This window comes from Serinus canaria, chromosome 4A (genome assembly GCF_022539315.1).
Source record: "Serinus canaria isolate serCan28SL12 chromosome 4A, serCan2020, whole genome shotgun sequence".
Taxonomy (NCBI): Eukaryota; Metazoa; Chordata; class Aves; order Passeriformes; family Fringillidae; genus Serinus; species Serinus canaria.
The window spans coordinates 1,443,313-1,504,587 of record NC_066318.1 but is presented as its reverse complement, the minus strand read 5'-3'; the positions used below and the strand labels follow the sequence as shown (position 1 = coordinate 1,504,587).

General features: G+C 43.5%; 1 protein-coding gene across 2 annotated transcripts; it reads left to right on the top strand.

The window, feature by feature from the left end:
- Window positions 1–1,137: 1,137 nt before the first annotated feature.
- Window positions 1,138–38,068, top strand: RPS6KA6 (ribosomal protein S6 kinase A6). 2 transcript variants are annotated; one of them, XM_030228750.2, is made up of 22 exons: window positions 1,138–1,349; window positions 9,332–9,391; window positions 12,986–13,102; window positions 15,675–15,756; window positions 16,540–16,620; window positions 17,528–17,607; window positions 20,445–20,551; window positions 20,813–20,850; window positions 21,901–22,043; window positions 22,811–22,881; window positions 24,148–24,236; window positions 24,665–24,729; window positions 26,176–26,278; window positions 27,343–27,467; window positions 27,749–27,874; window positions 28,322–28,411; window positions 29,042–29,200; window positions 29,622–29,783; window positions 30,184–30,260; window positions 30,953–31,070; window positions 32,105–32,245; window positions 33,122–38,068. In XM_030228750.2, exons 1-22 carry the CDS (start codon window positions 1,275–1,277, stop codon window positions 33,245–33,247), a joined length of 2,235 nt encoding a protein of 744 aa, XP_030084610.2. In that variant the 5' UTR covers window positions 1,138–1,274; the 3' UTR covers window positions 33,248–38,068. The 2 variants fall into 2 exon arrangements, with proteins under 2 accessions (XP_030084610.2, XP_050830225.1); XM_050974268.1 differs by having other exon boundaries at window positions 1,139–1,349; window positions 27,752–27,874.
- The last annotated feature ends 23,207 nt before the right edge of the window (window positions 38,069–61,275 follow it).

Sequence of the window (61,275 nt, the reverse complement as noted above, 5' to 3'; positions counted from 1 at the left end):
TGTGCTCAATTCACAGAAATTATTTGGCAATTAAGAACGGTTTGAGTGTTCCTTTGCTTTATCTAGAGGGCAGGGCTTATTGATAAGTCATGCAGCATGTTCAAATACAAACTGTCATTGAGGCAGCTTTCTAGCCTTTAAAAACATACTGTTGACACTATCATCTAATGTCTTCCAGCTCCTAAAATCGAACGGTGAAGTGGGAATATTATTTTTTCACGCACGCTCCTTTTTCACGCACGCTCCGCGCCGGGCAGTGCTGCTGTGTTTCTCTCCGAACACACGCCTGCAAACAAAGGCTCCGGGGCCGGTGTGCGGTGAGCACGGTGAGGCGGCTCCGGGGCCGGTTTGCCGTGAGCCCGGTGAGGCTGCTCCGGGGCCGGTGTGCGGTGAGCCCGGTGAGGCGGCTCCGCTGCCGCCCCGGCTCCTTCCCGCTGCCCACGGCCCCGCGGGAAGCGGGCTGTGCCTCCCCGCCGCCCGCGCTTCCTGTCCCCACGCCTCGCACATTCGTAAAAAACAAAACCGAACGAAACTTTTGGGCTTTTCTTTTTTTTTTTATTCCCCTCTCCTCTGTCAGCTCCGTGGGAGGAAGAGCCTCGCCGTGCGGGGCCCACAGCCGGTGCCCCTCAGCGCCTGACAATCCGCATCCCCTCAGCCACCCCTGTCCCCTCATTCCTGTCCCTCATCCCCAACCCTTTTGTCACCAGTCCCTTGACCTCCCGTCCCCTCAGCCGTGATCCCTCTCACACCTGTCCCCGCAGTATCGTCTCACCTCCAATTCCCTCACTCCCGTCCGTCCCTCACCCCCAATTCCACTCATCCTGTGTCCCTCACCCCAACGCCTCCATCCCAAATCCCCTCATTCCCAACCCCTCCATGCTCAACCCCCTCATCCCCAATCCCCTCATTCCCAATCCCTCCATCCCCAACCCCCTTATCCCAAATCCCCTCATCTCCAATCCCCTCCATCCCCAGCCCCCCTCAGCGGCCGCCGCCCGCCCGCCCGCAGCCCCGGTGACGTCACCGCGCGTCATTCCCCCCCTCCCCATGCAGGGGATTCTCCGTCCCGCCCTGACGTCACCGCGGTGCGGCGCAGGCCCCGCCCCCGCGGGCCGCCATGTTGGGGGCGTGCGCGGGGCAGCGCAGCGCGGCGCCGCCCCCGCCGGCCGGCAGCGCCCGCACCCCGCGCTCCGCTCCGCGCCCTGCGCCCGGCCCCGCGCCGCCCCGCACGGCCACCGGCAGCGGCCGAGCCGCCGCGGCCCTACAGCCGGGACATGGTGCCGTGCGCGCCGCTGGACGACGAGCCGCAGCCCTGCCACAAAATGGAGCTGTACGTGAGCGGCGCCGAGGTCAGTGCGGGGCGGAAGGGGGGGAACGGGCCGGCCCGGCTCCGCGCCCCGCCGGCACCTGCGCCCGGCCCGGCCTCCCGCGGTCCCTCAACGCGGGGTTGCGCCGGCCTCGCCTCGCTGCCCCCTCAGCCCGCACGCTGCGCCCCCGCCTCCCCGGCCCCCCGGCCTGCGCACGGCCGCGACCCGCGCCCGCCCGGCCCGGCCCGGCCCGGCCCGGCCCCGCCGCCCGGCCCCGGCCCGCAGCCGGCGGCCCCCGCCGTCCCGCGGCCCGGCCGCCGCCGCCGCGCAGCCCCGCGGCCGCCCCGGGCCCGGCCGTGTCCCCCGGGCGCGGGCCGTGACACGTGTGGAGGTAGCGGCACCGGCGCCCCGGGGAGGCCGGTGCTTTGTGTCGCCTCCCGGCGTTTCGTGTCACAGGTGTCTCTTCCCACGTAGCATCCGAGGGGTTGTAAACTCACTTTTATGGCCGTAGCTCCTGTGAAAAGTTACTTTAAGTTCTGCAGGAAATTTGCTCGCGCTAAGTGGCTGCGCATCCAGGTAGGTTGTCACTACGGAGGTGCCTTTGCCTTCTCCTGGAATACGTTATTGCCGTACACGCAGCGACCTGAGAGAACCAGGAGTGCTTGGCTGAGGTTTGGGTGCTTAAACGTTGAATAACTAACTCTGCGTTGGTTATCGTAAACACAACGAGAAGAGAGAACCAGGAGTGCCTGGCTGAGGTTTGGATGCTTAAACGTGTTAAAGAACGAGGAACGACTTCGAGGTATTGCTTAGTGCTCGAGGTGCTTCATCAGCAAGGAGCAAATGCAATTTAAAGGAAAATAAAAGGTAAAACTGGTTCTGTTGCAATGATTCCTGTGCCTCAGCAGAACGTGGTGCTCGAGTATTAAAACTCTTGCACTTTGAAATCAGCAGTGAAGGGTTGCGTATCAGGTATCGTCAGCTCTGACAAATAAAAGATTACACCTAGGTCTGTTAGACACACAAAAGATGTTATCTAAACAAAGTTGCTTAAAACTGGTCGGACTTGCTTCCTGTAGTGCACCAGACTCTTCTTCTTGCAAGTGAAAAGGGTCTGTAGCAAAACCATCTCAAAGTACAAAATGTGCAAGAGTGAAAGGATGTCTCTTAAAGGGTCTTGCTGAATTTATTTTCCCTGATAAAAATTGAAAGGGAAAAAAAAAAAAACCAAATTTCTTAGTGGTTTTATATTTGGGGATTTTAGTACCACTGCCAAGTACTGTAATTACTGGATATGCATCAGATATCAGAAAGTCAGCTGAAGTATTAAGGTTTATTTGTTCATATTGTTTTAAAAGTGCTTTGTTGTAATTGAGAAACTTAGCAAAGGTCTGAGAACTTTCTTGGTCCTATTGATCAGTTCTTTAGGAAATCTTAGGAAATGATGGTGTATCAGTGGTAAAATAATCAAGAGTAGAGTGTTGCAGCTGAAGTGGGATGTGCCTCCCTGGGTGTTTTTTGGCTGGACAAGCCCCCCCAGCGAGGGGAGCCAGCAGAGCCCAGGGCAGGGGTGTCCAGCTGAAAGGGCTCTGTGTGGAACATCTCAAGGCAACTGTTTGCAGCACTCACTCTTTCAATTGTATTTCACAAGGTCTGTGTAAAGCTCCTCCAGTTATGCTCTGATTAAAAGGAGATTAAAAGGTGTTTGTTGTGTCCCTGATAGGTTTGGCCAGCAGCACTTAAACCCATTTGTGCCAAACCAGTTTCTTCAAGTTGAGTGTGAAGTTCCCAAATGACAGGAACAAACACTTGTGTTGTCATAACCCTTTCTATAAGTGATCTCAGGGGTGTGCTGCACTTCTCACTTGTTGGATTTCTACATCCCCGTGGCTTGGGGATTGAACAAAGGTGCTTTTTATGTCAAAATGAATTTTGGTGTGGCTTTTCACTTAAATTTTACAGAATTAAGTATAGCTCATAGTATTCATTACAGCCTTGTATTGGCAGTCTGAGAGATCTCTGACCTTGGCCTTGCTGGAACTGCAGTCAACAGAGCTGCTGTGAAATAGGTTTTTATTTTGAAGATTAACTTGTGCCTTCTGGTGCTCTGGTCCATCAGCTGTGGCACAGGAGGAGCAATCCGAGGAATGGTTTTCTTTGAGACTCTGCTTGTTGACTAAATTTAGGATTATGTTATTAGCAGTAAGTGCATTTCCAGTAGCACTTGTGTTGACTTGGAGTAAAAACACCTGGCAAGGAAAGGAGGTGATCTTGAAAGTAGGAAACAAATTTTCATGCTTCAAGTGACAAGAACAGCATGAACTTTTAGAAGAAATTACTGAAGGTCAGGATTGAATTATTTTGCCCTTTTTGGGGGGGGGGTCTTTGAAATGCTGAGAATTCGGAGCTGTGCACTGTGCTGTTCATGTATTTATATTCCCTTGACAGTATCACTTGTGAAGCTGTTTTGTGACTCTGGGAGTTCCTTAAGCCTAGGTAGGAAGGATCAATGTTGTGCTGTTAAAGCTTCAAATATTCAGTGAACTTCTTTCCCCCTAGATATTGGATTAATAATTATTTCCATGGTAATAAAAATAGGTATGAGGGTGTTGATCATAATCAAATGTTGGAGATTATGAAAATGTAATTACAGACTACAAAGAAACAGGAAAGTAAACATTAACATTTTACAGACCAAGCTGAATGAATTACAGAAATAGTTGGAATTGGGCAGAATACAAGAATTTGGGCACTTTCTGCCCCTTGAACTGGGAGGATTGCACTGACAGTGAGCTCTGTAATTGCTGTAAGCTCATGCTGTTTGCAAGACACGAATATTGTGAATTGCATAAATGCAATCTCCTTCTCAAATACTTATTTTTGCAATAAATCCTTCAAGAACCAGTTGCTTAATTGCCTGATTGTGACAAGCAAGACAAGGCTGAAACAAAAAAAAGTGACTGAAAACTAAAGTATTCTGCTGGAAAACGGGGCTGCATTGAAAGTTGCTGCCCTCCAAAAGGATTTTTCCTGAGCTGAGCTCTGCTGCTGTTGTGCATAAGCTGCTCCCTTTGCCAGTTGAGATAAATACATCTTTGATTTTGGCCAGTGATTTCAGTCCATCCTCTGGAGCACGTTCTGAGCCCGGTCTGTCAAAGGCCACTGAATTTTGTCAGTGTTAGGAGTTGCATAACTCCTTTGTGAGTAATTACTGGCAGTGACGTGGATGACTCAGCTCTACCTAGTTCAGTGCATCTCTCAGAATCTCCACAATCGCCTGGTGTTCTGCTCAGGAGAAAAAGTAAAACATTGCCCCTAATTTGAGTTCCCTCATCCGTTGCAACAATGTACAGATTTTGTAAAGGTCTTGGAGAACAAGTTGCCTTTAAAACAAAAAAGCGTGCACGTTAATGCTCTTAAAGAGAAAAACAATGAGTGTCTTTATGCGCTGAGAAGTGCTGCAATACCATAATAATGATGGTGGGTTTGTGTACCACTTCTGAAATTGGTTTGGAAAATCTGCTGTAGTATTCTGAGTCTCTGACCAGATCCAGGAGTGTATTCCAGGTAGCTCACCTTGCTTCCTGCAGGGTACCTTGGGAAACACTTCAAATAACCCAAAATCCAAAGAATGGTATGATTTGTTTATTCATCATAGGTAGAATTCTGCTATTTATATAGTACTTCACTACATTAAGAATAAAATTTGAAATAGTTGCTTTTCTCAAGTTTAAATCTCATCGTTTTCCAGAATTACCTGCCATTAAACATAATTTGGAGACTGGCTGCTTTGTGCCCTTTGATTCTGGAGTTAAGGTTATGTACACAGGCAGGAATGAAAAGATCTCAAGTGCTTTGCTAATTCAGTGATCCCTGTGCTTGGGGTCAGCTTTGTGTCTTGTCAGAGCTGTAACTTGTTAGAGGCACACGTAATTCTCCCTTGATCTGATAATGGGAAGGATCAAAATGTTCTTTTAAAATCACTTATTATATGTTGCTGAAGGTTTGGTGTCCTGTCTGATGTATGATTTATTTGCCACAGGAAAAGAATTTTGTAGCTCTCCCTAGTAATTGATTATGGGTTTCAGGTGTTTTAGATTGCTTTATCTCCCTTTTTCACTTGGTGTGTTAAAGAGTGTGAGGGAGTTTAGAGACCTCTTCCCTTTGTTGGGGGAATTGAGGGAGTGGGGCTGGCCCAGAGTTTGTGTAGGTGGGGAGTGGATGTGCCAGAACCCTCAAACTCCTCAGACCTATCTCAGGAAATCCTCAGCAGGCCAGTGTGTTGCTAATTAAATTAATGGTGCAAACTCTCTGTAGATGTAATTAAGAATAAATGAGGAACAAATGTGGTTGTCCTGTCAGGATATTTTTTTTCAAAGTCTTTTTGACATAATTGGGATTTCTGATGTAAGCTTCCACTCAAATATTTTGAAATAACTACTTGAAGGGTTCCTTCTCTGTGTGGGGAAGGAAACTGCTTATTCCTGTGTTCATGTGGGAGAACTGAGGTGCAGCTCTGGGAACACCCCATAACTTCCCTAAAGGAGCCCAGGGAAGGAGGAGCTGTGGAGGATACAGGAGCTCTTGGTGACCCTTGGGTAGAATTTTACCTATTTGAAGCCAGACAAGATTTTAAGTGAGTGGTGCTGAATACTGCTTTTTGCTTCTAATTATAGTATGATGATAAAATTCCCAATTCTGCTTTTTCTAGAATTTTAAAAATTCTGTTTGAATGCCTCAGAGAAGACATGTAAAACCAGGGCAGGATGCACCTGCTTTACATCTTCCACTGCTTTTCCTGGGATTAGGCATTTTTGCTGACCTTTTGCCTGGCCTCTTTCAGCCAAAACCTGTAGATCCACCAAGTCCTGAGGAATTTACCATGTAAACAGTGAAAACATCCTTAATATGGGGGGGCAGATGGTTCCAATCTTTGGTAATGCTGGGAGTGCTCTGTTCTGCTGTACTAATCAGAGGAAGAACATGTGCAATTGTCATTAGGCCTTTTCCCAGCCCTTTGGATATTCTCCAAGGTAACAGGGATGGTCCCAGCCATGGGATCCATTTAATCCAGAGGCACATTGCTCCCTGCTCCCTGCCAGGCAGTTGGGACCCTCAGCCTGCACCTCTGCAGAAGTGAGTGTCTGACCTGCCAGGTGCTCTGACCTAAACTTTGAGCTCATCTATTTACATAGCTCCTTTTGTTATTTTTTACTAATCAACAACTTGGGGTACTTTGTGTCATTTCCACATTGTGTGTTTGGAAAGTGTTGTCAGTGTTTGCCTAAAAGTTTGAGTTCAGTTTGTGTTCTCATGGGAGTTAATATTTAAAATGCTCAGTTGTAGGACTTGAGCAGCACTGAACAGCAAAATGATTGAAAGACGAAGAAATCTCCTTCACAATCATAGTATTGGCTTCTTTCACCTGCTCTTTTTATGGAGAGCTTTTTAATTCTCAATAATAAATCAAATTTGTGCATTCATAGATATTTTGTAACTATTGACGTAGAGGTTAAAATCATTCTTTTCTATATGTTTGTGCATAAATATTCATGAATAAATCACTAAAAGGAGCCTCCTTGGCTGTGGAAGCTGCATTTTGTATCTGGTTTCCACAGAGGTGGGAAATAAGTATTAACTGTCACTTTTCTTTTTTGCCAGCTTCTGGTTATTGAAACTTGGCCAATTAAGTGACTGTACAAGACAGTAATGATTTGATTTTTGTCATTGACTTTTTTTAGCTGAATTACTTAACAAGCCACCAGACTTTGGGTTGTATTCCAACAAGTTTGCAGATTTTTGTTCCTTGTGTTTTGTTTTTTTTTTTTTTTAATGGACAGTGACCAGGATTCACAAACAAATATGGCAAAAGTGTAGTTGTGTGTAGCAAGCAATAAAAGCAGATTCGTGCCCTTGGACATCAAATTCTTTGGACTAGAAATTGGCAGGTGTCCCAGTCTGTATCAGTACAGAGAGACTGGACAGGAAAAAACAAACACAAACCAAGGAGCAACAGTGAAGGGGAAAAGTGTATGATAGGAAATTGTTAATTAGGATGATTACCTGCCATAAAAATCCAACAGCTCAGTGTACTTGATTTGCCAGCAAGCTGAAAGTACATTAAATGGTGTTCTCAGGAACAACCTAGATGAAATAACACACTGGTTTTGGGTTCAAAACCCCTTTCCAGCCCCACTTTTTGTATCTGTATTGTTTTCAGTGGATCTGCAGTTCTGGTTGGTAGTGTTGGTTCCAGAGCTTAAATTTAAATAAAACTTGGAAAATGTTGCCCATCTTTCTAGAAAGAAAAGGTTAAATGCACAATAAAGTCCATGAAGGAGCAATGTTATTACATTTCTGAGCACCAGGAATGGAAACCCAGTTTAATTCTAGTTCCAAATAAGCTTTTTGGACGGTTTTGGTGGACTTCATGTTGGTTCACATTTGAATGTAATTTATGGTGTTGTGAAAAGAAATTGCCTGGAAATGAGGTTGGAGGTCAGAGCTGGGCTGAGCTTTGGTGTTGCTGCTGGATTTGTTCAGTTAATTTGTACAATAACAACCACAGTCAGTGTCTTGTCCCTCCCACTGTCTAATTTGTGAAAAAAATGCAAAAAAAGAAATAAGTTATGTAGCAAATGAGTAGCTTTGATTTCTGGATCCAGGGTAATGCAGGGGTGATTTTTGGCTGTTGGAGCTGGGATGGCAACCCATGAGAGATGAATGATGGGAATGGGTTGGAGGTACATTGGTTAAACTGAGTTATGATAAATAAAAACATGTGGAGTGAAAATAAATGAAGCTCTATGCTATTTCCTTAATCTGTTTTTCTGTTTTGTCTTTTTTTTTTTTTCCCAGTGAGGATATAGTCCAAAAATAAGTGCCAGTATCTTGGTACTAAAACTGGAGATTTAATTTTATCAAAAGCATTAATTTGTGAATTAACTCTTAAAGCTCTACTCCAAACCAGGAGTGTGTGGCAGCAGTGGACGTGGTTGAGGGTTTGCTTGGGTGACAGAGCCGTGGTACAAACCTGTCCTTGCAGCCCCACCTGTTCCTCCAGGTTCTGGGCACAGGAATCTGGGGGACATTTCTCTGGAGTCCTGTGTTTTACCAACTCCCATACTGGCAGCAGCACCCTATTCCAGTAGCTTAGGCAGGGATTTTAGAAAAATTCAGAAGTACAAGGAAAAAAGTCGTTTACTCAGCCTGAGAGTTTAATTGGTTCAACTTGGTTAAAAAAAAAAAGTTTGAGTTTTCTTATGTCATTTTTAGTTAGTGTTTTAGTGTGAGTCCTGTGCCATATGAAGGTAGAGATACTGATCAATTAATATATAAATAAATTAGCAATTATTACTAGCAAAATCCATAATGACAGTTACCCATTTTTATCAGGTATTTCCAGTTTTTAATGATTGCTTTGCATGTCTGAACAGAACACATCCTTCATATTTCTGGGTTTTGATTGTTGGTTTTTTTTTTTAGTTTCAGCACTGAACTATTTGTGACTTAGAGAGTGCTTAAACTAAGTTTAATTTATTTTTTTTTTTACTGCAGCTGTGGGTTTGGTATTTTCAAAAAGGCTTGGAATCACTTTTGCATCTTTTCTCTTTAAACTGCAAATTAATTTTCCTTCGAAGGTTTCTGAAAAGCATCTGCAGCATAAGTTTCATGCATAACCGAGGAATTCTGCATTAGTGTCATCTTGTAGGAGTGGTATCTTGCTTTTAAAGGAGTTTTAAATTAATCCCAATTAAATAACACTGGCATAATAATAATAATGATGGCATTTACAAAGGGAGATGCTAAATGATACATAAGGGAGATGCTAAATATAACTACTGAGTAGTAGTGTTTGTTTGAAACTACAGCTTTAAATTAGAGCAACCCCACCACCAGTTCTCACTTGTGTCCTCTGAAATGTAAATTGGTCAAATTTTGAACTCTTATTAATTTGAAATTGCTGGGTCTTAATGATGTTTTTTTTTTCTCTTGTTCTTTTTCTTTTTTTTTTTTTCCTGCAGCTAAATGGCCTTAAAATGGCAGATGAGCCTATGGAAGAAGGTGAACCATATTCCTACCATGTAAGTGTTTGATTCCTGCTCACTTCAGCCACTCATTAGCATGACCTCCTGTTGAAGCAAAATTGATGCATTCCCTGCTCTTTAATAACTTCTGAACCCATCATTTTACTTGAACAATATCTGAGGAGACTCTCAGTCTCAAAGATGGCTTTGGAAATTAGTACCTGGGTAGGGACTGTTGTAAATGCCTTGTTTGGGAAACTGCTGCATGAGGCAGAGCTTCATGGAGAGATTCCCTGTGCTGGAGGAGCATTTATTGATCCCTCAACCTCAGAAATGCCCAGGCCAACCTGGGACCTTTCATACAGAGTGCTGAATGCTCTTGCTGCAATCATTTGTTCTGCCCTTGTCGTTTTTAGTGTAGGTGCTGTACCTTCAGCTCAAAGGGACTTGATTCTGGTTTTTTAGAGCAGAATCAATGTGTACACCAGTGTGGTAATTGTGCTTTTATGTAGAAATATCCCAGGTAAGCCTCTCTTGAGGTGGGTTTTGCCCAGTGCCTCTTTAGGAGATGCTGGAGATGAGTGTTGTGTGTGCTGGCTACACCTTGGACTAAACTTGAGGCTCATCCTGTGTGTGGTGGAATGCCTGACTGCCCATGGAAACATTGGCCAGCGTTTCTCAGCACACTTCTCCTTGGATTTTTGATCACAAAGGTATCTGCTGCCCAGAGAGTCCCTGGCAGTGCCCAAGGCCAGGTTGGACAGGGCTTGGAGCAACCTGGGACGGTGGAAGGTGTCCCTGCCATGGCAGGGGTGGCACTGGATGGGCTTTAGGGCCCCTCCAACCCAAAGCAGTCTGGGATTGTGGGATAAATGGATCTTGTAAACACTGCTTTGTGTCACAATAACGACTCTTCCAAGGGAGGGATTTGGAGAATGAAGTCTTGGGCACAGACCCACGTGGTGCCTGGACGTTTCCTGGTGTGGAGTGGGTAAATCAAGTGTCAGAGTGGTCTCACATGTAGCAAAGAAAGGAGCAGTGGATTGTCTGAGTTTTCTACTGCTCTAGAATAAGGATGAGGAGGTTGCTGAGCTCTGGGGTGCCTGGAGCCACATTCCAGGGAGCTGTGACAAAGCCAGGACTGATCCCTGTGTTTGCTTCAGCCTCTTGGCTCCTGGTGAACCTGCTGGGAGCAGGGAAGAGTTGAGTTCCCTCTTGTGCAAGGCGTCTGGGTGGGAGCTGGTTTCTCAGCTTGGAAAGAAATTTGCTGCTCAAGCAGCAGAACACAAAATGAGATAACCAAATTTGTAGTTCGTGGAGGCCAAAGTAGAAATGAAAATGAAAGTGGCTTGGAGCTTCTCAGCTCTGTGTGCTCACTCCTTGCTGGTGATGAAAAGGTCTCTTACATCTCAGTCATGCCAATTTTTAGTACTTTAATGATAGTTAAGTAAGTGAAATTATATAGACATCTTTTGTGAAGATAAAACATTTCATAAAAAAAAAAACCCTCATTTAATCCATCTCAAGTTAGTCTTTATTTGCATGGAAAACATTTCTCTCCTGAGTTCACATTTAGAAATCCTCTCAGTCTCCTCAGCAACCACGTGTGATGTCACAGGCTAATGGCTCGAGGTGGGTGATAAACACAGGAGAGGCTCAACTCTTAAAGAGCTTTTCTCATGCAAAATTTCACGGTGTTAGGGAATACAAATTAGGATGGTGAAGAAAAAAGGCTTCTAAATAGAGTATTTACATATTTCATAGGAAGAAGCAGCCATTAAGTCTGTTGTACAACTTGGTGTGTAATTAGACAACTTGCTGCTTTCATCTGTCATCAGATGACTTCAAAATGCTGCTGTTCTTACCTGCCTTAAATTAGGCATGTGTTTAAAAAGTAAAGGGAACTGAAAAGATAGGTGTATCTGTCCTCTGAGTGCATAAATGCTGTCACCAAGGGGGGTGGATGAGGGGAAGTTGGGATGTTACAGCGTGTCATCAGTGTGGGATGGGAGTTTGTGACCAAAGAGGGAAATAAAGTGGCTTGGTTGTGAATTGTAGAATGAACTTTGTTTTCCAGCAATGTCTGGTGTTCATACCCACCTTTGTGTGGGAAACAGGCAGAGCAAACAGGCCTTTCCCAGAAGGATGAAATAAGAGATGGGAGGGGAAAGGGCTTGTGTGCAGTAACAGCTGGACTGCAGTTTGGGAATATACCAAGATGTTTGTTTGAACTCTCTTTCCCCCTCTGGACAAGCAAAGCAATTAAGGCAGAAGCAATTAATGCAGTGTAATGATTGCTTCTTTTTTTTCTGTAATAACTGCAGCATGTACAAATTCAGATGAGCAGATTTCTACTCTGAATTTCTGTGTAAAAGCAGAATTCCATCCAGGTGCTTCTGTATGAACTGTGATAAAGCTGATTGGTTGGAAGTTTTAATGCAGTTTTGGGCAGTAAGTTCACCTGACTACAGCATGATGTTATTTCCAAAACTGTTCCATCCAGGGCTCAGGTCCTTTCCTGGTGCTGTTTGCACTTCTCATCGAGGGGCTGTAGCTCACAGGAGGTTGATGGGGTGGTTTTCTGCTCTCTGCTAAGAGAAGCTTTCAAAATGAAGGCCTGAAGAGAGGATAGGAGACAGCTGATAATCATTTGATGCCCCAAAAATGAAGTCATGCAAATCAGATGGGATTTTCCCTTGTGGTTTTGTTGTGTACAAGAACTTTATTTATCTTTTTGCTGGGGCTGAGGGTGCTGCTCCTTTTCCACCTGCAAGCTGAGGCTGCTGTTGTGGGCCTCAGTTTTTAATGTCAAGGGTGCTTATTTTGACACCTTGCTTGTTTTGGCTCTCAGAAACTTCTCTTACACCATAAAAGCTGCAATCCATCATGGGATTTGTGTCATCAGGGACGTTTGTCTTTTCACAACTGGGGCTGCTGTGCCCTGCTTTGCCAAAGATGAGAGGCACATGAGACAGTCAAGAGAACATTAAATCACTCACCTAGCTCAGAATTACCCTCAGCTGTCTGAAGGAGGTCCCCACACAGGACAATCTTCCCAGGAGCTCTGCACCCCAGAGCTGTTTCTTCTCTTGGATGCAAGAATTCTCAGAGTCCTAAAGATGACTCATCTCTTATTTATGGTCTTCAAATTCTGCCTGTTCCTCCAGCTACAAATGGATGACCAGAGTTATTATTTGCTGCTGTGAAAAGCAATAATTACCCCAAATGATGAAATTCAATTTGGCTTTCATTAAGACTTGTTTCAGGAAGGGGGAAAGATGAGAAGAGTAATCACTGGGAAAACTAAAGCTGCTAAGCAGAAGTGAAGCACAGAAGTCTTGGTTTAAAACTCTGGGCATTTATTCCTTTCATGTAAAATAATCCAGGTTTTCTGTAGTTGAAATATTTATGGCAAAAGGAAGTGAGCATTCTTTGAGAATTTTCCTTCAGTTTAGAAATTTTAGATGCATCTGTTTAGAAAGATGGGAAACTTCTTCATTTGAAGAGTTTTTCTTTAAACCTTATTAGAATTTCAATATTACTAAAATAAACCTAAACAAAGAAAAATCCAGGTATTTACATGCACTTTTAACAAGACTTAGTTACTGCAGGTCTGCTCACTGTTGTATTTTGTTTGCTTTGAAATCACAGGATGAAGGAAGTGTGAAAGAAATTCCTATTACACATCATGTGAAAGAAGGATGTGAGAAAGCAGACCCAGCACAGTTTGAACTACTTAAGGTTCTTGGACAGGGATCATTTGGAAAGGTAAGATGACAAACTTGTTCCATAGACCTGTCCAGACATTCCAGGGAAATAGTGGCCAGCAGGGCTGCTGGGAATGTTTGAAAATGTGTTGAGTAATGGAATCCTTCCCCAGCCCTGCTCCAGAGCCATGGGCAGAACCTGCTGAAGGAAATGCTGGTTTGTCTTTTGGTGATGGGACTTGACATGCTGGGAATCTTTGGCTGTTTTCAAGAACAAAATCTGTATTTATGTAGCCACAGAAGAGTTGATTGTGGCAGTTGGGAGCTTTACCTGAAATACATTTCCCAGCTTATTTACTTTTTCTAGTTTGCTGTATTTATCAAGTGATCTCCACCTAAAAGACACTAATTATTCAAATGGCACAGAGAAGAAATTATGGCAGGGGTTTTGTTGCAATATTTCCCTCTTGTAATGTGCCATGGGTGTCACTTTGCAGAAATGAAGTTGAAAATCTGATCTCTGTCACTGTGTTGAAACACAGTAGTTGAAATATTAATCCTAGTGTATAGGAAGGTAATTAATTTTTTAAAACCAGACTCAAAGTACATCTTTTGCAACATCTAAAGTAGTCAATCAGCTTTACATTTGTTCCCATTTTCCTGTCCTTCTGCTGATCCTGTGTGTGTCTCTAGGCAGGAACAAACCTCTGCATAGAGTACAGTGAGAGAGGAAGAAGTTGACGTTAGGGAGGCATTCTGTGCATAAGTGATGGTGTAGAGAACAGACTTTAAATATTTCTCAGTATTTTGAGGTTGCAGAACCATTTCTTTACCTGATAATGTTGGTTGCCAATTCCCTGACATGCTTCTCACTGTAGGAGCCTGAAAAGGCTCCCTATATTTATTTCTCCTGATTTGAGATGTCTGAAGGCACCTGAGGGTTCAGCACAGCTGGCACAGCCAGCCCTGCCTCAGATTTGGCTTCCCAGAGCTCAGGGTTCTGCCAGTCTCAGGAGTGCTCCTGCTTGGAATGCCAGCAGCCTGGCCAGACATGCTCTGGAGCTTTGGAATGCTGGCAGTGCCTCTTCAGGTGCTGCCCACCTGAGCTCAGAGCTCTTCAGCTCTGTTCTTTCCAGTGAAAAGAGAAAACAAACCAGGAGCATCAGTGGCTCTTGCCTTCATGGTGTTTTCTCTTCCCAGTTTCTACTCCCAGGGTCCATCCTTTGGGTTTGGCAAGCACCAGGGAGGTTTCCTGGAGCCTGCTTTTGATATCAGTGCAGGATTTAATAATTCCACAGAAATAAAGAGTTAAACCTCCTGAATTGCTGAATTTCTCTCTTCATTCTCTCAGGAATGATGTGCCTTCTAAAGCACATGTGGAGTTCTGGAGGATTTGTCTGCAAATTAAATGAATAGGTGGTGCTTCAGTAGTTTGCAGCTATTTTGGGTCTAAATTTGTAACTTGCACATGAATTCCTTATCCTCACAAGTTGTTGGTTGTTAAGACTAAAATATTCCTATGTGCTTGTTATTAATAGTTTATGATTGGGATTGTATTCATCTACAGCTGCTTTCTTAGTTGCTGGTGTTCAAATTACTCCCTTTACTATTTTCTATCACCTTGGCCTATAGGAGAGCACTGTTACTGGACAAAACTTATTAAAACAAAAAGCCAGACAACCTTGAAACATGATATTTTTCTTCTAACCAGAGCTTAAAATAAAAACAACCCCTCTCCCAACCTTGTACAACTTAGTTATAACAGTGCTTGAATTTCTAATCCTAGAATGGAAAATTTGACAAGATCATTGAAAAAATATATATAATTTCTAGATAAAAAGAAATTAATTGTAAATGAAAGTCTGGATAAGATGAGATCAGAGAGATAATTGTAGGGAGCTCTTGACTTTCTCTTGTGACTTGTATGTTGTGTTTTTTTGTTTTTGTAAGCACAACCTATTAATTCATAACTAATAAATTCTATTACAAGAACAGCAATTTAGAAGTAGGAACACATATCAAACCATTTTGTAAATTGGAAGATCTGGTGGTTAAAAATTAGTGTAGTTCCATGTCTTTGTAGTGCAGTATTTTATCTTATATGCTTTTCTCAGTGTCAAGTTGTATCCCATCTATCTTAAAAACTCTTCTGGAGAGAAAAAGTAGAAAAACCTGTTGGAGTTGCTATTCCAGAGGGAAAGGGTGCTTTGATCTTAAATGGTGAGGTTTCCTTGCTTTCATCTCACCACTTGTACAGAATTCATTAATAAAAATGAATGCTTCATATCTGAGACTTGGGTCTTAAACCTCAAAAACCTCTTGGGAGGTGGCAGACCAGGCAGAATTGTCATTCTCCAAGAAGGTGATAGAAAGAAACATCGTTCTGTAAGAACTTCTTTGGTAAATCAGGAAAGAATCCAAAGTTTCTGGGCAGTGTCATGCTTCAGAGAGCTTGGTGCTTTGCAGCTCTGATCTGATCAAGGAATGCAGGTTTGCTCTTCCTTTAAAGGTGTGTGCTTGGTCCAGAGCAGGGAAGCTGCCTGACATTAATGGGAGGTTTGCAAATGCTGTGTGAGAGTTTGGGTTTGATTACCAAGCTTGCAGTGATTTAAAAATGGGCTTTGTATTGCCAGGTCTTCCTCGTGAGGAAGATAATTGGGCCTGATGCTGGGCAGCTTTATGCAATGAAAGTGTTGAAAAAAGCTTCTTTAAAAGGTAGGTTTGTCTTTCAGCTGAGACTTTGGACCCTGGGGTTTAGTGCACCTGTATTTAAAAGCTCTTTTTAATCTTAAATATTTGTCAGTGAGTTCATAACTCTTCTCTGACAGGAGGTTTTTTTTTTTAATAGAATAACTTGTAAGTTCATGTTTAAGTATTATTTTAAATCTGGCCAGGTAGCTTTAATTATGTGGTCAGAAATGCTCTTTCAAAGTTTAAAATTGGATTATTTAATTCTGTTTAGACTTTTCATTATATGAAAACAAGTTAATTTCATAAACAGTTCTCCTTTTGTCTTTTGTTAAGTTAGAACTCTGCTGTGGTTAAAATTAAGTCATTCCTTTGTTGCAGGAGCCAGAACAATTTAATTCAGTGTTTTGGCTTTCAGGAGACACTTGAATGGGTGCGAGTCCACTGTGTATAAATAGGGCTGTTACTGTTAAAGGGGGAAAAGTAATCTTAAAAATATTTTATATTCAGGACAGAGAATTAATTCAAAAATTGAAGTTGGGAACGTAGATAGGAGCTTTTTTTCTTGAAAGCAATATGGATTATCACAAAATACGGGGATGTGCTGGAAATGCAGCGAGGCAAAGATAGTTGGGGCAGGCAGGAAACAAACCAAGAGTCTTGCTGTCTGAAAGGAGGAGTTTTGTGGGAGACTTTAACACTAAAAACCAAATCAGGTGATGAGGGAAGAGATTCCTTTAGGCAGCAAAGCCTTTCTGTGTTGTGCTAAATGCATTTGTGTCCCAGTGCTGTTGTTTCCTCTGCCCTCAGTTCGGGACAGAGTCCGGACCAAGATGGAGCGCGACATCCTGGTGGAGGTGAACCACCCGTTCATCGTCAAACTGCACTATGGTTGGTACAGATCCCTTTGCTCTGCTCCCCTGCCTTCCCCTGCCTCAAGGCACAGCTGCTCTTGCTCTCTCTCTCTTTTGGAGGGCACACATTGTGTTCTAGCAACTTGGCAAAATAAGAAGAGGAGTGTAAATACATAGCTATAGAAAAGTTTTAGGTTCAGCTCTTAGAGTGGATATTTTCATCCCTGACATCTGGGAGGAATGATGTGGAGGACTCAATCTTATCAGAAGGCTAATTAATGACTTTATTCTACTATATGATTCTATTCTGTATTACATTACATTACATCTAAACTGAATCTGCCAAGCACTCCACTGCCCAGAATCTCGTGGCTGTCACCCCCCAGTCCCGACACACACACACACCTGGCCCTGATGGGCCAAGGAAACAAAACACCATCACTGGGTAAACAATCTCCACATTGCATTCTACTTTTGCACAGACACTGGCACAGCAAATGAGATGAGAGTTGTTTTTCCTTTCTCTGAGGTTCAGAGAATGTGAATCTCAGAAATATTCTTGGGAAGTCATGCCTTGCTTTTCTCTGTGGAGAGAAATGTGGCTACATGCTCTCTTGTGAGAACTTTCTGAATATGTTCAAGTTCTGCAGAGGTTTTGTACTTTTCATTGATTTAAACCAAACCATAGTAATTGATGTCCTTGCTGCTTCCCTGTTTGACAAAGGAGAAATAAAAACATTACTTTAATCATCTCTCATGCTAAGATTTTCTTTGGTGAAGAAGGAATCATTCAATAAATTACCTCATGTGCTGAATTATTTCACTTCTACAACAAAAGTATTGCCTGTGACTGAAGTTTCCTACTTGTAAAAGCATTGAGATTTGTATTGTAGCTTTGTCATACAACTATTGATTTTTATTTACTTTTTAAAAATTTTTTTAAGCCTTTCAGACTGAAGGGAAGCTCTATTTAATATTGGATTTTCTCAGGGGAGGAGATGTATTCACACGATTATCCAAAGAGGTAAGTACCTAAAATTTTATCTCCACTCACTCTTAGACAGGGGTTGGGTTTTGTTGGTACAGGGTTGGCTTCTAAACCTGTTTTCCCCCATATTTTTTGTCATAGTGAAGTTTTTAATAACTTTGGGCTTTCCTTACATATCCTAGATTCTGTTCTATCCTTAAGAAACCTGAGTGTGTATTGATGAGTAGCCCAAGTTTTAATTTGGCATCTGCAAAGTACAGTTCTTTTGTCTAAAAATGTTTTGTTGCTTGGAAACACAACTGAAGTAAATGAATATTTAGCACTGAAGGAAGGGGATGTGTAGTTCTCATGCTCTTAGTCAGCTTAGGTGCTCCTGGATTCCTGCAGCCCTGAGAGCTTTCTGCTGCACTGTAAAATTGCCTGGTGCTGCAATCCAAGTGCTCATCCCGAATCCCACAAAGTGCTTTTGAGCCCACTCCCCTCCATCCAGCTCTGGCAAACAACTGCACCTTGAATTTTTCATTTCTATTTTTGTTTCCTGGAGGGAGGGAGAGCTCCAGATACAGCTACAGGCTGTTGTTATTTTTTAAAAACATTTGCCATCAAATATTTATTACATGTTACCTTAAGTGTTATGAACACGTTTAGAAGACTTTTGTTTTCTTTTGGCAAACCTTTTATAAAGATCTAAATTTTTAATGGCAGTTTCTCAACAGCTTCACAGCAAGTGGGGTTTTCAGTGTTTTCACCACTGTAAATCCATTTATATTGCCAAAGCACAGGAAAAGCCACTTTCTTAAATGAGAAAACTGTGTTAGCTGATTTTTTTTCATGGCATGGAGGAGGTTGTTTATTCCCAATATGTAAGGCCAGGAGAGTTTTTTCCCCCTATACTTCTCATAAAAATAAAGATTTTACTTTAGGAACAGGCAAAAGAGAGAGAATTTAAAGGCAGTTTTGTTAAAACCTGAGATTGGTAACTCAGTGATTATGTCTAAGAATTAAGCTGAAAGTAATTAATCTGGAAGCTAAAATGGCTGTTAGAAACTTCAATAGACCAACTTGTCCTGGGTTATTGGAGCAGGAGGAAGGAAAGAGGTCATGCTTTGATATGGAATGTCCAATTCCAGAGGGGATTCTGGAGTAGCAGGCAGAGCTGTTCTCTTGCCCTAAGCCAGCTGGGGTTATCCCCTATGGAACATCTCAAAGGATGCCAGGCTGTCCATAAGGACTCTTGCTGGGGCTTGAAAAAGGGATGTGTTCCCTGTGGGAATCAGAAAGTTGTAATTCTCAAGTTTTCTTACTGCTAAGACTCCACCTGATTTTTGGAACTCTTCAGTACCTTTTATACTGGCTTTTATGTATATAGATATGAAAAAATCAGGTTTTTATTTTCTGGTGGGAATGGGAGGTATTTTCAGAAGTCCATGGTAAAACACAGCCTATGGATAATGCACATGAGGATAAATTCCCTGTGGCATTCCATGCTTTGCACACAAGGATTATTTTAAATTCATTTGGTTTAGTATGAAGTTATTAAAGTTATTGAAGTTATTTTGTTGGTCTTTAAATTCTAATGTGGGTATGAGAGTTTCAGCTGTGGCAGTGAGATGAGTGTGTAATGAAGTTCTATTGGTAATATTTAATGGAGCTGACTTGCATCATGTTTGACTTGACCCAGAGAACAGCTTTACATGTCATTGTGGGGAGATGGTAGATTAGCATTTAGCATCTTTATATTGAGATTTGCATTTTGGCTGCTCCAAGGAGTAATGAAATCCAAGGTTTCCCGTTGCTCTTTTGAAAGAGGTGAAACCCAGCATGAGCACTGATCTTTAGAGGTGTGAAGGTGACACTGTGTGGAGTGTCACAGCTTCATTGTTCACCCGAGGTCAGCAGCTGTCATTATGGAAATCAGGAATACTCTGAGCCTGGAGAACAGATCACACCTGAGCAATGCAGAGCAGGGGCAGGAACCAGGGAGCCCAGGAGTCACTGAGTGGCTGCACTGCCCTTATTTCCAGAGCAGAGATGCACTTCTGTCCTGAACACTCCTCAGGTTGCTTTAATTTAATATAAAAACTGTGCCTGCTTTGGCTCTTGTCATGTTCTACAAATTACTGGGGGAGCTTGGAATCCTGCTGGATTCAGCAGATAAGGGAATAGTTCCCTTAAAGCCCAAATTCAGTCCAGCCATTTAAAGATTCCAGGCTCCTCCAGTAATCTACAGAGCATGACAAGAGCCAAAAGCAGGCTCAGTTTTTGTATATTAAATTAAAGCAACCTGAGGAGTGTTCAGGACAGAAGTGCATCTCTGCTCTAGAGGTAACATCAATATTTCAGTGTCTCACCAGCGTTCTTTAATAGGTTTTTTCCTAAGAGCAGAGCAGGTTTTTCAACTCCCTGGCTGTCATTATTATTGCCACCAGTGATTTATTGTCCATGTTTTTTTCCTAAATGATTTTTGGTTTTTTTTTTTCCTAAGTCTTGTTAATGTGAATTCACACTCACCCAATGCAGCAGCCATATATTAAATTTTATGATGCAGTGGAAAACTAGCTGAGTTTGTGGCAGGAGGAGTGCTGGGTGTCAATTTCACTAAATATAGCTATTAATTTATTATCTAAAAGTTAATTAATGCTCTGCAGTAATGCTGATGGTTTTATTTAAGTATTGCAGGTAGCTCTTTGTGTACTTTGTAATTAACAGATATTAGTAAATCCCTTCTCTTGGCTGAACTCATGAATTATGAGTTCACAAGGGACTTTCAAAGCTAAGTTTGAAATCTAGGTAGACAGGAGTATATATGTTTAGATTGCAGTTTTAAAAACTGAAGACAAGATCAGAAGGTAAATCTATACAGTTCTTATTAGGTTATGTTTACAGAGGAAGATGTGAAATTCTACCTCGCAGAACTGGCCCTTGCTTTGGATCACCTTCACAGCTTGGGAATTGTGTACAGGGACCTGAAGCCAGAAAAGTAAAGTAAAATGTATTTTACCACTATTATGTGTATTTTGCTTGTTGCTTTGCCTTTCCCACTGTAAAAAATTAAAACTGTTTTTATTAAGACTTTGTAAACAAGTATAAAATGTAAAACATAAAATGGTTTAAATGAAATAATATTAGCTTGTTAAAAAAATCACAGAAGTTGATGTCATAATTTTTAACTTATATTTTAAATGTTTTATGTAAGCATTGATCTTTATGTGTTTTGGTGAATGTGAATTTTAATTTTCAGCATTTTGCTTGATGAAGCAGGACATATCAAGTTAACAGGTAGGCACCACTCATTAATACAGCTCTTTGTAAATAAGTTTTTTTGAGTTTCTGTATTGTCAATTTTAATTGCATATAAAATTGCAGAAAATAGTTCTTTGAGGAACAACCCAAATACATATATTCTAGAAAATGATGTATATAAAAGACAGTTTAGAAAGCAAATTACTATACATTTCTGAGAGCTTTAAATTGCATTGAAGGTGATGATTTTGTACTAGAGATTTCATGATATATTTTAATCTAATATATTGCTCTTGGATTCCAAGAGAAAATGTTTTTTAAACCCTCAAAGACTTGATAAAATAATGGTGATGGAAATCAGATTTATGAAATGCATACCTTTTAAAATTCTGCTATATTTAAACACAATTCAATCTTGAATTTGTCACTTCCTTCTGAAAGTGGAAACAATGGATGGGAGCATTGATTATCAGTCATTTTCTCCTGTGAAAAAAAGTGTGTTTGAGAGCTGAGCCAGTGTCAAGGACTTGTGTATTCATAATAGGGAAAAAAGTGTTCTGGGAATGAAATATTCTGGGAATGCAGGGCTGTTCTGTACTGAACTTGAGGCAGGTTACAGAACCATGTTGCCTTATGTAACACCAATATTTTTAATGTGATTTTTTTAAATTCATCATTCAGTAAGACCAGACCATGCAGGCTGCATTCCCATTGAAACTGATTTTTACTTTTATCCAATTTTTGTGTGAATAAAGCAGGCAGTAAACAGAGAAAATGAGAACTTCTGAGTGTTTTAGAGCTCTAAAGGTGTAGGATTTCAAATGCCACCTTAATTCAGTAATAACTTTGATGGCTAATCATTATTTTAATGACTTGTAGAATGGATTTGGAGGTGTGTGGTAAACTAAATGTGCTCTCTCCAGATACCTGCAGTCTCTTGTTTCATGGAGAGCTGGGCTCATCACATTTCTGAAAATAACCAACCCAAACCTCTCAACGCTTCCACTTTGAATTACCATCTATTGATTTCTTTGTGTTCCCCTGACATTCTTTACTGGCTCTGTTCTTGTGGTGCTGTTGTTGTAGACTTTGGACTCAGCAAAGAATCAGTAGACCAAGAGAAGAAGGCCTATTCTTTCTGTGGTACTGTAGAGTACATGGCTCCTGAAGTGGTAAACAGGCGAGGGCACAACCAGAGTGCTGACTGGTGGTCCTTTGGGGTCCTCATGGTACTGTATTTGCCTCTTGCTTCCCTTGCTAAGCTCACACAAATACACTTAGAATAAGCTTGTCCAGTTCTGGTTAGGGATGCTTGGGTAAGGGGGACAGTTCAATGACTGAATTGCTACTGGGTGGAATAAAATTGGTTTTTCACCTCTAAGGAATGTTTATCAGGCTCCTGAAAAATCCTGTGTTGTCCATTAGTAGTTAAAACCAATTGTAGTCAGTGTGAGACTTCACTTTGTATATTTATTTTGCATGTTACTTGATAGTTAAATTTAAAAACAGACTTGAAGGCTTGGTTTGAAGGAGTATTAATGGCATTTCTGTGAGAGTGAGCCTGTGGAAGGAATGCTGGAGTGGAGTAGTGAATAAGTCAGGAACTGCTGCCACTTCTGCCCTTCCTGGATATGTTAGAGCATCAGCCTGATGGGGAGATGGACTTGAAAAGTAAACTACTGTTCTAGAATTTACCATTCTTGCAGTTTTTGGAATATGGCAACATCTAAAACTGGTTGTGGAGGAGATTTTATTACTTTCCAGTACCTTCTTGATATATAATATTCCTCCATCATCATCATCATGCTAGACTTGCCACTGTTCTCATCATGGAAACTGCAAGTGAGAGCAGAATTTTAGATTTGGGAACACTTCCATAATCTTTTCAAAGTTCAACCAGTGTGGTGTAGAACTAGAAAAGAGTGCAGTGTATAACACTTTGTTTCAGCAGTTGGGGGAAGAAGTGTTGATTTAGATTAACATTTGTTCTTTCCAGTTTGAAATGCTTACTGGTACCCTGCCATTTCAAGGTAAAGATCGAAATGAGACTATGAATATGATACTGAAGTAAGTACATCTCCTTCCTTTTTCAGAAGTCCAAAAATGTCATTTTAAACATGTTTTAACAGCTTGTTGTAACTCCTTGTGCAGCCTGGTCTTACGGAAGGTGTCCCCGTGGCAGGGGGTGGAACAAGATGAGCTTTAAGGTCCCTTCCAACCCAAACTTTCATGATTCATTTCGAAGAGCACTGAGCTGCAACAGGAGCAAACAGCAAAGCCCCTTGATGAGCTTTAGATCCCAGGCTGTGAAGTACCATCAAGTATCCCCAGCAGTTAAAATCTCAGGGATGTACTTTGATTGTAGGCGTATAATAAAGATAAGAACAGTGCAGTGACTGAGAGCAGCTTGATTTACTCCTGTTGTTGTTACACTCCCTTGCTACTGTTACAGCACACCTTGTTTTGTAAGCAGCAGGTGATCAGGTGTTGCTTTGTGTACAGATGTGTGGAGAGCCCTTACGTGCTCAAATTCTCATCTTAAATTGCCCCAGTTACAACAGAAGCTGTTGGACTGGACAAACTGGGTGAGCTGGTGCTCACTGAGTGGAGCTGTTGGGCAAATATGTTCTCATCTGTCTGTGCTCAGCTAACAAAGAGTTTCCTCCTGGCACAGGCAGAGCCTTGGGCACTCTGAGGGGTGATGGGGAAGGGGAGGAGGGAGAAACTCTGTTCTTCCCAGCACAGGGCACTTGGAACTTGCCCTGAGTGGGAGTTCACGGTGGTGCTGCCTGTGAAAGTGTGGCTTAGACCATGGACTGCCTCCCTGCAGCTGCCAGTGATGCTGCAGTCCTGCACAAGAATTTCCTGCCTTGGCTTTAGAGTTTCCATTAAATACAATAAATGCTAAAGTCAGTGAGCTTTTCTATGGTGGCTCAATGAGCCCTGGAGGAATAGTAGCAATCACTTCAAGGGCAGGTAATTGGGGATTGGTGAGTCTCTGCTGTTACTGGCATTATTGGTAAAAACCTCCTGGTGACATGAAGATACCTTTGAAAATACTTACATATTCCTAGGATAATTATTTTACTCTGTTTCAGCAGAAAGCTTGCTTGGGAGGGGTTTGGTGGTTTTGGTGTGATGTGTTTGTTCTTTGTTGGGTTTTATTTTAAACCACTCCTATAACAGGAAGCCTAAAAAGTTGATGAGTTAAGTATGTTCTCTCTGCAAGGCTTTGGAATAAATCCTTGATAGATCAAACTGTGCAGTGAAATCTATGTAGACAGTTTTTACTAAGATAAGTTTCTTCCTCTGACTTGTTCTGTTTTCTTTTAGAGCAAAGCTGGGAATGCCTCAGTTCCTCAGCCCTGAAGCACAAAGTCTCCTGAGGATGTTGTTTAAAAGGAACCCATCAAACAGATTAGGTTGGTTCATTTATTTGGATCTTTAAATAATCAACTCAGCCTAACTTTTTATTTCAAAGTAAAGCAGTTGCTAGAGACTCAAGATCTGGGTGATCAGTAACATTTGGGTACCATTTCCTGTTCGTTTGGGTCGTGACTTCCTGGGTTTGGCCAAGGAATGGTCAAAATGTGGGATCAGTGACTTAGGAGTGGCCAAAGCTGTGACAGTGCCACAGCAAAGAATATTGACACTGTATTTATGGGATTTTTCTGCTCTCTTTGCCTCCCTGGGTATTTTACATCCTTGGAATATTTCTGTATTCACAGTCCCTTCAAATAACCATGTCTGTGCAAACTTTTTAGAAATGAGCTAGTTTTTAGTACAATCTGCAGAGACTTTACCCACAAGTGTGTTAGATGCAGTCTTTTTTTTTTTTTTTTTTGTTCAGGAGCTGGTTCAGATGGAGTTGAAGAAATCAAGAGACATCCTTTTTTTTCTACCGTTGACTGGAATGTGAGTACAAAAGGATCTGAATGATAAAGCTGTTGCTAATTTTTCTGTGTGTTGTAGCATTTGTAGAAGTATTTACATCAGAATAGGCCACAGCAAACACTGCATTACTGCTGACTGGCACATCCTGGCTTCTCCTCTAGTTCCTTGGCATCTGGAGCTGCAGCATTTACTGCACCTAGAGAGTATTAATTACAAATTGTGCATTTACTTTTTAAATAATGAAGAGTTGCAGCATTCTCAAGCTGAAGTGCTCCATTAGAGCATTTCTAGTCAGGGGAGAGGCTGCTGGTGTTCCCAGGAATGCTGCAGGAAGTGTCTGTCCAGTGCCCCCTGTGGCTGTAACTGTCCTGGGATTCCTTCTGCATCACTCCCATGCCAGTCACAGCTCAGGAATGAACTCAGGTGCTCCAAGATGATCCAAAGTTTGCAACTTCACAACTCCTGGCTTCAGTTTCTCAGCAGCACCTTATGATTCTGCTCTGTGGTTCACTCGTGCTCTGGGCTGTGTTTGCCAGAAAGGTTCTCAAAGCCAAGGTGCTGTGTGTGAAATAAATCCCCCTTTGCTGTGGGGCTGCAGTGCTTGATGGAATAAATCAGATGTGGCTGTGCTGGCAGAGCTGCAGCCATACAGGGCACTGCTCCCCTAGTTCTTCAAAGCCCTCATGTTTATCCATCCATTTTTCTCCTGTATTTATTTCTGAAAAGTGATTTTCTAGCTGTGGTCATGCAGCAGCTGCCTCAGAGTCTGTTCAGCAACAAGTTTTTAGAAACAGCAAAACTTCACTACTTTGTGTGAATACACTTTAGCAGTTGTCTTGTTTGGCTTGATTATTTACTTTTTTCCTTTTTCCTTGATGATGAAATAAAATCAGCAGGGAAGTTTAAGTTTAAAAGCTCAGCAGTTCTAGCTCCTTTTTTTTTTTTTTTTTTCAGTTTGACAATAATTTGTATTTATTTCACTCTGGTGGTGTTGATGACACTTCTGTATTTTACCTCTTGATTTCTTTGGGATGAATTCAGGTCCCCTTTCCTTAGTTTTGATTGGTTAGTTGGTTTGTGTTTTTGAAACTAAAATATACTGTATGCTCTTATACAGGAAGGTTAAGTTAAAAACACTGCAAAAACTAGATCTGAAAGGAGGAGAGAAATGGCAAGGAAATGCTCTTAGAACTTCCTGAATTTTGCATGGGGATTCAACATCTTTTGACATGAGGTTTTCTGTTTCTTAGCTGTAAATGGGATTTATTGCAGATTTGAGATCTTTCCCTGATTTAGCTGGGTGGATTTGGAAAAACCTGGAATAGAGCTTTGAGAATGGGCAGATCCTTGCCAAGAGGGATGTGCCTGACACAGGTTGAGATCTTTGTCCTTTACCCTTTATCTTGGCAAAATAACAGCAGCCATGGAAGCTTCAGTGACCCTTAAATCTTTGTCCTTCTCTTTCAGAAACTGTTCAGAAGAGAAATTCAGCCTCCCTTCAAACCTGCCTCTGGAAAGCCAGAAGATACTTTCTGTTTTGATCCAGAATTCACAGCAAAAACCCCAAAAGGTGACTGTGCATGGCTATAAATTGGTGAGGTTTGTGGGACAGGAGGGTCAAATGAATGCTAAAACAACAAGCAGAAAAGCCAGGGACAAAGGTAAAAGGAGAGGATGCACCAGGGTTCCAGTGCTTTGAAGGAGGATGTTCCCCTCAGGGAAGGGGGATGTTCCCCTCAGCAGGTTTCTGTTCTTTGAATATTTTGCAAATCTTTGACTCAGGAAGAAAAAAACCAAATGGAATATTAAAAGCTGGACTATGGTTTCTAGTTAGGATTCAAGTCAGGCATGCAGTGTTTGAGGGGAAGTATTAAATATTAAAATAAACTCAATTTGATTGCAGCAGTGATTCTTTTTAGGGTCAGCATTGCATTGAGAATGCCTTGCTTTAAGAAGCTTTAACTATTATAATTATTATTTCTTGGTCTGCTTCAAGTTTTCTTTTGTGAATTTTTTTTTCCAGCTGCATCCAGCTTTTAAACTCTCTTCTCATGATTGTTTGGAGAAGGTCTGTGCTCTTAATAGGCTACATGAAGTTATTGAGCTGTGCTCACTGTGAGATTTCAGACAGTGAATTCAGAGGTGCACAGAGTATAACCTGAGGAAAACTTCATTCTAATAATTCAGGGATATCTTTTCAGTGAGGATTTACTAACTGGATATTCTTGTGTTGCCTCACTTGTGCCTTGCCAGCAGCTCATTCACCACTGAAGCAGCACATTCTGTTGTTGCTCTTCTGTGTTACAAAGCTGTTGAGCACAAGACAATGATCTTTATTTCTTTTCCATAAGTAGTTCTGTTTTCAGTAAACTTCTTCCTTAAAACATGTGTTCATGTATAAATTCCTGCAGTGCTTTGCAGTTGTAGAATAAACTCTGGAATACCTGTTTGTGTTACTGAAGTGAGAGAGCACAGATAACAAACTAGAAGTTTTATTTATTATTTAACACTGGTGTTCCTCTTGTTTGCTTCCCTTCCCTCAAGGTGGTTTTTGTAACATCCCTCTCCTGAATGTTCTGAAATGGCCTTGCTGGGCTGTAGCCACACTAATCCTGTGTGTCTGTGTGCCCCCAGATTCTCCAGGGGTCCCACCCAGTGCAAATGCCCACCAGCTCTTCAAGGGATTCAGTTTCGTTGCAACTACTACTGTAGAAGACCATAAAATATCACCCCTCACCAACATCCTGCCCATAGTCCAGGTAATGCTTTGCTTTTTGGGACACTTCCTTGGCATGCCAGACTGACCAATGATCAGTATTTACACTTGGTCTTGCTTTGTTGAGGAGACTGTTATGAAATGTGTCTCATTAAATACTTCCATGGGGTGTATTTAATTTTAAAAAGCAAGTTGCTGTTTTCCTGGAGGCAGAATTTCAAAGAAAAATCACGAGCAAGCAGGAGAAGCTTCTGCCATTGGTACAGTGTAATGGCAAAGAGAAGCCTTTGCTTTAGCTAACCACTTGCCTGTGTTTTTTCAAAGCAGCTTCATGGAAACAGTGCCCAGTTCACTGATGTCTATGAACTGAAGGAAGATATTGGTGTGGGCTCCTACTCTGTTTGCAAGAGATGTATCCACATAGCTACAAACATGGAGTTTGCTGTGAAGGTACTGGCATCAATTCCACTCTGACATTCTGAAAAGATTGGTTAGTAGATTTGAAAACCTAGATTTGTGAGTTTTCCAGTTGCTGTTGTGATTATAAGTTACAGTCTTGAAAGCTGAAAATACTGTACAATGGTGGGAACACCTGAAATAAAGTGAGATTCACCAGGCTGGAACTGGGCTGCAGGGAATTAGTGATGCTTCAGACCAGTGCATTTCCTTGTTCAGTGGAGCAGGACAGGCTGCATTAATGACAGAAATTTAACAAGGATAGAGCAAGAAATGAATAAATGGGATGAGAAGCTGGAGGATGAATTACTCATGATTAGTAAGAAGTAATGAACTCTAGATTTTTTTTTATTCTGTTGTTGAAGTGAGAGTATAAATAGAAAAAATGTCTTTATTTAATAGACTTGTTTATGCAAGTTGTTTTTCCTATTTGTTTTGCAGATAATTGATAAAAGCAAAAGGGATCCCTCAGAAGAAATCGAGATTCTCATGCGTTATGGGCAACATCCAAATATTATTACTTTAAAGGATGTATGTACCTCCTTTTCTGCTGTCTCTTATTAGACAGTCCTGAAAAAATAAATGCAGATGTAGGCAGTTTATTGGGATTCATTAAATCTCTTTTACATAGAAAAATCTACTGGGAGAGCAGTATGTAACAGTAGAGGGAGTGTCTCAAAACACAACTTTGTCCTGATATTAATTTTCTAAAGGCTGTTTAACCAGCTTGAAGTGAGGAATGATGTAAAGGTTAGAAATGCCAGATTTCTTCTTGTTTCAAAGGAGCAGGCAATGTGTTGGTAACCTGAGGGAGCTGTGGCCTGCATCTTGTCCTTCCTGTCTGTGCCAGAATGGAAGGGAAGAGCAGTCAGGAGTGTGGGGCTGCTCTCTTCTTCCAACAGCAGCTCTCACACTAAAAAATGTAACTCAGAGTGATGAATTACCAACTTGAATTGAGAGTGATGAATGAACAGCTTGAGTCATGAGCTCCCAGGGTGACACAGGAGCTGCCTTGCCCTCCCTGCTCTGGCAGTCCCTGCTGTTTGTGCTGCCTCTCCTGTGGGAGGAGGGGATTTATGGGCTCGTGTACCTACAGATGTTGCCTTGGTCAGAATGCTCTGAGTGTGTTCTGGGTGAGAGCCCTGTTAAACCTCTCCCCAGGTGTATGATGATGGCAGATTCATCTACCTGGTGACGGAGCTGATGAAGGGGGGGGAGCTGCTGGACCGGATCCTGCGGCAGAAATTCTTCTCGGAGCGGGAGGCCAGTGCCGTGCTCTTCACCATCGCCAAGACCGTGGACTACCTGCACTGCCAGGGGGTGAGTGAGTGAGCCAGCCCTGCCAGCCACAGCCCTGGCACCGCTTGCAATCACCACTCCCTTGCCCTCTGTGTGGCTTGTTTTCCTGCTTAGAGCTTTTGTATTTTATCACAAAAATGAATAATAGAAACAACTTGTCCTGTTATCCTGGCAAAGCCTTTGGACTCTGCATTTTATAAAACTGCAGATTTTTGTCCTGTTCTCCTTGTTGCCAAATGGTGATGTTGGTTCCAGTTGCATTATGAGCCAGGAGGTTTTTATTGCATTACTTGAACTAGAATTTTTGGGTACTTCAGGTTATATAATTGTTTAAAACTCTCATAAGTATATTAATCTAGAGAACAGCTTTTGTAAATTGTAAATTACAAACAATGTACCTGCTCCTCCTAAATGATGGCTTTTTAAATGTCTTTGCTAAAAGGTGGTGCACCGAGACCTTAAACCCAGTAATATTTTATACACTGATGATTCAAACAATGCTGACTCCATCAGGATTTGTGATTTCGGATTTGCAAAACAACTTCGAGGGGAAAATGGACTGCTTCTAACTCCCTGCTACACTGCAAACTTTGTGGCACCAGAGGTATTTCAAGCTGCTCTGTGTTTTCTTTGTGCTGTTTTTGGTGCATCAGATGCTAAAACTTTTCAGCAATGCTTGGAAAACAACCTCAACAATTCTGCTACTTTTCTTTAAATATAATCACACATGCTTTTTAAACATGGGTACATGTGTTTATTATAAACCTGCTTTAAAAACAGCAGAGTCCACCCTCAAAAATAAGATGTGAGCCTGTTGAAAATCTTAAGAGATGATCTGGGAACAAGAAATGTTGTTGGTGTTTACTGCAAGTTGTATATTAGAAAGTCAATAATTAAATCTCTCACATGATCCAGGGATGGTCTTACCCTTCCCTAGGCTGTGGTGTTGTTTTGGGGTGTTTTTTTAAATATATGACAAGTATTTAACACTCTTTGTTTCATAGGTTCTCATGAGACAGGGATATGATGCTGCTTGTGACATATGGAGCTTGGGAGTTCTCCTTTACACAATGTTGGCAGGGTGAGAATATTTCTGAGCTGTTTTGTTTACCTTAAATCCCAGAATGTTGCCTGAATCCTTGCTTCCATAGAAATGGTGAGGCATTGGCTGATGGAATGACACAGACACAGGTGGGACAGGCAGCTCTGAGTCAAAGCCAAACAAACCAAGTTTAGCTCAAAGTAGGACCAAGGTTTCTCTTCCCAGTGCAGGACTTGGGGGTGCCAAAGCCTTCCCCCAGTTTTCAGGAGGGAATGGAGTCTGTGAAAATAAGTGGTGGTTTTTGTTTTACCCTCCAGCCTCTTGTCCTCCCACCCCATCCCTTTTGCTCACCTTGTGTCTCCTGCCACTGCTGCATTCCTGTGTAGAACACTCTGGGTTGTGATCTCTGGAGTTGTCTCAACATCCAAACCTGATGAAGCTCTAGGAAGCATCTAGTGGCCAAATGAGAGATGTTTGCTGAATTCTTCTCTAGCACAAAAAGAGCAGGTTTTTAGTCCTATGACTAAATCCTGTCTATTGGAAATTATTCTCTTGATAAATCTGTACTTCCCATTGAATATGAGAAATATTAATATTTAGTAGGATGTGTATATATTCTGTGATATGTTTCTATTGGCTGTGGGATATTGACTCTGATTCACAAGATTTTACCAATTTCTTGCAGGTTTTATCTATAACAAGGTGCTTTTGTTGGTTTTTTCTCTCACCAGCTATACTCCATTTGCCAATGGTCCCAATGATACTCCTGAGGAGATCCTAGTACGGATAGGCAGTGGAAAATTCTCTCTAAGTGGAGGCAACTGGGACACTGTTTCAGATGCAGCAAAGGTGTAAATGTGTTTTGGTTTTATATTTTTGTAGAATTCCAATGAAATCTGAGCTTTATCAGCTAGACTGCTCTGTAAGTGTAGTTTGTTATTATCTGCAGACTTCATTGCAGGGAAGGATATCTGCTCCAACATTTTATTTAAAGGCTCCATCTGTAATGAATATAGATTCCCTGGGATGGTGTTGACCCACTCTGTGGGTATCTTAGTCACCAGTGTTACCTTTTAAAAAGATCAGCCTTAATATTAAATATTAATGTTTAAATATTTTTTCCCAGTCCTTTGGAAGTGCACTATTGTTCATTTCAGTAGGAGTGATTCAGAATGCTTGTTGGCTCTTGCTGTCTTAGCATGAGAAATTCACTTCTGTGTATTTAAGAATGCTTCACATTTTGTACCTAAAACAAAGGGAACATTCTGTCAGCTTGCTCATATTTTGGTTTTATTTCAAACTGTTGCTGTCTCTGTTCTGTGCCCTTCCCACCCACCTCTCCTTCGGACCAACGTTGTAATTAATCAGTAGCTTGTTGCTAATGCTTCTAACAGGCAAAAACAAGTGTCCATTGCTGTTGGCTTTATGCTTTATGTGACTTCTTGAAGGAAGAATTCCTTGCTGGTGTCTCCTTGTCCCTGAATTCATTTGTAGTAAGGAGACAGCAGAGCCCAAAGTGCAGAATGAAAAAGGAGAGATATTTGCAAATAATAGCTTTCCTCCATAAAAATCTGCCTGCTACATTTGAATAGGATTTCTAGTCTTTTAAAGATTATATTCATAAGAAACATGAAAGGCACAACAGTGAGTTGCTTTGCAATCAAGGCTGGCTCTGTTGAGCTGCTCCAATAGTACCACCCATTGTTCTCAGCCTTCTGCAGTGTCAGGGCACAGAATGATCCCGTTTGTCTGCTGATCTCTGTGTGTTGGCATTGTGTTCCTCCCTCCACATCGGGTGCTGCTCTCGTTGCTGCCATGGCTGCTGCTTTAAAGGCCACCTTAGATGCTTTGGGCTGAGCAGTCTGTGTTTCCCTTCCCTGCAGGACTTGTTGTCACACATGCTGCACGTGGATCCCCACCAGCGGTACACGGCCGAGCAGGTGCTGAAGCACTCCTGGATTGCCTGTAGGGACCAGCTGCCTCATTACCAGCTCAACAGGCAAGATGCCCCACATCTAGTAAAGGTAAAGCCACCTGGGATGCTGCTTCAGCTGGGGGCTGTGCAAGGAGTTCAGGTGGTTTAGAGCTACAGACAGAAGTCTCATTTTTTGTTTGTTTCCATAGTACCAATAAAGTTACATAGTGAGACAAATTCATGGAATGGTAGAATTCTGGAATGGTTTGGGTTGGGAGGGACCTTAAAGCTGAACCATCCACCTCATGCCAGGGGCAGGGACACCTTCCACTAGCCCAGGCTGCTCCAAGCCCTGTCCAACCTGGCCTTGGGCACTTCCAGGGATGGGGCAGTCACAGCTTCTCTGGCCCTGTGCCAGGGCCTCCCCACCCTCACAGGGAACAATTCCTTCCCAGTATCCCACCTAACCCTGCCCTCTGGCAGTGGGAGGACATTCCCCTTGTCCTGGCCCTACATACCCTTGATTAAAGTCCCTCTACAAATTCAATTAATAAATAGTTATTTTTAGTAATTATTCTCCCTCAGTGTAAGGGAAGAGATTTTTGTGAGTGTTTTCTGTAAGGTAGATCTTGAGCTGTCTCTGAAGTCAGGCCTGAGTGGCCACTAAGAGGCTGTATGTGAGAAATTGGTGCTAATGTGGCTTGAAGGATACAAATTCTGACCTGCATTACCAGGTGACTCCTACAGCTAAGGGATACAGAAGAAAGAGAAAGAAAGAAGTCTTAGACACCCATACTTAGACATTGGAAGGATTCAACAACAGATTTTTATTTTCCCTAACAAACTTCAGAGTATTCACGTGACCTGGCACAAGTCTTGTTTGGTTTTAATGGAGTTAGTTGAGTATTTAATGTTTAATTGTTTTATTTTCTGATTAAAACTTTTACATACATGAATTATTATTACATATTTCCTTTTTCTTTAGGGAGCCATGGCTGCTACATATTCTGCACTGAATCACAAGACATTTCAGCCAGTGCTGGAGCCTGTGGCAGCCTCCAGTTTAGCTCAGCGACGGAGCATGAAAAAGCTCACATCCACAGACTTATAGATCCACTGGGACACCTGAGCAGACACAAGCAAGGGGGAAACCCAACAAGTGGCTCTATTTTGCCTGACCTGTGATCAAAAGGCATCTATGGTTTCCTGCTACACTACTTGAATTCTGTAAAAGTCCTTTTTTTAAAAAGAAAAAAAAAATCCACAGGTTCATACTGTGTTTGTTATACAGGCCGTATCTGTTAAGTTAATTTAAACATCAGGTACACCATAACGAATTTCTCTACACTGTCCTTTGAGATCTGTTGCAAATATTCTTTCACATTCTGTATAGTTTTGCTGGGTTCAGTTAAAAAAAATGGTTTAGGGGACCGTTGCCAATGACCAAGTTGTACATAAAGTGTCAGTGGGAGTTTTCTTGCTTCACACCTTCAGACCCTGCTGTGAAGGGCAAATTCTTCATTTTGTAATTGGGCACTTCATTGATTGAACTCAATTCCTTTCCCTGGTCCATGACTATTATGCAGAGTTGGGCAATGTGCTGTGCCAGAGTTAATTCATCACTGTTGATTTGGTAGGTCTGTGTGTGCATGGTGCCAGTCACTGAGGAGTTTCTGTGGAAATACAAACCAAAGGGATGGGCAAGATCCTGCACTTAAATTTGATCTCTTGTGACCCAAAAGAAATGCTGGTTATGGCCAGCATTTCTGACAGGAAAATGAACATTTCTGGTTGTTACCACAAATTGTGTCCTGTGCTGAGCTGGAAAAAGTCAATATGTGCATAAACTGCCAAAATTGAGGCTCTCAGAAACATTGGTGCCACTTTGAAACAACATCATGCAGCTCAATCCTTTGTTATTTATATTTCCCATCCATTAATACAACTACTGTGTTATTTTCCTCAGCAGTCTTTCCACTAAATACACCCAATATTAGTTTTGTTTGGCATATGAGACAAACTGACACTTTATTATAAGCAACTTGGCACTTGGGGTTTATTTTTTATTTATTTGATTTTTTTAATAGAAGGTTGCTTCTCTCTGACTCTCTCGCCGCATGTACAAATATTACAGAACAGAAATGCAAAATTCTCTTTGCCTAACTGTAGGGGTAGCTTGGGAAAATAAATAAGCCTTGCTGTGTGCCCAGATAAGGGAATTCTGACCAAGAAATTTCACAGTTATGGACAAATTCTTTTCAGCATCCTGTGGCCAGCACTCACTCTCCCTCTCTGTCTGGTGTTAGGACTGCAGCTGTTCCCAAATGCTGGGATGGAGAGGAAATTCATTTCAGGGCCAGAATTACCTTGGGGTTTCCTGACTCCAAACCAATGCTAACTGCTGCTAGTTCATTCAGAGATACACTTAGAAGTGTTTTCAAAAGTTGTAGACACTGAGCAGTAGTGACATAGCAGGATGATTATAAATATTCAATATATTAGTGACATTAGGCTGTGAAGTGACCAAAACTCAGGCATAGTTCAGACTCATTTGTCATCATTGAATTTTCAAATGCAAGACCCCAGGGCTGGCAGAAATCAGTGTTTTGGGACAGCAAAAAAAACTTCCAGGAGAATTCTGGCCCAAGCACCAGGAGTGGTGGTGTTAATTCACATCTCACAAGAGGTGTTGGCTGCTTTTTGCTTATACCTGTGAAGGACTTGGTGGTGTTGGAAATACTTTTAGATAAGCTGCTTTCTTCTGTTCTGGTGGGGGAAGATGGACATTATCTGGCCAGATAGTTAGGGATGAATATATGTAGATTTGAGACTTAATGATATAGCAAACATAGGTGTGCTCTTTGTATCACGCAGAACATCCCCCAGATGGAATTTCTTGAGTGTTTGATAGATGTTGGAAGCTTTAGGGGCCATTTGTGCCAAGTTTTGAGGTGCCTGTTTGAAATGCTTGAAAACCTATCAAAGAACACAACTGCTTCCTGGAAAGCTCTTTGTTTAGTACAAAATCTGCCCTTTTTGCAGCTGCTTCATCCTCCTTTTCCTTAATGAAGACTTTTTCCAGCAAGAATGCCTGGAAATTTCTTGTCTTAACATTCTGTCAGGGTCATTTTAATGTGAATTGAAAGATGACTGTCAAAAGAATTTGAATTCACTCAAAAAAAAAAAAAAAAAAAAAGGGACCAGAGTGATGGAAGTTAAACCCCCTGAGCCCAGGTCAGGGTGTAATGTGGGTTCAAATGTAGTCCTAAAAGCTGTGTTGGGGCTAAGAGGTAATGCAAGGCCTGGAATACAATGGAAATGTCAAATTTGAATTGTCTTCAGCTTTCCTGCAAAGCAGCAGCTGGTCTTTAATGGCTTTACCATGAATCATTTAACAGTTTCTGTTGGTATTTTCTTTTAGCTTGCTTAGAAGCACCACAGAATAAGCACCTTAAAAGCATTTTGCACAAGAGCAGTTGGAAGCAGCTGAAAGGACTCAAGTTGTTCTTGATGTGCAGCACAAAGGTGGTGAGAGGAAAAGAACACAAACAAGATGGATGTTCTGATTCATTGCTGAGTATTTAAAACATTTCCTGGGAAGTTATCCCTGTTTTATATCACTGCTGGCCTTTAGTGCAAGTGGTACTTCAGGGGTAAAAATAACATTACAAAGTTGTCTTATTTTGGGGAAAACATATGGATGTGTTATATCTGACAGGCCAGTGTACCCTGGTATGCCAATTATAATCCTTATTTAGGGGGAAAAGTTCCCTTGCTCTATTTCAGCATATCAGTCCTGGAAATATTTGGGATATGCAGGAACACAGAGTTCACTTGCAGTTTACTTTTACTGTATTTAAGGGTCATCTTTGTGAGGCTCCTTTGGGAATTCCTTGCCTGTTTCTCATCCCTTTCTTTCCCAGCTTAGGTTTTGATCTCTAAAAGTAGCATGGTCTGCTCATGAGCTGTCAGGTAAAGGTTTGAGATGGAAGAGCAGGTGCTGGCAAAGTGCCCTGGCTGCAGTGAAAGGTTGGTGACAATTATTTCTATAATCTGGGCACAGTTGAAGTTTACAGACTGGTGATGTTCTTATTGCCTTACTGGGTCAGAAAAAAAAGTCAAATTTTCACAAAGGCTCATAATTACAGAAGTAGGCATTCAGACTAAAGGAGTTTCCACAGAACTAAATCTTAAATTATAGAATATTTTGGCTGTGGCTTCCTGCCAAAAAAGCTCCTGCTCTGGTGTTTGGTGATGATCATTGTCAGGTCCAGCTCTGGTGCACACAAAGCAGATTCCCACTGGAGCTGGAGTGGGCTCAGGACCTCTTTTGCTGTTCTTTCACCCCAGGATATCTCAGTTTGTACCTTCAGTTATCCCTTGGATATAAAGGGAGGAGCTCTGTTGTATTCCTGTTCCAGATCCAAACACTGCAGTGGCACCACCGTGAGCCCATGCTGGGGTCACAAAACCCTTCCTGAGAGCTTTCCTGCTTGGGTCCAGGCCAGCCCTGATCTGTGGCTTGTGTGGTTTTCTTCTTTTTGCTCAAAATCAGTGAATTCCCCGTGCCCATGCCAGGAGGTGCAGGGGGCTGAGCCTGCTCTTCCTTTGAGGCCTCTGTTGTTTGAATGTTCTTGCAGCCAGAGGAGGCATCCAAAGCCTCACCCAAGTCAGTCATGTTGAGCTTGAATTCTGTCTTCCATGTTTTATTTCCTTTTCCAAAGCTGATCTTCAGCTGTCCAGTAGTTAAAATAACCTCTGGCAAACTTCAGGTTGGGAGTTCCTTGCAGTGTCCTTAGAGACTGCTCTGTAGAGCTGTGTTAAGTTAATTACACAAGGTTACAATAATGCTCCTGGTTTGTACCAGTGAAATTAGGCTAAAACATCAATGCAAACACAGGGTTTTATCTATTTCTGTAGCACTTAAATTTTTCAGTCCTATCCAGAACTAAAAGTTTGCAAATATTTGTGGGAGGGGAGGGAGGAGCAGTTTTTCTTTCTCAAAGTTTCCAGAAAGTTTTGGAAGCTGTGATCATAATAGAGTCCTTATGTAATCCTGTAGGAGCTGTGTAGGGTTAAAAACATAAAATTCTCCTTAAAAGTTTGTTCCAAAGCTCTGAGGTGTGCACTCATAGCTGTTGGTAACACCCCTGCACTTCATTCATACCACAGCTGCCTTCTGCATCAACATCTGTCCCTGCTCCAGGTATTTTTAAATATTTGCTCCTCCAATTTCTACTGTTCCTTGGGAATAGAAGAATGGATACAAAATTGAAAACCCTCACCTTTAATATATGGCTGAAACTGATTGAGTATTATAATAATTTGCATAATTAGATAGTCTCCCACAAAATCAGCAGCTGTTTTCCTTGAGATTTTTTTCCTGTGTAATGAAAACAAACTTTCTCTGAAAGCTTTAAAAGATACTTAATTATATCTCTTAATTATTAATTTTTGGGCAATAGCTTATTACCAATAGTGAGTTTGAATAACCCTGAATTCTCTTGTGGGGTTTTTCACACGAGGATGCTGGAGGTGGATCTGCTTTGCAGGACCAAGTGTTCAGGTTTGGGTGTTTTCATTAGGCTTTTGAGCAGTGTTTGCCAATTAATTAATTAATTGCATTGTCTTAATGTCCCAAGCACTTTGGCATCTTGCACTGATGCTCTGGTTAGAGCTGAAACTCTCCTGGCACGTGGCTGAATCTCCATAAAGGGCATTAATTGAGAACAGTGTGCAATGGATTCCATGCTCTGAGGTACTTCAAAGATGAAACTCTACACAAGGTCCCCGTTATCAGATATTGTAACTGTCATTTCCTTCTCTTAAGCATATTGTGGATTTTGTATCATACTGTATTTATTTCATTTAATTTTAAAAGAAATGTTTTCTTTAAAGCTCTGTATATATTGACATTAAAGTTTGCATTGTACTGCGTTCTCCTCTTCTTGCAAGGCTGGGTCTGGCTGTGCAGTGGTGTTTCTCTTGGCACTGCTGCCTTCAATTACAGCACACCAAAGACAACCTCAAAACTGTATTTATTTTTGTCAATCTCCCTGAATAATCGTAAAGGTACAGTTTTAATTAGCTGGCAGTTCTTGAGTACTAGAATAAAAGAGTTGCAAATTCACAACATTTGGTAATTGACAGAAATCCATCACTTCTGCTTTGGAAGTTTGCTTGCTTCTGTTTTTCAAATGGATATAAAAAACAATGAGCAAACATTCCTAAATTAAATGTATATGAATTATTTCATAAACCTTGCCAAAAATCTCACATACATCAAGAGCTATTTATAAATTGATATTCAGTCAAGTATTTCATGCCATACTTGCAGCAAAACAGACGTTCAGTGGTAGGACTGATGTATTACCTCAGGGGGGGATCATCAACCTCTGTGCTTTTTAAATAGAAAATCTATAAAATTGTCTAATAAAGTCTATTAAATTTGACTCCATATATTAAGAGGAAATAATTTTCCTGCAAAGATCTGATCCTTTGCAAATAGACACTTGCATTACAAGTGGCAGGAATGACATTAAAAGCTGGGTTTAAAATCCTCCTGAGGTATTTGGTAACTGCTGGTGCTGTTGGTATCCACAATGGTTTATAGATACTTTATTCTTTTGAATGCACAGGAAGGTTTTCCCACCTTTGCCTCAGGTCCATCTCCCAGGTGCTGTTTGCTGCACAAGACAACTGGTGGCAGAAGAAGGGGGGGACTGGAGCCACAGAGGAGGTAGCAGGTACAAGTTTCCCAGATTGTGATAATTTCTTTGATTTTATTCAAGGCAAGCAGGAAAAACGCATCAAATTAGACAAAACCATTAAAATAATTTTTAAATGCCCTGAGTCTCAGGTATTGAGATCTGCAGGCTTAGTGAAGGTGTTGCTGGGTGGGAGGAGACAAGGCATGGATTAAAAGCCAACCTGACTGAATTTGGAGAAAACAAGGACAGGGATGAGCCAAGTGTTAAAAAAGACTCCAGAATGTGCCTTAATTGCATCCTGCTCTCTTTTCTTTGAAATTTTGGTCTTCAGGAGCTGTTTTCACCATGATTCATCCCTGAAACTTTATGACTGTAAGAGGCACCTTCCCACATCTCTTTTGGGTTTTTTGTGGGGTGCAAAATGTTTTAAGGTAAAGATGTTCCCACCTTAGCTTGCCTGCTTGCCCCAGCTGTAGGAGGAAGAGGGAGCAAGTGTCTGCTGGCAGTTTTGCCAAAATACTGATTTAACTATTTATTTTAACTTCTGTTTAACAATTTCCCTCCAGAACCTCTGGGGAACTTCTCTCAGAGGTTGGGGCTTCTTGTGGGCCTCTTGAAAGACACAGAAAGCTTTTGGCAGGGCTGAGGTCAGTTCTGCAGCCCCTTAAGGCACTGTTTGGGCAGGAGCTCCCTTGCAGCTCCCTCCCCTTGAGGTCATTTGCATTTCCAGCCTTGGAGTAAATCCTGAACTCTCCAGAGCTGGTCTGGGACCTGCTCTGTGATTTCTGGCATGCAGAGAGTTCTGCTCCAGAGCAATCTTGTACCAAGCTGGGTTTAAACAAGAAGTGTAATGCCCTAGTGCTGGCTGATGGAGCAAATTCCTTATTCCTGGAGAGGTGCATTTCGGGCTCCTGTGGTCCTCAGCATCCAGGTTTGTATCTCTGTAGGGATAGCTGGAATTACAGAGGGAGGGACAGCTCTTATTTAAGGGGGTTTATTGCTTGTTAAGGCTTTTGAGGGGGGAATCACGGTGTAATTCTGATGGGCTGTGCCTGTCCTATCCATGGTAGTGTCCAAAGCCAGGTTGGATAGGGCTGGGAGCAAGCTGGGATAATGGGCTTTAAGTTCCCTTCCCGTTGTATTGAATCACAAATCCTTTTCTGTGGTAACTGCAGTTGTGGAGTGCTGACACAGGCCCTGTGTATCCCTAACCTGGCACCTGGCTGTGCTGAAAGCCCTGTCTGGAGGTCCTGGCAGCTAAAATCAGGTATTGTGTTATCTATTGCATCAAAATCTGCTTGTCTGGGGCTGAATTCAGCCATTCCGTGGAAAGCAGCGACGGCCAGAGATGAGGAGCAGCGTGGGGAAGGGGGATGCAGTTTTTGATTTCAGTTCTTTATTGCCTCCTCCGGGGGAACGGGCACCGGCTGCTCGCGGGGTCACAGCGACCCCCGGGATGCTGTGCTGCTCCGGGGATGCGCTGTCCCGAGGGATGTGCAGGTCCCGTGCCCGTTAATTCCCGGCCTTGGCCGTGCCCGTCCCGGCAGCCGCGGTGTCCCCTGCGCTCCCCGCAGCCCCCAGGAGATGGAGGCAGCGCTCCGCAAGCGGCCCCGGAGCCTTCCCGGGCATTCCCGAGCCTTCCCACCGGGACTGATCCCGCCCGGAACCCTCCAGGGTCACCGCGGCTGAAGGATGCACAGCCGGGAACTGGAGTTCAGTTGAGTTGTTGGAATTAATTTGTGTTTTGTTATTTTTAAAAACGTATTTCCCCTTTTTGAGAATGTCTTGCTCTCCTGGTTCTCTTGTTTTCCTGCCTGTGGGATGTGGTTGTGTGATCCCTTCATGCCCATATCCCGAAGAATTGAATAGAACAGCTCCACAGCTGCTGCCCCTGGAGCAGATCTTGCTGCTCCTGCAACCAACCAACCTTGGAGCATCTCCCTGAACCCAGAGGTCCCTTGGCAAGAACCTCCTAGTGCTGGGACAAGAGGAGGAGCAGGAATAATGAAATCATGGTCCTGACCTGGGAGGGATCCCCGTGGATCTCCGAGTGCAGCCCCATCCCTGCACAGACCCCGCCAATCCCACCCTGTGCTCGGGAGCGTTTCCCAACCTCTCCCGGAGCTCTGGCAGGGTTTGGGCTGGGAGCGTTCCCGGGGGAGCTGCTCCATCCAGGAGGGAGAAAAGGGATCCTGGGCTGTGGAACTTCCCTCTGCAGCCCTTCCTCTGCTCCTCCTGAGCAGCCAGAACTGCTGCAGCCGAGCACAAAAACTTCTGGTTTGGAAACAGCAGCACCAGCAAACCTGGAAGTTTCTAGAGCAAAAACCTCAAAATGCAGATTTTTGAGGTAAATAGAAATATTTTGGGTCCAAGTAGAGATCAGGTGTATGTTTTTAGTGATGTTTTTTATTTATTTGAACACCTGTATGCTTTTAAACAGAGCTTTGTGCATGTTTACTCTTTTCATTAGGAAATTTATTGCAATTTAAAATGCTCTGATACTCCAGGGTTCAGCATCTGGAGTAAACTGTATGGTAGAAAAACTCTCATTAAATTCTGATGGTAAGACAACAATTTAGGAATAAAAATTAGTTAAGATCCCACTTTTCCAGGTTAGAAAATCACATTATGATCAAACTGAAGGTGTTCCTGCTCATGGCAGAGGGGGGTGGGACTAAATGGGTTTTAAAGGTCTCTTCCAACCCAAAAGGAGGGATTTCCTCGTGCTGCTCAGGCTCCTGCTGCAGAGGGGGGAGCAGAAAATGAACCTCAAGTTAATTAACAGCTCCAGCTGCTAATTCCCCCTGCACCAGCCCAGGAAGAGTGAGCTTGTTCATTCCCTGTGCCCCATGGAAAACGATCAAACTCCAAAATAGCTGAAAGAATTAATTTAAATGAGCTGGCAGTGCTTGTCAGGGAGGGAATAAGGGCAGATTTGAGGAAATTAATAACGTAACTCAAAGTTTCCAGCAAACTCCTGGCAAAGGCAATGTAAACTTGGTTTCAAATTAATTCTTGCAAATAAACATTTGAAATGCTACAGGCCAAATTAATATTTCAGAATTCTTCCCTATTTATTACTGTGCTTAATTTTCTTACTTAAATATAATTTGGGCCTACGGCTGTTAAGAATTTAATTTTTGAGGTACTTTAATGAATTACAAAACATGTTTTAAACAGAAATGAATAGCTAATAAATGCCAAAAGTGATTAATTTTCTGAAGCATGCAAAGGCCTTTGTATTTAATTTTTTAAAAGTGCCCTAAATTGTTGGAAAGTAAAGAGAAAGAAAATACAAAGTGGATCAGTTGAAGTCTGGAATAATTTACTAAATCACAAATAATTTTGCTGAGGCCATAGTTCTTCCATGAGTCTCCAGTCCTTCCAGGGGTCTCCAATCCATTTTTTGTGTCCTTTTGACAAGGTGGTGACAATAACATGCTCTGGGGACACCTTGCTCTGAACCCCAGCTCCCTGGATGAGCAGCACTCTGCCCTGTTAAAAATTGATATATCCAAGCTTTTCCTGGGATAATACAACATCAAAGAGACATGTTTTGATATGCCCATGACTTTCTGGTTATTTTAATGTATTGGGGTTTCTTGAGGTGAAAATGAAATTGTGAGAATGAGATTTTCATACTTTAGGTGAGCTTTTAGTATAAATTTTGAACCTGGGGCTTGTGTGATGTGTAAAATTCCACCAGGTGGGATTTATGTGCACAGCTCCCTGCACAGTGGGATGGCAACACCTGCCATTAATTTTTTGTGGCTTGAAACTGAGCTTGATTTAGATGCTTTCATCCCAAGGGAAGAGACATTTTCTGCAATCAGCCCAGTGGTAATTGTTTGGAGTTGAGAGTGAGCTCACTGAGATTCCCCATGAATCAATGGTGTGCTGCCAGTGATTTATGCCCCAGCACAGGCCTCCAAACGTCCCCACAAATTATCCAGGGCTAAGAAGGGGATGATTTGCTGCCAGTGACACTTTGGAGACTGTTCAGCAGAAGCGTTTTCCAGCAGCTCCTGTTGTAGGAAACTCCTTCTCAGCAGTGGGGTCAACAAAACAGAAATTCCTTCCAAATTTCCCTTTGTTTGGGAGTGCACAAATGCATGAACATCCCAGCATCTCTTCAACAAGGAGTAACCTCTGAGCAGGGCTGGGTTTACAACTCACAGCCCCTGCTCCTCCTCAGCAGAAGACACAAAACCTTGGAGAACCAACAAGGTGAGATGTGACCTGGGTGTCCCTGCTGCTTGACAAAGGAGGGAGATCACAGGGAGAGAAACATTATTTGGGATACAGGGATAAAAGGCCAGACGGAATTCAGTAATTGGAGGAGACTAGAAAGGGAGATTTAAAACAAAACATCAACAACAAAATTCTTAAAGGCTTAGAGGATAAAGTTCTTCTAAAAAGAAATACTAGAAAATCTCTACCTGTGAAATTTTTTGCCTTTCTTGGCAAGTTTCTTTACCCTGCTGTATTTCTCCCTTATTTTTAAGCTAGGATTTATAGAAAAATGATTAAGTCCTATTTTTTGTCCTCTGGGCTTTGAAATTTCCTAAATTCTCTTTACTTTGAAATTATTTTTCTTCGGAGCCTTTTGAACACTGGAATCGATTTCTGTTTCTTTTCTTATTAATGAAACCATTCATCCAAGAAAACTTTGGAGAAGAGAGATCTAATTTACAGCCCTACCCCAGTGAAAAGAAATCAGGTGAGCAATCAGCTGGACCATCCAAAGGATTATTACAATTGCAACATAAGCTATTTAAGAAAATGCCTATGGGGAAATATCTGGAAATGTAATAACTTAATTCTAAATATGAGGAAAACAAAGCAAATTACTGAATATAACATAAAAATGGAGAATGGAGCAGAGGCAGGTGCTCACCTGGGATGTCTGTTTTAGGCAGGCAGAAAGTTTTTTTTGGCAGCAATTTCAGTCTGAAGGTGGCCAGGATGGTACTCAGGATGGTGATTTATTGAGAAAAAAACTCTTTTTTAAGTGTTTGGATGGTGTGGGACTGGCATATGATGTGCTGAAGGGGTGATTAATCCTAAAGGTGAGGTTGAGTTGTGTTTGCCATGGCAGGTGCAGAGTTTCTGGCTGGACTAAGGCTGACACTTAAATAGAGAAATTCTCCTCCCTTTGAATATTTCAAATGTCAGAATATCAAGGATCCAGCTCACTCTTTGTTGGCACAATCCCTTATCCTTTAGAAAGGTTCACATTCCATCTGGGCTGATTTGTAGGGACGTCAGGAATTGTGTGAGCACATCACAGCTGACCTAAGAGTTGGTTTTGTTATTTATTGCCTTCAACCAGTGTTTTCATCCCACCCTTTAATTAACTCTGCCAGAAATGGCTTCTGTTTCTGGCTAATCTTGGAGGAGGGACATGAAGCTGAATCCATGAGTTCGTTTTAGGGTGGAGGAGGAGCGGGATGCAGCCCCAGAGATGGCGACAGCCAGCACACTCACTTTCACCAGTCATGGAAGCAGCCACAGGTTGGAAGGGCAGGACTGTGCCTGGGTTTGGGGCAGCTGGGGGAATTTGGGAGCCTCTTCACTGTGGATCAGTGAGGGCTGCTGGCAGAAGTGCTTGTTTTAGGATCGTGTGGCACCACGTGGATCTCTTGTTCCGCACCTTCCCGGGGCCAGGGGATGGAGGGAGGCTGCCTGTGCTGGGGGTGTCAGGAAAACCTGCTCCCTGCCCACTGCCAGCCTGTGCACAGCAATTATTCATGCTGGAGACCCAATGCTAGGAGACATGGGCTCAGGCAGAGGGAATGTCTAGCGCTGGTAGGACGAGATCATTGTGCTGCAAGTTGAATGAAAGGCGGTTTTTTTCCTAACAAAGATAAGACAGGCAGTGAAAGACACTTTTTACCACGAAGGAAGAAGGCGTTATCCTGCCTAAATGATTTAGACAGACTTTATTTTCTTGGAAAGCCTTGAGTCTCTTCATGGATCATTGTCTCCAAGCTGAGTTGCTCAGTGAGACTTTGGTCGATGGCAAAGAGACCCAGAGGGACTGAAGGGAGCCGGTGACCTTCCACCACTGCAAGTCTGGAGCCATAGAAATGTTTGTCAGCTTTGAAAAGAAATGGCTGCACTTGAGATCCTTTCCTTGCAAAAATCCCTCAATCTGGAGCCACAATGAGGCGTGATTTTAGCACAGATCTGCCAGGACACATGGGTTCCTTTTTCCTTTCAAATAAAATATGGAAGTCAGCTGGGGTGTCTGAGCTTTTGGGATATGACAAGGAAAACATTCAGTCTTCTTATTTTTAATTCAGGCGAGGTGAGCTTTGTGTGTAATTGGTTTTCTGGAAGCAAAACAAATATGCTTTTAATTCTGGGAGAAAAACAGGGTTGACAAATGCTCCATATGAGAACTTGGCGTGGGGGGGCCTCTCCTGTGGGGAGCAATACTTGTGTGCAGACAGAAATGCCCAGGTCCCAGCTCAACCCAAACACATGGCCACCATCCCCAAAGGCACTTCTGCACTAATGGGGAAGGAATCTGGGCTGATCTGCACCATCACTGGCTCTGGCTGAGATGAAACTCTGGGGTTAATGCAACCGTAAGTATCCTTTAAGTTCACTTCTCATAGTCCGTGATCCCACACTGGTCAAGACCAAATCCTCCTTCCTTGAGCTGGGAATTATCCTTTTCTGCTCCTCTCCCCTTCCTTCCCTGTTCTTGACACAGAAAAATAAATGGTGTTGTCCTAGACTGAGCTGTGGAATTTCTATTTCCAGTAAACCAAATTCCTCTCACTTGCAGTACTCAATAATTCCTGGTTTGTCAACAACACCACCAGAAAACTTGTTTTGGTTTGGTTTTTAAAAACTTTTTCTAAAGCAGGACAGCATCTCCAGCCCACACACCGTGGTGACCCTGCCCAGAGCAGGGAGTTGGAACCTGATGATGTTTTATGTCCCTTCCAACCCTTCCCAAGGCGTTAAAACAACAGGATTAACCTGCAGAGTTCATTGCTCCATATCACAGGAATACAGATAACAAACAAGGTGAGAGAACAGATAATTCCATGCCACTCTTTATGTTCCTGCCCATTTATTTGCTGTTTATTGTGGGATTGAAGCAGAGGGGCATTGCTTGGGCTCATTCTGAGCCGTCAGGGAAACCCAGCAGGGCCCTGGGGCTCATTGGATTTCCGTGCCAGGCTCCATCCAGGGAAAATCCTCAACAGTTGCCCATGGGATGCCTGAGAAATGTCTTTTTCAAGAAAATATGTATGAAAATGTAGGGCATACACTGCCCTGTAGAGGAGGTTCTTTTCTGTGGGGGACGAAGGTTTTTTTTTCTCTTTCGAAATGGTTCGAAATTGCTTTGTTTGGTAAAAACATCTTTTACTCATGTGAATGATCCATGATGGGAATTCTTCCTAAATCATCACTTTGATATCAATAAATTGGCTAATAATGACTCAAAACCTGTGTGCTGATTCTTGACCTCTCTAAGGCAAAATTTGGAGGAAAATTTGGAGCCATCACCGTTTGTTTGAAATCAGGCTGTGGTGGGATCAGAGTGGGGGCTCCACTCGGGGCAATCAGAGCAGGAGGAGTGTTACAATGGAGAATAAGTTGGTAAACTCATTTATTGGTTTATGTATCCATAAACTTTGTCATGTTCAGCATTTTTGTGTAAGAAGGCTCAGAATTTTGCAGAGAAAGCAGACACAGGCTTTTGTTGCAAACTATAAAATAATGATGTTGTTTTCACTTTATTTAAACAATATTTACCTACTTAAGATATTAGAAAATCATTTATGTCAGAAAATCATCCATAATACCTTTGGTTTTTTCACCACTTGTTTCTTTCCTGGAGTTTGTTTTTCTGGACAAAGAATTGAGGTTCAGGGGAGCTGGGGGGTGTCTCCTTCCTTCCAAGCCTTGCTGCTGCTTTGGGTTCCCCCTCCATAAATCCCCCCCAGTGGGAATCTGGGATGTCTCCTTCTGGGGAAATGGCTCCTGCAAAGAGTTTTGTCTTTGGCTGAGGAGGCTCCTTCTTCCAAGCAGCATTTTCCCTCCTTCCTTCCTTGTCTCTTGTTTATGAGGAAAACATAAAATCCCTTTCTGCACTTAAACTCATTCTGGTGATGCTCTAAATTCCACGCTTAAGGATGCATTTAATTAAAGATTGACTATGGCATAAAGTGGAGGTTAATTAAATACCAATCAATCCCTGTATAAAATACATATAAAGGGGCTTTGGCTCAGGCAGTGAAAGCACCTCCAGGAGGAGATTCCCCTCTTGCTCACTGTGCAGCTGCTGAGTGGCTTCCCACACTCTTTTCCTTGCTGTATTTGCCATTCAGGATACTGAAGCCCTGCAGAAAAGCTGTTTTTTATGGAAACAAAGCCATGGTCTGACCCACTCCTGCTGTTCAGAAGAGATTTCACAGGGACTCTTCCATCACCACTTTGTTATGGTGATGTTGGTGTAATTAGAAAAAAAACCTCTCAGTGATGAAAGAATATTTTTGTTCTCCCCAAAAATTTTTGAGAAGGTCCTTTATAGGGGCATCAAAGGAATCCAGAGTATCCAAAGTTAATAAAACAAGATGACTTTTCATGGAACATGTTAAACTGCAAGTGCCTTGCTCTAGGGCATTGTTTATGCTGAAATTTAGGGGAGCTCCAGGGAGGAGAGAAGTTTTGGAGACTCTGGAAGAGGAGTCCAACAGAGGAGAAGCCTCATGTAATTTTAATATTCTTTTCTCCTGTTCTGTGTTCCCATGAGGGAACATTTTGGGAAATTCCAGAGAGAAATCTGGAGTTTGTGCTCCTGCACTGGTGGCTTTTAAGGTGAGGTCAAAGGGACAGATTTGGAATAAGAGGCCTAAAGGTTTACACTGCATCAAGAGCAGAGTTTAGTCTCTCCCTGTCTAGGCCTAGTTCTTTAGGAGACCCTAAAAGAAGGATTTAAACATGCTCCCTGTCCTCCATGCTCTGTAGTGCTTCAGGAACATTGAATGGTGAAAAGCAAAGTTTTCCTGCTTCAGAGTAAGGCTTTCTTTAAAATAATTTAAAAATCCTTGATTTTCAAGTTGTTTAGTACTTTTTTATTGGGCATTCTCATGTTTAAACTACCAAAACTAAACAGATCAGCTTTGACAGGAGCATAATAATAAAACATTGAAATATTTTCATTTTAAATGCTCTGTTCCATTAAAAATAGCTTTATTCTTTTATTGCTCATAAATCCCCTGGAACCTGAGCTTTTCCCACTGGGTCTTTTAGAGAATTCTACCTCCTTCAGAAATCTGCTTTTACAGGGCTGCAGTGATGTCCCTCCAAGGAGCTCAAGGCACTTGGTCAGCGTGGCAGGGCCTCTTGAAAGTATTTTTCCAGCCCTGCAGAAGGAGAAAAGTGAACTCCAGGCCTGTGAAGAAGCAGCCTGGGATCCAGCAGCCCCTGCCACGTGAAGAGCAGGTTGCAGAAATGAAGTTGGAAGTTAATTGTTCCTGCTGCTGAAGGGCCCAGGTTAGTTGCTGTCTTTACACTAATTTTTGTACCATCCCAGTGACCTTCATATCATATTAACATTTCTATATTATGTTAGCAAATTGCTCTGCCAGAGCTGCAAGTCTGATTGCATTCTGAAGGTCATTAATATGATATGAAAATATTATTGTATCTCTCCTTTCATATTTTATTAGTGATATGGAAAGCAATAAAGGAGCTGATTTTTGCTGGGAGGTTCCCCAGGGAAAGTTTCTCTACAGCACTGGTGTCCCACATTGGCTCCTAATCCAATCTCAATGGGAAGTTCAATTTCCTCATCATTAATTATTTAGCTGTATTTAACTGCTGTAAATTCTCAGATTAATTTTTTTTAACTGTTGAGTTTGATGACCTCCAAAGACATTGGTATTAACCAGTGCAAAATGAAATATTGCTGCACACAAGTGGAACCCACTCTTCCACCAGGCCTTGTGTCAAGGTGTAATAATGGCAAATTTAATGTTTCTGCTGCAGGAGGGAAGGCTTATTTTATTACTACCTTTGGTGCAATTCAGAATTGCAGCACGGAGGAGGAAGGTGGTGGCAGCTGGGACATTTCCTTCAGGGTGAGCCTGGCACTGGAGCTGTCCCCAGGACTTTTCCAGTGGTCACCACGCCAGGGACAGCTGCTGTAACCCCCAGAGCTCAGCTTGTACCCAAAAATTTCATTTTTAAACAATGTAGAGTGGAAAAGTCCTGACACAAGTCAGCAATGGGTAAAACTGGTCAGTCATCATCCAGAGCCAAGGGTGAAGGCAGGAACTTTTGGGCAGGTTTTGGCTGTTATTTAAGAATAACAAGGCTTTGGACTTGCAGAAAAGTGGGCTAGAAACTGTAAAGAGATTTTAATAGAAAAGAAAGGTCATTGCTTGCAGATAGAAATGATTTTTGAGGTAACAGATATTTTAGAGTGACTTCAGCCAGAAGGGTGACTTTGGTAAGCAGCAAGTTGAATTCTTCAATGCTTTAACAGCCCTTAGCTCACCCTTCGAATGACATCTAACAGGAATTCATCAAATGTCAGCCACAGCAGTACTGGATTGTGATATCACAGCAGCCATCCTTAACATGGTTTTGCCAAGCAGAATGTTTTAATGTTTGAATTTGTGCCTTTTCCCTGCCACAGTGTGAGGCTGCTCTGTGCTCATCAGCCTCAGCCATGAGATAGCTCCAACACAGAGAGCCTCAGATCCTGGGAAAACACTTCCAGAGTAGATTTGTCATCGGGTTATTGGTGGTCAGAGGAAAGTCTGGAGAGGAGGTTCTGGCAGGAAAGTCAGTCTGGAGGTTCCCCCAGCCTGGGGAACAGCTCAGAGGGCTCCTGAGCAGCGCAGGAGAGGAGAATGCAGCTCAGGAAAAAGAAGGACACAGTGATGCCTTGTGCAGGCTGACCTAGAACAGAGACTGGACAGAGCTAGAGAATAAAGCAGGAATTTATGAAGAGACCTCAATGGATCCACCTTGGGCAGCACAACCCAAAATGGTCCCAAAATGCATGGCTGGCCATGAGGTCTCTCACTTTTAGAAGTTCTGCTCCATTTGCATATTGGAGTTAATTGTCTAATTCCAGCTTTAGCCCAGGCAGTACCATCCTTCTTGTTTTTCTCTCTCCAGCCCACGGGGTTTGTGCTCCTGGGCTGAGATTGGGATCATTTGTCCTTGGTGCCCAGCTGGAGCAGGAATTGTTTTGTCTCCCTGCTCTGTGCACAGAGCTCTCCATCCCCTGATGTGAACCCAGACCCACACACTAAAGCAGCACAGAATCTGAAAAATAAGGATGCAGCACGGGAAAAAGAAGGATGGAGCACAGGGAAGAGAAGGATGGAGCACAGGGAAGGAGGATGGAGCACAGGAAGAGAAGGATGGAGCACAGGGAAGGAGGATGGAGCACAGGAAGAGAAGGATGGAGCACAGGGAAGAGACGGATGGAGCACAGGGAAGGGAAGGATGGAGCACAGGGAAGGGGGATGGAGCACAGGGAAGGGGGATGGAGCACAGGGAAGGGAACGCTGCTGTTTTTGCTTCAGGGAAGCGGCGCCGAGGGCGGGGCGGGAGCGCCGTGCAGTGCCCGGGAGCGGCTGCAGGTGGCGCTGCTGCACCGAGCGCGGGCGGTGCTGCGGGCACGGCATCGGAGCGAGCCCCGAAACGGCCTGCTGAATGCCGAGACGGCATCGAGGAGCGAACGCCTGAGCCTGAACTGCCTACAGGATCGGCGACCCGAAATGCCGAGCCTGAAACTGCCCCGACACGGAGCGAGCCCCGAATGCCCTGAGCCTGAAACTGCCCCGACACGGCATCGAGCGGCCGAACGGTGAGCTGAGCCCTGAGACGGATCGAGCGAGCCCTGAACGGCCCTGAAACTGCTCTGACACGGCATCGGAGCGAGCCCCGAAACGGCCCTGAGGCCTGAAACTGCCCTGACACGGCATCGGAGCGAGCCCCGAAACGGCCCTGAGGCCTGAAACTGCCCTGACACGGCATCGGAGCGAGCCCCGACACTGCCCTGCACCCAGCACTGCTGAGCACCTCAGCTCTGCTCCTGCACCCAGCACTGCTCCTGAACAGCTTCGCCCCCTGTACCCCAAACCAGCCCCTCAGCCCCTGCCCCTCACAGGCTCTGCCCCTCCTGGCTCACCCAGGCCCACCGGAGAGGCTGTGGCCAATCTAATCTGACCCTGCCCTCTGGCACTGGGAGCCATTCCCTGGGTCCTGTCCCTCCATGCCTTGTCCCCAGTCCCTGTCCAGCTCTCCTGGAGCCCCTTTAGGCTCTGGAAGGGGCTCTGAGCTCTCCTTGGATCTTCTTCTCTCCAGGTGAGCACCCCCAGCTCTCCCAGCCTGGCTCCAGAGGGGCTCCACCCTCGGAGCAGCTCCGTGGGCTGTGCTGGACTCACTCCAGCAGCTCCAATAGATTCTTTCTGTTGGGATCCCTGGTCAGGATCCCACCTGAGCAGGGCAGAACCCCCTCTCCGACCTGCTGGCGGTGAGCCCAGGCTGTGGCTGGCTCTCCATGCCCAGGATTGTCACTGCCAGTGCCACCGTGGTGCTGCCCCAGAGCCACCACAGGGCATCACCAGGTCACATCCACCCAGGGATGTGTCCATGGCACTGCCTGGCCTCAAACATAGGCTGTAAAACTCCAGGAGAGCTGAGGACAGAACAGGCAAAGCCACGCTGAGCCCCAGTAGGAATTTTATGGGCAATAATAAAGTTCTTTGGTGTCTCTTACAGGAGAGAGGAGCGTGTCAAGTGTGATGCTGCTTAACGTGTCTGAGACAACAGTGTGAGAGTACTGAAGGTAAGACCCTGTGGACTGAGCCATATTTCATCACAAACAGAGCCCTTTAACCAACAAACTTGTTCTGGGAAAGTTTCCAACTCCGACAATCTCTGGCGTTGTGGGGTGGTGGGATCTCTCATGCTAGGAGCATCAAAGGAGTCTCTGGAGATGCTTTAACAGAGGACAGGAGCCTGGGAGGGAGACTTCAAAATCCTGGCAAGGGTACAAATAAAATACACTTTGGTCTTAAATTAATGTAAAATTTTATGAAACTGTCTCTCGGAGATTATTCCCAATGTGGAGTTAAAGAACAAACAAGCAAACAAAAAGCAACAACAACAAAAAAATCCCTGGCTGGTGTCCACAAAGAACAAGTGCTGTGGTTTCCAACCTCTGAATGACATTATCCTCCAGGAACTGCCTCTTTGGGAAGATTCCACATCACCAGGCTTTATCTGCATCCTCTGCTTAAAAAAATGGTGACATCCCAGGTCTCTGAAAAAAAAAAGAGAATTTGTCCTTTGACCTAAACACTGATTTATGCCAAGGCTTTCCCTGGTAAGTTCTGCCTGTGCCCTGCCAGGCTGTGTCCACTCTCTGGACATCGTGGGGCTCTGTCAGCTCCAGGATATTTATCCTGAATATCCAATCTCCCCATCCAGGGCCTCCCTGTGGCTGGAGAGCTGGGGTGGGACGTGTCCATCCTGGGAAGCAAACAAGAAACACAAATGAAGAGGAGAAAAAAAAAGAAAAGAAAAAAAAGAAAAACCAGAAAAAACCTAAGCTCAAAAAGAGAAGGAATTAAAAGAAAAGATAATAATAATATTATTATTAATGACAAATTTTAATTAATAAGTGGCTAATTAATTTTCTAAGCACCATAAAATTGCCATAGCAGCCTAATTGCTTTGCTACTCTTGCCACCAGGCAGGGAGGAGATGACGAGTTCTAATCCCCTGCATTTCGACGCGGGAGGTGGAGGTGCTGATGAAGGGGACACTTCAGCCCACTGCTGGGCTCTGCAGGGGCGGTGCCACCGCACGGGGACCTCCCCGTCCCCTCCAGGTGCCGCTGTCACCTGAGAGCTGCCAGCAGGAGGAGCAGGGCTGGGAGCGGGTGGGGCGGTGGCTCTGACCCCAGCAGGGATGCAGGGACCACAAGGGGCTTGCAAATGGATTTCCAGCTTGTCACGATTCTGGAAGAGCATGCAGACACCACGGGATTACTGCAGCTGCTTTCATCCTCTCTTGCAAACCCTCTTACCCTTTTGAAAATATTTTTTGACTTAATGCCAGCACAGATTATTGGTTTTATGCTTCTTGCTCTGTAACAACCTTGTACTTACAGGAACTTGTAGGAACTCACTCAGAGGAACTGGGGATGTGCAGATATCAGCTCCCAAAGGCACAGGAGCTCCTCTTGATCCCCTCCAGAAGAATCCACAACACCTCAGGGGTTTGTTCCTCTGGCTGCCTGGTGCAGGTGTGCACAGCCCAGCCACCTCCTGTCCAGGGCACTGTGCTGGGGACAGCATGGTCACTTTGAAGCAGTCATTCAGTGAGATGGATTTTTTTCCTGGGCTGTTTTTGCCATCAGTTCTGTGATGAGCAATTTGGATTTATCTGCACTGACCCCTCTCATGTGCTGGGTGTGTTTTTAGGAATGAGTCCTTTCTTTTCCTAAAGGTGGTAATCAATGAAACCACATCATCATTTGCCATCATCTTATTACTAAATGAGATTTCATCTCTTCCTGCAATTCCTGAAGAAAAAAAGCAATGTCTGGTTGGGGGCTATGGGCTCTGTGGGGTACAGCACAAATTCTATTATTTCACACAATTTGTGCTGCTGACTCTTCTGCCTCTGCATATTTATCTTCCTTCCATTCCCAACAAACTTGTTTTTTCAGCACTTCTTTGTCATAAGGTTGATGAGGATTAACTAAATGCATGTAAACATAACCATAAAAAGGGGGGAAATTACACTGCATGAGCAAACCTGATACTCTTCCCAGTTCATTAGAATTTAATGAAGAAATACTCAGTGCCCAACAGGGGAATCCTAATTCATTATGTCTTTTGAATTCTCATTAAGCATATGCATGGTGACTACTGGAAACCTGCACCCTTTCAGCTCTGTTGTCCATTACCCAGACTAATAAATAGTCATTATACTTAAATACTGATGAGGAGACTCGAGGAAGTTTTATTCCTGTAATTAATTTTCCCTGGTTAATTCCTGATGATTTTCCAGAGCTGCTGGTGGTGGCTGAAACACAATCCTTGCACAGGTGAGGTCAGAGAGAAGCTGCTCTAAAAGTGATTTGAAGATGGAGAAGAGGATGGAGCCCACCCAAACCTCTCCTCACAGGGCCACATTCTCCCCACCTCAAGGATGCTGCTTCAGGTTTGAGGGGCTCTGCTGCTTTTTTATAGGGGGGAAAAGCTTTTTATCTGTCTGAATCCCTGAAAGTGTCCAAGGACAGGCTGAACAGGGCTTGGAACACCCAGGAACAGTGGAAGGTGTCCCTGCCATGGCGGGGGCGGGGGGGTGGAGCTGGATGAGCTTTAAGGTCCTTCCAAGCCAAACCAACCTGGGATTTTAAGTGGTGTTTGCTGGCTTGGGCCCAGTACCTGAATGATGGTGGATGTTGGCTGAAGTTTTCCCAGAGCTGATGCTTTGCACAGTTTTCCACACTCTTGGGTGAAAGCTTTCAAAGGAAGGCTGTGTCAGGGAATGTGGAATTACTAAATACTTCCGACTTAACGTAGCTTAAGGCAATGTTTAAAAACTTTAAACTGTTTAATTGCTTGGAGCTGTATTTTACTCCATAAGTGGCAAAGGGTTTGTTCATTCCCATATCTCTTCCCAGTTGTTAACACTTTTTGTCTTTTACCTTTATTACTACAGCTGGCTGATGGCTCTGGAAGGAATCTCTGGGGTGCTGGAGCCAAGACATGACTGCTTTTATCCCAGCTGCTTTCCAGGGGACCTCCCTCCCCTGCTCCCTGCAGCTCAGCTTTGGAGGTGTGGCAGGAATGTTCAGGGGGAATGTCTTGTCTGTCAGGCGCTCTGGGGGGTGCCAGCCCCCCAAAATTCCCAGCCTGTGATGTCAGTGCCAGCAATGGCTCTCTGGTGTGGAACAGGACCTGGACCTGGGGCTGGGGCAGTTTTGTCCCGGTGGGAATTCTGCAGTGGTTCAGGGACTGAAAGGCAGCTGATAAACTTGAACTCAGAGCCTAAGTGGTGCCGAATGGCTCATCCAGGAGCTCCACCTCCCCTGAAGGTGGGATGAGCCATTCCTGGTGCTCCCTGCCCCTGGAGCAGCCAGAGGAGAGGAACACTCGAGCTGCTGTCACAGAGCTCGGGCTGCCCGTTTGCCACGGGCTGGTGCTTGGCATTGGATCAAAGCGGATCCCGAAAGGAGCACAGCGGGAATGACAGTCCCGGAGCACAGAGGGAATGACAGTCCCGGAGCACAGAGGGAGTGACAGTCCCGGAGCACAGAGGGAATGACAGTCCCGGCTGCCCAGGGGACAGACCTGGCTCCGGCACCAGCCCGGGCCCCTCCGGGGACGGAGCATCCCGGCTTCCCCGAGACTACTCCAGAGCATCCCGGCTCCCCCCAGACTGCCACAGCTCCTTCTCTGTTCAGACAAGGAATTCTACCTGAAATTGGAGCTCAGAGCCCTGCCAGGGCCCAACGCGGCTCCAGGAGAGCTGGGCAGGGACTTTGGGATGGAGGGACAAGACACAGGGAATGGCTTCCCACTGCCAGAGGGCAGGGATGGGTGGGGTATTTGGGAAGAAATTTTGGTCTTGTCCTTTTTAGGAAAACTTTAAGTCATTCAGTGTTTTCACAGTTCTGTCAAACCAAGGGCTCTTCAGTGCATGGAAAAATCATCCGTGCCTCCGAGCTGGAATCAATGGGTGAGGAAGTTGAAGCAAAGCAGACTGGAGTTAATGGGGGTGTTCTGACCAACCTCAGGGGTTGCCCCAGAGCTTCCCAGCAGCCCTGCAGAGATCCAGGTGAGTTTCCTGGTGGAGATGGAGCTCGTGCCCACACGCTCCTCAAATTGTCCAGATGTTCTTCATGGGAAGAGCTGGCCAGCCCTGGCAGAATTCCCAGGGCAGGGGTAGAGTCCCCATCCCTGGAGGGACTCAAAAGCCCTGTGGATGTGGCACTTGGGGACATGGCTCACTGGTGGCCCTGGCATTGCTGGATGAATGATTTGACTGGATGATCTCAGAGGGCTTTTCCAACCTAAACAATTCTGTGATTCTATATCGTCCTGGGCTGAGCTTCCTTCACTGCTCCAAATGACATCCACTTTCCCAAGGCATGTGAATTCTCCTCTGATTTTTATTGCTTTATATTAGATTTTATTTGGCTTATAAAGGTGTAAGTGAACACAGTAAATCTGTATATAAAATATACCACGTTTGCTGGGATCTTCTAACCTATGGACTGCTCTGGACATGCCCAAGGAGCCCAGGCCCCCTCTCACTCTCCCAGGCTTTAGGAATCAGTCGTTATTTGTGTCACTCCAATGACAAATCACCACTATAATGAGGTTTTATCCTTTTAAAACAAAATAACTTGTATTAATTCTTTGATTTAATAATTGAAGCCTTGACTTTTAAAGGGGGGCAGGTGTTTGTTGTGATTAATAGGATACATTCCCTGCATATCACAGAACTTTACTAAATCTTAGTAATGGTGTGGGGGTCAGTGTCACTGTTATTATAGAAATGATAATTATATCTTTGGGAAGCTGTCAGAAAAGTATCTTTTCCAGGAGTCAGAGCAGTGTAAACAGACTGTACAGGCAGGCACTACCCTTTCCATCAATAGGTAAACAATCTTTGTTAAGCTCATCTTGATAGTCTTATTTTGTTGCCACATTTTAATTACTCATCCTGTCTGTTTATATTCTGCTGCGTTTTGCTGAAGATACAGGCTTTAAAAATCATTGGTATTTAGGAAAATCCAAAGCTGGGGTGATGCATGCTCAGGTGCTAATTTATTTACATCAATTAATTTCAGGCCCCTGATGTAAACCAATTAGTATTCAACACTTAATGGAGTCATTATCTGTCAGATTAGCTTTTAGAAATGCTTGTCACTGCTACAGGACCAGGCAGCAGAACTTTGCTAATAAAACTAGCAGAATTAATGGAGTGAACAGCATAGATAATGACTTAATGTGGAACATACAGTATAGAAAAGAGACTGAACAACTGTCTGCAAGAAATTAAGATATCATTGAGCTGGCTACTTTATTCCAAAACTGAGCTCAGATGGGCTCTTTGGAAACATCAAAGGTGTCTTGCTAAGCCTGTGCAAAGTTTATTTCATAATAAATAACTTCCACCCTTTGTGCCCTCACGTGCTCCAGCCCAGCTTGGTGTGGCACACAAAGAGCAGCTTCTTGCTGTACCTCCCTGCTGCCACTCCAGGCTGCTCCTTCCCAAGGACTGGGAATTACTGGGAGCATCCAGGTTAGGGAGCTGTGCCTGTGGGTGCCACCTGAAATTCCCCAGGTGAGCCCTCCTTTGGGGATGCACTGATCACCTGCTGTGAGGGAGTGCAAAATGAGTTCTATTTGGACAGCAATGTTTGCCCATAGTTTTGTTCTTCCAAGTTAAATTCCCTTTTTTTGTGTGTTTTGTAATTTTCTGTGTGTGCTTTGAGGTCAGTCTGGTTGTTCTGGTGCCTCAGGGACAGATGACACCTGTGCTGAAGTCATTCCTGCATGGAGGGAAATCACAGAGCTTAATTCCTATTTAAGCTTTGAAAAAAAAAAAAAATGCAAGTACATCCTAAAAAATCATCATGGTGTATTTGTAGAGCAATTCCTGTGATTTGTGCTTCACTGGGAACTGTGGCACCGACCTGCAGATGAGTCTGGTGACACTGATCTCACTGCAGGGACAGTCCTGCACCTTCAGCCTCTCTCGTGTCCTGACTCAGGATTAGGGGCTGCTCTGGGGGCCATGGGGTCTTCAATATCTTCAATAATGGCAAGAGGAATTCCTCTCCATCATTGTATCTGTGACTGCATTTGAAGAAAAGTCACTAAAGTGCCTAAGCCAGGGTGATGCTGTTCATGTTCAGGTGCTCCTTTCCTTGTCCCAGCACCAAAACTTGAACTCTGCCACAAAATAAGAGAGAATAAAGCTGTTATAAAGCTGTTTTATTTACTGTTCTTAGAACAAACTGTGATGTCCTGACAGCTCTGTGCTGCTCACCTGAGCTCCTGTTCTTGCTGGGTAACCAGAGCAGTTCTTACAGTTTTAGGTTATGCACCTTTTAGGAAACACTGTGGGAGAGTTGTCTTCAACCACAGGAAGAATTGCACACATTTTTAAAGTCTTCCTTCTTTAAATAACTGCCTTAACACCTTGTACATCCCTCTATCCTTATAGAATTGATGTACATTGATGGCCATTTATGCTTAGTTTACAATTACATTGGTTTTTGCCTTGATTGTAGTTGTTCTCCTTGATGGTTTTCACCTTTCCAGAGGGACTCACTTTCTGTAAATCAACATTTACATTTGATTTTCAGCATGGCAAGTGGCTGCTGAGAGTGACTGAGAGGGAAATGGGTGCCTGTGCACCTCCCTCCAGGAAAACCATCTCATTTCATTCATCTTCACAGCCCAAGAAACTTCTCACCTTCCCCAGCCCTAAGGCTTCCTTCCAGGAGTATTCCAAAGGAGGAGGGAGACAAAATGTGACTCTCAGGGTGCAGGGGAGGTGATGTTGCACTGCCCTAACTTCCAATATTGGGAAAAGCCCTTGATGACAGCCAGATGTGAAGTATCCTGTCCCTGTCATATCCATCCCCCATGGAACCACAAACATCTGCTGTCCCAACACCCCTGTGACAGAGGTTTTGGGGATATCAGTGAAAAAGAGTATTTGTGGATTTGTTTTCCAGTCATTGCAGGAGAAAATCCTCAGCTGTGTGATCTTCTCCTCCAGCTGTTTGTGGGATCCTGGAGTGGGAGAACTTGGACCATGAGGAAGGAGAGGTTTGGAAGCAGCCTCAGGGAGGTACAAGTGGTGACAGAGGGACGTGCTCCGTGTCTGGGTAAGCTGGGCATCACCTTGGAGGGGTGGAGAGCCAGCAGCCAGGGCATCTCTGTCATCTTTGGGAGCAAAAGAAGCTGATTTTATAAACTTCTGGCTCAGCTGAACTTCATTTTAAAATCTGTAAAGAAATTTCAACCTGGATTAACCTCCACTACGCTCAGATTTCATTGTGAACATTTTTTACAGCTGTTCAGAGTTTTCTGCTGTTGCAAAGAACAATTAATTTGGGGAACAATAATTCCTGGCTTCAAAGCCTATATCCATATGGCTATCAAGGCAGTTTGTAATTCCATAATTGAAATCATAGATGACTGCTGCAGCATCCTCAGAGGGGCTGGGTTTTTTGGAATGTTATTTTGTTTTCCTACTACTTCCCCTTTCTCATCAGCCCAAATATTTGCTGGTCTTACCTCAGGACTGGTGATGTGACCCCGCTGTGTCCTTTGTAGGGCACAATATGAGGTGACACCACTCCGATGCTGCTTTGTGGTCCTACCTACTGGAGATGCCCTTTGAAAGGAGAGGAAATTGCTGTTGGATAACATCACTGCCTCCATCACAGCTGGCACTGGCTGGTGCAGATACGTGTTTACATTTTGCTTGGAAGATGTAAACACTAATTAAGCATTAATGTTAATGGGGCCTGGGCCCCTGGCTCTGCTGCTGGCGCTGCCCTGGCTGCTGTCCATCTCACCCTGCTCACTATCTGTGCTTCCTGGCAGAAAATAAGGATAATTATTTATTCCTTTCCAAAGAGGGAGGGAAGGGACACCGGGGAGGGTCATGTAAGGACAAAATATTGTGTTACTGGGAATTAAACCAAATCCTATCAGCCTGAGAGGAAGGCAGGAGTGGTTGTTATCCCAGGTTCCACCGTGGATGTGATCACCCAATACTCTCTATATTTCCTCTTCTCACTTCCTGCACCCCAGCTCAGGCAGGGAAAAGCCTCTCCAGTTTGCCATAGCCCAGGGCCAGGATGGATTAGCTCTGAGTGCAGGGGATGTGAAGCAGCATCCAGCCCTGCCGTGGTGCAGAAAATCTACCTTTTGGGTTTAATTCTCTGTAAAAAAGTCTTTGCTGTTCCTGTTCCCTCTTTATGCCCTGCTGTGGGATGCACTGGCCATGGAGGAGCCTCCAGCACAGCCTGGCCCTGCCGTGGTTGTGGCCGTGGCCGTTCCTGGGCTTTGATGGCAGATTTTCCATTTTCCCTTTGCTCGGCCCCGGCGAGAGCCAACGCTAATTAGGGAGGGTAATTCCTCCCAAACGGGTCCTCTCCCTTTGTGAGCCCGTGGGTTTGCCAGGAGAATAAAAGCTCCCTGATTGTCCCCTCCTTTCAGCCCTTCCCCTGATGAGGAGTGTTGCTACACCTAATAAATTAAAGGACACAAAGTTAATGAATTTTTCATTTGAACTCACAGCTAGGTATGGATTAGCGAGGCTGACGTTGCTGAAGAGCTCAGAATTAGGAAGGGTCCTACAGGGACATTTTCCTCTTTGCTCAAATCTTTTCATTCACCTTTTCAAGCATTATCTTGCTGGGCAGAAAGAGTTCTTTTCACGCCGTATAGCCCGTGGGGTCTGCTTTTTTTTCCACATAAATGTGATCATTCATTTTGTTTGTCTAATGGATAAAAATAAAGGGCAGTGTGAGTGACATTCAGACAGCTTTTCTCCTCAAAGAGAAGGGATTCATGCGATCCTGAGCAGCACTCTGGAGCACACTGAGCATTCAGAGTCCCAATTCCTTTAAATTCCAGTTGACACCAGTGGAAAGTTGGTTTTTCTCCTACTTGAGCAGGGCTGGGAGCTGCAGACAGCTTGGCCTTGTAAATAAAACTACACTCAATTTACTTAGAAAATAATTTTAAGTTATGTCAAAGGACCTGAACGATTCAGAATTATTTGCTGAATATGAATTTCAAAAGATTGCAGCTGCTTTTAGTGTGCAAAATGATTTCTGCTTCCTAGAGCCAAACCTGCACATGCTCCATTCGGAGGGAAACATTAATTTGTTATCCCTGAATTCTCTGCCCAAATTAAACCTTTCCCTAAGAACTTCAGTTTGCTTCACTTGCCTTTTGGCACTCTGAATGACTCATTAAAAGAGTGAATCAAGTTTTTGGTTAAAACCAGAAGCTGTTGGAGTGCACAAGAGGCAGGGGAGGGTGGGGGGACTGAGGTCACTCCCCTCATGGGGTCCTTACTCTGGACCTACCCAAAACCCCAATCCCATTGAGCTCTGGCTTTCCCACCCCCCAAATCCATGGCTGAATTAACTTAGAGCTCATTTCTAGTTAGAACAGAACCAAGTGGGATCTTTTGTGATGCTTCAAGACAGGATGGGGAGGAGGGGCAGAAATTACCGCAAAAATTAAAAGTAAAAAAAAGGGAAAACCCCCACAGTAAATCCCAGCAGCCTCTTGCAGGAGCCCTGGTGTGGGACATGTAGATCCATGGGGAAAGGGGGAGCTGGAGGTGCTGGGCAGTGGGATGGATGGGGTGAGGATGC

Coding starts and splice junctions, on each gene's coding strand:
- RPS6KA6 (XM_030228750.2), top strand. CDS start 1,275: ATGGTGCCGTGCGCGCCGCTGGACGACGAGCCGCAGCCCTGCCACAAA. Junction 27,468..27,748: donor ACATCCTGCCCATAGTCCAG/GTAATGCTTTGC, acceptor GTTTTTTCAAAG/CAGCTTCATGGAAACAGTGC. Junction 29,201..29,621: donor ACTACCTGCACTGCCAGGGG/GTGAGTGAGTGA, acceptor CTTTGCTAAAAG/GTGGTGCACCGAGACCTTAA.